General features: G+C 37.2%; 1 protein-coding gene across 1 annotated transcript; it reads left to right on the forward strand.

Annotated features, from left to right (window-relative positions):
* Positions 1-10,856: 10,856 nt before the first annotated feature.
* Positions 10,857-51,391, forward strand: LOC132598040 (pregnancy zone protein-like). The gene is made up of 35 exons (XM_060306995.1): positions 10,857-10,939; positions 12,969-13,149; positions 13,928-14,081; positions 14,229-14,281; positions 14,849-14,869; positions 15,330-15,498; positions 16,781-16,865; positions 18,978-19,101; positions 20,770-20,884; positions 22,511-22,620; positions 23,999-24,160; positions 24,745-24,972; positions 26,257-26,320; positions 28,769-28,911; positions 31,691-31,840; positions 34,159-34,323; positions 36,263-36,362; positions 39,084-39,246; positions 39,632-39,860; positions 40,365-40,491; positions 40,694-40,815; positions 41,034-41,085; positions 43,056-43,139; positions 43,673-43,849; positions 44,137-44,224; positions 45,819-45,975; positions 46,357-46,431; positions 46,713-46,890; positions 47,329-47,552; positions 48,456-48,674; positions 48,846-48,976; positions 49,346-49,436; positions 49,977-50,045; positions 50,444-50,546; positions 51,339-51,391. Exons 1-35 carry the CDS (start codon positions 10,857-10,859, stop codon positions 51,389-51,391), a joined length of 4,449 nt encoding a protein of 1,482 aa, XP_060162978.1.
* Positions 51,392-71,117: the final 19,726 nt, after the last annotated feature.

Here is a 71,117-nt window from a genome sequence, read left to right on the forward strand (position 1 = left end):
TTTCCCTTGGTTTTGTTCACTTGATATACACATAGGTGGGTTGAATACTTTTCCAAGACCTATACCTATAGGTCTATTTGTGGTCATTAGCACTTATTTCAGTTCCCAGTGCTTTCCTCCCACAATCTTTCATCTAGGGCGGTGTTTTTCAAACTGGGGATTCCAGCCTCTTAACAGATCTTGAAATCAGTTTAGGAAATCCCAGCTAGCAACGTCAGTGCACATTGCACATAACTGTTGAAATATTGCTCAGCTATCACTGTTTTCAGTTGTATGTACATACACGTGTATGTATGTTCACTGCATTTCTTACTGCAGTCACAGTTAAAATTGTTTGAAGAGCACTGATCTTGGCTGAATCTGCTGTGCTTAACAGTCCCACTGCTTGTTTCTATAATCCTGTGAAATATTACAGCATAACAAAACTCAAATCCACCTTCAGATGCAGGCATTTTGTTACACATCAGGATGTCATCAAACTTCCTTCGATACCCAGATACGTTTCCCCTTCCCCTCTCCCCAGCCCCTTCTAGCCCTGGCCTCTACAAAGGCTGCTATCAAATGCAATAATGGAGTTGCTGTCTTCCTCCGATAGACAGCATACACAGTTTAGGGATAACTGTTCAATTTAACACAACCCTGAGGCTGTAAACAGTGGAGCAGGAAATGAGGCGAAAATAAAGTGTCTGTCAGCCATCTTCCATGTAGGTGGAGCTGCTATATATGTTTGGAAACCTCTCACCACCAGACATGCATTCAGTGGAAGGAGATACGATTTGCTTTGTCTTTTATTTAGCTATTATTTTCAAACTTGTCGGTTTCAATCAAGATGTTTTATGGAGTTTTGATCTGCATTTCTCTAATAATTAGTGATGTTGAGCATCTTTTCATGTGCCTCTTGGCCATCTGTATGTCTTCTTTGGAAAAATGTCTATTTAGGTCTCCCGCCCATTTTTTGATTGGGTTGTTTGTTTTTTTAATATTGAGCTTCATGAGCTGTTTGCATATTTTGGAGATTAATCCCTTGTCAGTTGCTTCATTTGCAGATATTTTCTCCCATTCTGAAGGTTGTCTTTTCATCTCGTTTATAGTTTCCTTTGCTGTGCAAAAGCTTTTACGTTTAATTAGGTCCCATTTGTTTATTTTTGGTTTTATTTCCATTATTCTAGCAAATGGGTCAAAAAAGATCTTGCTGTGATTTATGTCAAAGAGTGTTGATGTATCACCTCACACTGGTCAGAGCGGCCATCATCAAAAAATCTACAAACAATAAATGCTGGAGAGGGTGTGGACGAAAGGGAACCTTCTTGCACTGTTGGTGGGAACGTAAGTTGGTACAGCCACTATGGAGAGCAGTATGGAGGTTCCTTAAAAAACTAACAATAGAACCACCATATGACCCAGCAATCCCACTATTGGTCATATACCCAGAAAACCATAATTCAAAAAGACACATGCACCCCAGTATTCACTGCAGCACTATTTATAATAGCCAGGATATAGAAGCAACCTAAATGGCCATCGACAGATGAATGGATAAAGAAGATGTGGTGCATATAGACAATGGAATATTACTCAGCCATGAAAAGGAATGAAACTGGGTCATTTGTGGAGACGTGGATGGACCTAGAGTCTGTCATACAGAGTGAAGTGAGTCAGAAAGAGAAAAACAAATATTATCGCATATACGTGGAATCTAGAAAAATGGTACAGATGAACCTATTTGTGGGGTAGGAATAGAGATGCAGACATAGAGAACAGACATGTGGACATGGGGGGGGAGGAATGGGGGGTGGGATGAACTGGGAGATGGGGATTGACATATATACACTACCATGTGTAAAACAGATAGTGGGAACATGCTGTATAATGCAGGGAGCTCAGTGGTCTGTGGTGACCTAGATGGGTGGGATGTGGGGGAGGTGGGAGGGAGATCCAAGAGGGAAAGGATATATGTATACATATAGCTGATTCACTTCATTGTACAGTAGAAAATAACACGACAGTGTAAAGCAACTATACCCCAATTAAAAAAAAAAAGATGTTTTATGGAGAAACTACAGGAACATTTCTAGCCTGATGACATTGGAAAGCACCTATGTGACTTTTTTCTTTAGCTAAATCTTATTCTATTGCTTCTCTTTTTATTTTTCATTTTAAGTGGTTTATTATTTTAGTAGTTTATTACACTATTTTAACCGTGTATTTTTGTTTATTTTACATTTTCATGAAATTATTTATTTGTTTTGCATTAGGAAGCATTACTCTAAAGGTACAATTGTTTTGGTTCCTGGACTTTTCTTTCAGCCTCAAAAAAGTTCTAATTTCCTTAATAGTCCCTCTGTTATCTCACCTATAGCCTCTCCTTTTCCAATCCCAATGCTAAAATTTTTAATGGTTAATTCTAAACACTTACAATCCAGAATTTCCACCACTGCCCCTTAATATCTCACATTAGTGGGCACTGTAGTTTTATTTTTTCAGATAATATATAATCTAATTCTTCTAAGAGAACAAATGAAATATAAAATACATGGTATCTAATATGTACAATCACTCAGTACTGATTAAATCCTGAAGAGGTATTACAGCAAAATAGGAGAGACATTACAGCTTACAGAAAAACATTAAATACAAACCCCAGATTTAACTGTAAACAGTAGCCAGCTTGCTTCCAAGAGCCTCTCGAGAGTTGCTTGCCTCTGATTCTTGTAGTAAATTTGTCAATTGGTTTGTCAACAGAAAATTAACGAAATAAAACCTACTTTTGTTACTTTACATTTTTGACAAATAGACCTTTTTTCTGCTTCTGATATGATGAGTATGTCTAATAATAATAATAATAATAAATGTTAGATTGATTACTAAGGGAAAGATGTGAAATGAAATGCTTAAGAGGATCTTCTGAAATTTATTTTAAACACTTAAAACATGGCAACATTTTGTCATCTCAAAACCTTGAGTCCAAATAAATCCCCACAGGAATCTGTGCAAAGTCTGGAATTCTTGTGCACTCCTTGAGATCTGCCTTGGAAAGCTGGTGTGTGTAAGGGGTGGAAGGAGGGGAAGGGATGCTCTTCTTTCCTGTATCAAAGCTACCATCTCGTTTGTCCTTGCCTTGCCTCCTGACACGAAGAGCTTCAGTGGGCTTGCTGTTCTCAGAAGCCCCAGATCAGAAGTTAGGCAGCAACTCTTCCTGGATTTTCCACACCCTAAGGAGGTGCACTCTCCATGATGTCATTTGTGCCCCGTTGAGTCAGCCCAGTAGTTGGGGAAGGAGCATAAGGCCATGTCTAACTTACTGTTCTCCCAACATCTCCTCTCTTCTCTAGCTTGGAGCTCTTTTATGTCACCTTGGGAACTGAGGGGTCCCTTTTAGATTTTCAAAATAGGGCAGCATTCCCCCAAAACAATAAACTTATTTTTTTTGAGTGGTTCCTTAAAAATGTCTGCTTATTTTCTTTCTAGGAAATTTCAGATTAGCGTCTCTCAAGTTCACATTTTTATTATTTACTATTAATTATCACTATCCACTATCATTTTCTTGCAAAATCAGTCATGAAAACATAAACCTGTTTACTACTTAAACTGACCTTCAATTGACCTTTGACTCTCTGGTCATTCACTGGATATGGAATAAGCTAGCTGGACTCAAAATAGAGTTTTATCATCTTACAAAATCTTTATTTTAATACTACCTCAAAAAATAATTATATAGAAATATTCTACTATCAGAAAGTGACAAGTGCTACGCTGACCACAGCATCTAAACTTTCTATTTTGGGGCACTACTGATCTCCCTTGCTCTATTTATTTCCATAGCACTTGTCATTTTTGACATATTGTATAATGCACTTGCTATTGTGTTTATTGCCTGGCTCCTCTCGCTGGAATATAAGGCAGAGATTTCGTCTTGTTGCTCACTGTTCCTTGGCAATGAGAACTATATCCAGTAATAGCAAGCACTCGGAAATTATCTGTTGAATAAATGAATGAAGAATCATGTTCCCATGAGACATGATACTTGCTTTTCATTGAGAAGTTGATAGATGAGCAAAGATTTATTGTAAGGAAGTTAGCAGTGTGAACACCTGGGAGAAGAGAAATAGAGGAGAAGGGAACAAAAGCACAAGTCGTTAAGATAGGAGGGTTCTCAAGCGCTGAGGGAGAGCGAGGCATCAGTAGGACTGAAACAGACAAGAGGAGTCAGCAGGTTGGAGGGGTGGAGGATGGGGGAGTACCAGCGTTTGGGAGGGGTGTGCAGGCATGGAAAATGTCATTCTCCTGGACAAAACTTCCACGGATGATTCAGAGGAAGAAGACAGGGCTGGATGGAACATTATTTTGCCACTAGGTCAGTTTTTCATTATGCGTACTGAAGAAAATAATACTACAGTCTTGAATAAAGCGGGCTGGAGGAAGCACAGCTGGGCTGACAAGTCCACTGGCCTGATCTCTGAATCAGCATGCTAGTATTAACCGTGAGTCTTTCTAATAAGACAGAAAAAGAGCACATTCCTTATATTCTTTTTATCATTTGTCCTGCCTCTCAGAATTGGTGCAGGGAAATCCTCGAAGCATGGAAATGTGTCATATAAGCCCCAGCATTTTCCAGTTGGTCTCTACCAGACCAAGTACTCACAAAAATACTTGGAAATATACACAGGGTTAATCAGCAAGTTATCATGGAGGGCTATCACAGCCAGGAGATTCCTTCTTCTTTTATTCATTAAATACATCGGTACTAATGTCCCATTTGTGTTGTGATTTTCAGTTTCATTCTACTTATGCCAGTGATTCCAACTGTACCTCCCCCAATGTACACTAAGTGACAAGGACACCATTCTCACCCACTCATGGTTGCTCAATGCTCTGTAAACATATTTTCCTTTGGAAGTAACAGTTTAGAAATATGTCCAAAGGTAATGATGTCTTTCATAGAGTTTTTTTTAAATATTAGCTTCATTTTGAGATTTTAAAAAATCAATTTTTTACACAATTAAAATTGTATCAGCATTATCAGCAATTACAAAGTCAACTCTTTTCACTTTTACTTATTCTCCTCTCTTCCTAGTTTATGTCAAAATTTAATGCTATTATTATAGTCAAAGCTTAGCTTTTGTTCCTTTTTATTAAGCAGTAAGTATTAAAGCTTTTGATGTTGTGATAAAGTCTTCCTATTTTGATAGATGTGTAAGATAGATTCTACCAAGGCAATATACAGCATGTGTCTTCATTTTTATTAAGCATTTCAGTTCATCTCAAGTTTTATGACTATTAATTTTTGCTTTAGTGAATGATTTGGTGTGTGCAATTTTACTCTTTGTGTGGGAATTTCTTGGCTCAGTCATTTACACTTGGTGCTCAAAACCATGAATCTTACACATCAGTTATGTACAACAAATGTCCCCTGCACAAAAAAAGAGTTTCTAAGATAAAAAACTGGAAAGCCAGTTTTACTAACAATAACGAACATTTATATAGCACTCATTCTATGACAGATACTGTCTAAGTACTTTTAAGTGTGTTAACTAATGTAATCTAATCCTTGGAGAGCTACTCTTAAGTCAACTTTATATATGAGCTGAAGCACTGAGAGATTATGTAATTTGTCCAAGATGGTACAGTAAGTGACGAACCTGGGATCCATTCCCAGGAGTTTGACAATTGAGTCTATTCTCTTAACTGCTATGTCATCCTGCTTTTAGGTCAGTTAGAATATTCCCATATTGTATTTCAGATTGTTTCTTTTCCAGATGTTTTCCCTGATTATATGAACATTACTTTAGACAAGAAATGATACCAATTTGTTTTATTTGTTCTTTCACTCAACAAATATTTATTGAGTGCCTATTAAACCGATGACTGGAATTTCATTACTATATTTTCATTCATGTGAGTTAAGTGGCTACCTACTATTAAAAGTTGGAATACTGTAACATTGATCTTTGACATTCGGCTAGAATCTGCCGTTAAGGTTCAGTTTTGGCCTCAACCTATTTCAACGTCATTTTGGAATCCCTAAAACTGTGCATGATCAATAATCTTATGATCTTTGTAGATAATAATTATATAAGATCACTATTATAATGTTGATAATTCAATCAAGACATGACTTGTGTATTTATTTTAATATATGAATATTTACTTATAATATGTATTTTAGATATATCTTGGAGTGAAAAACTTGCTTGTCTTTTACAAAAAGACATTCAAAATATTGCTATTTGCACAAAGTCTCTTAAATCAAGGAATCATAAGCCCATTGTAGGCCTCATACATCCATCTGTCTTAAACATATTTCTGGTATAAAAAAAAGCATGACATTAAAAATGGGTACTTTCGGCTCATTTTGGAATTTTCTGTACTCATTCATATTGTGGTGGTGGATGGCAGAAATAATAAAAATTTTCATTTTAAACCTCACCTCTTCCTTCCTCAACTCTTGTTAATGTTTGTATTGCCCCTGAGAGTTGCATAATAATAAAATAGAGAGCATGGAAAGAAACATTGAATCCAGGTAACAAATACCCAGTAAAATTCTTTACCTTATCTTAGAACTCAGAAATGGGATAATTATCATAAGAATATATATTTGTGGGTTTATTACAATTAAAAATGAAATAATATTTTTCCTATCGGTCATAAAACTAATTTTACTGATTATCTGGACAATGACACCTGGCTTTGCAAATCAGATTATTGGTAGATGCTTTCTAGAAATTTAATCGGCTACATGTGCAAGTCATAGTTTTGACAATAATAGAAAACACGTTATGAGGTTTTCTATTGACAAAAGTATATTGAAATGAATAATATTTCAATCTCCCCAAAGTTCTTGAGTATATCAGATGTCTTTAAGTAAGACAGTAACAATTAGTAACCATTTATAAGCGCTGGTAAGCCTTTTTTGCATTCTTTCAAGACACTGAGAATGAGAATGACTCTAGTGAGTGAATTCCAAACCCTTTTGCAATTGACCTAGCTTCCAGTGCTTTGCTTTCAATAGAATTAAGGAGATCATATTTGATTTATCAGCTGATAGGTAATTAAAATTCTTCTTTAATGATGATTACAGTGTGACCTTTGGCTTATAAATTAGACACCTAAATATTTAAATGATAATGTTATAACGGAACTTCTCACATTTCTCTCTCTTTATGTGAACAAGATTTCTTGGTGCTTACATCTATAGGATAGGACGTAGATAGGAATATTCTAGAATAAAATAGAGTAGAATAGAAAACATGGCAAAAAAATAGATAGTTGAAACTTGTGTCAATCTAGCAGCAATTAATATTCATCCAAAGACACATGGTCTGATTGGGGGAGCCAGAAGGATGGAATATACTTTAATTTCATTAAGAAATGATTGTCAAATAAGATTTTTTCTTGTGTTTAACATACATTGAGATAATAGTGTATATATATATATATATATATATATATATATACACACACACACATATATATGTGTGTGTATATATATATACAGTTTTGATAAAGAATATATTGACAGGGACTTCCCTGGTGGCACAGAGGCTAATAATATGCCTGCCAATGCAGGGGACACAGGTTCAAGACCTGGTCTGGGAAGATCCCACATGCTGCGGAGCAACTAACCTGTGTGCTACAACTACTGAGCCTATGCTCTAGAGCTGGTGAGCCACAACTACTGAGCCCACGTGCCACAACTGCTGAGCCCACGTGCCTAGAGCCAGGACTCCACAGCAAGAGAAGCCACCGCAATGAGAAGCCCGCATGCCACAACAAAGAGTAGCCCCCGCTCACCACAAGTAGAGAAAGCCCACACGCAGCAATGAAGACCCAATGCAGTCAAAAATAAATAAATAAATAAAATAAATTTATTTAAAATAAAGAATATATTAACAATACTTGTAATGATAACTTGATCCAGTAAAGTTTATTACTACTCAGAACTGTACAGGTACAAGAACCTCTTTTACAGTTTCGATTATCTTTAGTTTCAGTAATGTATGATAGAGTGACCTTTAAAGTATATTGAAGCATAAAATACCAGGATAAAATTATCTGGGGAATTAGAATGGAAATCCAAGATCAAGGAAAAACACGAATGATGTAAGATTTCCAAATTGTAAAAGAAGACTTCATGTATGTTTTAAATAGATGATGGTAAGCATAAATGACTGCAGTATTTACATTTCATTGGATACATTTTAAAAATCGTATTACAGTTTATTTTTTAAATGTCAGTATTTATAATACACTTTTTGTTATCTTACTGGTGAAGAGAAGTTTTAGAAATCAAGTATGTGTGAAGGGTTACATGCTTAATAAAATTCTTTTAGGGAATACAAGGAAAAAAGAGTTGAAGACCACAGGAATATGTAAGCCTTAGCTGAGAATTCTGAGAACATATTGTTTATGTTCTACAATAAATATTTTAAATGTATCTACTAATATTTTCAATCAAAAATCACAACAATAAAGTTTTGATAATACTTCAGATTTATTCTTCTATTCCAGAAGTTTAAACTACAATGGTGATTTTGCTTCATCCAAATGTGGATTTTTATACTTAGTCATTAGGCATTTGGCCAAAATATAGGCTTGGTATATATCCAAAAAGTATAATTATGCCTGTGAAAAGTAACATAGAGACTTCTTAAAAGTCATTTATTATTTATTGTAAATTAATTTATTCCATATTAAGCTGGCAGAGAATGAAGATATTTATGGCAGTGTGGGAGTGCAGGATGGAAGTGGAGAGAGCATAAAGTTTCTAACGAGAGAGGAAACCAAATTGAAGCAGAAGAGTTTTATATTCATTCAGCAAGCATTTACCAACTACCAAGGGCTCGCACAATGTATTATTACATTTTACTCTGACCTGGCATTATATCACTCATAGTCTATCATCATGATTGGGGGACTTCCCTGGTGGTCCAGTGGTAAAGAATCTGCCTTAGATTGCAGGCGACATGGGTTCGATTCCTAGTCAGGGAATTAAGATCCCACGGGGCAACTAAGCCTGCATGCCGCAACTACTGAGCTCTTGTGCCTCAACTAGAGCCTGTGTGCTGCAAACTACAGAGCCCACGCGCCCTGAAGCCCGCGTGCCACAACTAGAGAAGAGAAAACCTGCACACCACAGCTAGAGAGAAGCCCGCTCACCACAACAAAGAGCCCACATGCCTCAACGAAGATCCTGCGTGCTGCAGTTAAGACCCAACGCGGCCATTAAAAAAATAAATAAATAAATATTATCATGATTGGCATTTTATTTATTTTTTAATTAATTTTTATTGGAGTATAGTTGATTTCCAATGTTGTGTTAGTTTCATGTGCACAGCAAAGTGATTCAGTCATACATATACATATATCCACTCTTTTTTAGATTTTTTTCCCATATAGGTCATTATGGAGCACTGAGTAGAGTTCCCTGTGCTATACGGCAGGTTCTTATTAGTTATCTATTTTATATATAGTAGTGTGTATATGTCAGCCCCAGTCTCCCAAATTATCCCTCCCCCACCCCTTAACCTTAAGTTTGTTTTCTACAGCTGTGATTCTGTTTCTGTTTTGTAAGTTCGTTTGTACCATTTTTTTAGATTCCACATATAAGTGATATCGTATGATATTTGTCTTTCTCTGACTTACTTCACTCCGTATGACAATCTCTAGGTCTATCCATGTTGCTGCAAATGGCACGATTTATTTTTTTATGGCTAATACTCCATTGTATATATGTACCACATCTTCTTTATCCATTCCTCTGTTGATGGACATTTAGGTTGCTTCCATGTCCTGGCTATTGTAAATAGTGTAAATAGTGAATTTTAATATCTTACAAATCTGTAGTTTTATAGTTCACTAAGGACTGTCATGTACGGTATCTTCATTTCTCACTCTTTCCGATCATATACAAAAATGCATGTCAAGAACTAAATATACCTCATCCAGGGGAGTGCTTGTTTCTCCTCATATTGCATTTTATAGTTTAAACCAGTTCTCTATTCAAAACACACACATTTGAATTTTGTGGAGTCCTAGTTATACTAATGGAATAGTGTGGATCTTTTTAATTTTCAGAATTCCATAAAAATTGATTCTAACATCCCATCTCCTTAGAAAAGCAAATAGGATGATGATCACTATTGATAAAATGTTTATATTTCTCACAGTAAAATAAATAAGAATGTTCATCACATAAAGATTATTTCCTTAGAGGATAAAATAAATTTATTGGCTTTATATTCTAGATGTTAAATGAACTAAGAAACTCTAAAAATGCATTACCTGGGTTCATTTTCTTTATAAACAAACAAATATAAGGATAGTTGTAAAAAGCAAAAGCTAAGCTTTTAAACAAAGGAGAGATTATCTTCATACTTACTTTGTTTAAAATCTGTGATAAATTTTATTTCTTTGTTTCATTAAATAACTGTATTGGATGAAGCTTGGGAGAATATGTGATGCTCCCTGGTCTACCAAGAAGAGATTTGGGATATGTATTTACATAAATAGCTCTTGTTAAAAAAGAAAAAGATCAAGAGTATTGATTGATTTCATCAAATCATGTCATTTACTTTGTTTTTTCTTAAAGACATTTAACGTGTTGATTAATAACCAGAGCTAATGTAGCCTCAACGTACTATTTTTCAGGCACTTAGAAAATTTGAGCAAGTGGATGAACGTGATCTGCAATTGATTTTTTTATACTGGAAGTAGTTAATATGTTACAAAAATAAATGGTTAGCCATTTACTTTTACTGCCCATTAGGCAAAATAAAAACCAGTGATTCTGGAACAAGAACAGAGTTCAAGGAATCAAGGACTCAAGAGCCCCATTCTTTCCTATTCCTCTCTCCACCATGAGGGGATGTCAGCTGCCTAATCCAGTCTTGATTCTGCTTTCCTTGCTCCTTCCCAGAGATGCTTCAGCTACCTCCAAACCGTAAGCAACATTTCCAGAAAAGTCTATTGCCCTCCTCTTCCCATTGTGTTATCAGCTTCTTGATGTCTGTCTTTTTATTTATTTCCTGATTCCTTCTGAAATTATCTGTTGTTGAAAAAGCTCAGAAGTGTTGATAAATTGTTAGTGCACAGGTGGTAAAAGGCGTACTCCAGTTCTAGAAAACTCAGAGATATAGGGTAGTAACATTTGTGAAACATTTACCAAATAAGATTATAGAATTCTACAACATTCATCAAATAAGAATGTAGAATTCCTACCAAAAAAAGGTAAATTCTTTTTTGACTGGTGCAAAAGGCTGCAGTGTCTTGGCCATTGTCAAGTGACTCAGTCTGTATCTTCCCCAAGCAGGTATTCCCACGATGGATGCATGACTTACAGACAAGCCAGGGTTTGTGTGTCATTTCACTCAATCCTTCAGCAAAACTTTACGGGCTGGCATTAGATTTGAGAATATACAGATTAACAAAATGTGGCCCCTGCCCTTAGTACCTCATAGTATAAAAAAGAGAGAGAGAGAGAGATGGTGCACAGCGAATGAAATAAAATGCAAAAACAGAACCAGGCATTGTAGGATTCTGTGAGAATACTCAGAGATAACCTAACTCTTCATGGGAACTGATACAAGGGAAGAGGCATCACCAAAGTCCACATAAGAAAGTTGCTTTTGAGATGAGTCTTATGAAGCCAATAGAAGTTTTCCAGCTAGACCAGGACACTTCAGAAAGAGAGAGAGTCATGGGCCAGCAGAACATCACAAAGTGCAGCACATTTAGGTGATTGTAAACGATGGGCAAACCGCAACAGGAGAATATTTTCTTCTGCATGTATATGGTAATATGTCTGATGATTAGCCTAGTTTTTCTTCCATCTCTAGAGAGTGGAAGAAAGAAAAGAGCTAAGGTTGCTTCTGAAACAGTAGTGAAAAACGATTCAGCTCCTCTCCACGTATTATCGTTATCTCTCAATGTTTCCTGGAACAAAGAGGTTTGTGATATCACCCATTGAAACCCAAGACCACATGTGGATAGGTTTTCTTACTGGTTTCAATGATCATTAACTGATTAATAATATTGTTTGTTACTAAAAAAAATTTAAAGTTTTTTTGGGGTTTATTTACATATAACTGAGAATTAAACTTGTAAGAGATTTAAAGTGTACACACATATATATTGTGAAAGGATTCTCCCCATTGAGTTTAATTAATCTATCACATAGATTAATCTAACGAATAACACATCTATCTCTCAAATATTTATTTGGGGGGGTGAGAACACTTAAGTTCTGTTCTCATAGCAAATTTCAATTATATAATTTCAATTATACAGTGTTATCAACTATAGTCACCATGTTATATAGTACATTCTCAGACAGAGCTTATTCAACTTATAAATGAAAGTTTGTGTCCTTTTACTAACCTATCCCTATTTTCCTCCATCTCCCATTCCCTGGTAACCATTTTTCTACTCTATGTCTCTGAGTTTGACTTTTTTTTAAAGACTCCGCATGCTGTAAGAGATACCATCAGTATTTGTCTTTCTCTATCTGGTTCATTTCACTTAGCATAATGCCCTCAAGGCCCATTCATGTTGTCATGAACAGCAGGGTTTCTGAATAATATTTGTGTGTGTGCATGTGTGCGTGCGCATGCGTGTGTATGATCACATTTACTTGATTCATTGAAAATTTCTAAATTTGAAAATTATTTCTATACAAAATATATAACAACTCATGGAGTGCTTATCCATAACTTATGAATAGGTTTACTAGTATCGAGAGTGAATATTTCCACAGTATAGGAGAAGCATACTGATGTTTAACTTGGCAGGGGCTTTCTGAGTTTCTAAGGCCTTCTGGATTGGTCTTTGAAGAATATACTCCTCTCCACTCCTGTTGAAATCTGACTCTGCTGTCTGATTGGTGACGATAGCAAAGATCATCTAGAAAACAACCACAGTAATGATGTCTTTTTAACTCTTCCATGGTTGACCCAGACCCCTCTTCTCCGCAGGCAGTACCTGGTCCTGGTCCCATCACAGCTGTATGCTGGGGTTACCGAGAAGGCCTGTGTCGTGCTTAATCACCTGAATGAGACAGTGGAACTGACAGTAACTCTGGAGTATGAGATGCAGAGCAGGAATCTCCTCACAGACCTGGGGGCGAAGCACTCCTTCTACTGCAGCTCCTTCATGGTCAGTATCCCTCCTTGGGAAAAGGGAGAGCATTAAAGAGAGAGCATGTTAGTTGATGCCTTGCATTCTGACCCCCAACAATAAAAAAGCAAAAGGAAGAAAAAAATGAGGAGTACAGAGCAAATTTCAAATTAGAGTCTAAAAATAAAAGTTCTACTGAATAAACTTACATAATATTTACAAACAGAACTGGTGCAACATACAAAAGATAATAATGGTTATAGGAAGGACTTCTATAACCATTATTATCTTTGCTCTTAAAGTAAACTTCTAAGGAAAATAATGTTCATGCCATTACAGATATAAACACATAGATTCATAAAGTTAAGTGACTTCTCTATGATCTCGCAGATGGTTGATGGTTAATGTATTGTCCTTGTAACCTTTAATTAACTTAAAGTATTAAATAGTTAATCATACCAGCTTACTGCCAACAATAATATGTAATGCTATTTTGACCGTTGAAAAATAAAATTTAATAATTATTTTAATACTACCATATTGCTGTGAAAATGTGAGCTTGTTATTGCCTTCATTGTCATAACTGGTTGAAGAATTAGTTCATTTTATTGCAATGACATTTTTCCTTTAGTCAAATCAACAATTCGTTGCTGTCATGTTACACGATCATAATAATCTATAAAAAGAGGGGACATCACCTTTGACCCTATCCCTTACTAATTTTCACGGGACTAACCAGAGAAATGAGAAAATCACAAAGGCTGAGACATTCAGAAGTGGATCTGGGCAGATTCTTCAGCTCATTTCGTTTTTACAGATTCCGGAGTCATCATCTTCCTCAGCGTTCATCACTGTGCAGGTGAAAGGGCCGACCCAGCACTTCATAAAGAGGAAGTGGATTCACATAACAAAAGCAGAAAGCCTTGTCTTTGTTCAGACAGACAAACCCATCTACAAACCAGGACAAACAGGTATAAAGAACCAAATGAGCAAAAGCAATTTGAAGGGTTGGAAGTGTGGTTCTCTATTAACTTATGGAAATCCTTGCACGTTGTTATCTGTCTTACCACCCTGAGTTCCCACTGGAGGGTTTCATGAGAAAAATCTCTGTGTTTCAGTGAGATTCCGCATTGTCTCTGTGGATGTCAATTTTCACCCTTTGAATGAAATGGTGAGTGTCACAACAGTGGGTAAGATTGGCAGAAACAGGCAAAATTGTAAAACCTATTCTTTCGGAGAACCGAGACCAATATGAGATTCTTAAATCTATCACAGAAAGATCTCAAAAGTGTATCGCTGCTGGAGAATAAGGGAGATCAGTTCATCAACTACATTTTTTAAACAAATTAAATATTCAGTTAAAATTATGCCCTTAAAGACTCAATTATTTTCATTGAACTGAAGAAAATAAGTGCATTTCATTTCTCTCCTAGAGAAATGGAGAATTTCTCAGAGATAAACATCGTCTGCAAAATAAACTATTATTAGGACCTTTTTACCTAAATGTAGGTTTCTCAATTGTACATTATTTCATTAAAGGGAAGTCGTGACTTCTTAAGAGGCGTATGTCCCAAACTAAACATGTAAAGTATTGTGAATGAAATGGAGCCACATCTCCTCATTTGGACAAGAAATGAACAGGCTTACTTCCTCTGGTCCCGATACTGTATTAATGCTAATGTCATGGTGTTCTCTTTCTAAACTCTATCTCACACTCATACTCTTTCTTTCTTTTCAGTTCCCAGTGGTTTATATTGAGGTAGGTAATGTATTGTGTATCTCGGTTGGGATGAGGACTCACTGCCAGTTGTGTTAACTTGCCTCGCTCCACCTCCACCTTCCCCACCGGCAGTTCACCAAAACTAAATAAAACACTTGTTTTCCCTCTCTCTTAAATCCTGGGGAGAGTAGATAAGATGTAAATGAAGGAACAAAATTCCCTGAGATGATGCAAGTTAGTGGCTCTTCCAATATTTCTAAACAAGATGGGTATGCATAATCTCAAAAAGAGGTGCTATCAGCTGTCATATCGCATAGCTGGGAAAGATGTCCTTTGCTCAGTCTAGAATTCCTAGAAACCTTTGCTAATACCTCTGGTGCCAATTTACCAATCAGCTAATTGTCCACCTCCCAATGTCACTCTCCCTGAAAAGCTGTTCCTCTACTCAAAATTATATATTTCAGTTGCTTCTATGAACTTGTGATGTTTTTACCTATAGAATCCCAAGAAGAACCGGATTTTCCAATGGCACAGTGTCAATTTGCACTGGGGACTCAAGCAGCTCTCTTTCCCACTCTCTGTGGAGCCCACGCTGGGTCCCTACAAGGTCATACTGCAGAAGGAGTCAGGGAAAAAAATAGAGCACTCTTTCGAGGTGAATGAATATGGTAAGAATTCTGCATGTGTCCAAGATATTTATGACATTAGAGAATGAAAGATTGGATCATTTTTACATGTAGGTGACAAGCAAAAATCTAGCATGTAATAGTTGAAAATCAGCAAGGCTTTTTATTTATTTAAATATTTGCTAAGCACGTTTCATGCACTATCTCATTTAATCCTTAAAGTAGCCCTCTGAAGCAGATCCTATACCTTCTCCAGTTTACAAACGAACATATTAATACTAGAAAAGTTACTAATTTACCAAAATCACGGAACCAACAAGAAGCAAGAGAAATTTTAATAGTTCCATCTGACCCTATTCAAACATCAATTGTTAACCAATACATTATGTTATCTACATGCATCTCGTGATCTATGTCTTATAACAGGAGGTATTTCCTGGGATTACAACCTGGCTTTGTGTGACCTACATGTAATCTACTCTAATAATAGTAATCAGACCTTGAAACCATCTTATTAGTTATCAGTTATGCGGATTTTCTAACTTAAGTTAAATACATCATGCCATGGATAAGGAGACCTATCACAAAAACAGGATTCTCAAAACTCACCAGAACTGCCATGAGAATTATAGAACAGGGATTCATTATAGAAATAACAAGCCTTATACACAACTGTGAGAGAGGCTGGAAAAGTCAGAGTCCAACAGGAGGAGATAGTAGATCAGAGGAAATTACTAACCAGTCCTCCTGAAGCATTGGTGGGGATGGACAGATCAGAACTCACAAGGGCACCTTCAGATGCCAGAGTGGAACACGAAGGGAAACTGACAGGAGAATCAATGGAAGACTGTTACCTCTCCCTACCTACCACTCCAGTATTTCTATAACCAGGTGCTGATGGTGGGCCTAGGGTCTCTGTGAGTCAGCAGGGTTTAGAAGTTGGGAGGAAGAGAGCTGGACACAGAGAGGGAAAAAATAAGGACAAACTGGAAACTGCTGGCCCCTCTGTCCCTGTAACCGCGTCTAACCATGGGGATCTTCAGAGATTAATGATGCTACTTTCCTCCCACCTTTGAAATCTCGGACAAATTCAGAGAAGGAGATTCTAGGAACCATAATACCAGCTTAACCAAGTTAACATGGTACCAGCTGCCCATGGTTATGACGGCATCTCCTTTGCCAATAGTGGCCCTGCTGCCCCTTATTGTAATTGAAATCACTTTATGTGACCCTTTGTTACAAGGTTCTGTAGTAGAATCATTACTAATGCTTACAGGACCTCCTGCCCACTCTCACCATTTTTTTTCTCTTTTGTTGATAACAGTTTTGCCCAAATTTGAAGTCCAAGTGAAAATGCCTAAGACTATTGGTTTTCTAGATGATGAATTTGTGGTATCCGTCTGCAGTCTGTGAGTTACATTTTTTTGACCTCATTTCTTTTTCCCTACTTTATTTGTATTGCCCATAATGATCACTGGACTTTGAAGTATTTTAATTAGCGAAGGAATGACTCTCTCCCCAACTTGTCTGAACTCAGACTAGGGAGCAGGGGTGGTGGCATACAACACTTCTACTGCTAATAATAAAAATTATTAACTGAGCACTTAAAATGTGCAATGTTTTAAGTGCCTTGCACTTACTTACATTTTTTTCTTACACTAACCCTATGAGAAGGGGATAATTATCCTCATTTTACAAATGAGGAAACTGCAACACTTAAAGGATAAAATAACTTGTTCAAGTTCCTACAGACAGTAAATTCCAGAAGACTGGAATTTAAATCCAACAGTCCACTCCAGACCCTGAACTCTTCACCACTATTCTATATTGCCTCTGAAAGTAAAAAAAAAAAAAATTCTAGCTTCATGAAGCATTTCTATATTTCTATATCCCAGACACTGGTTTAAATTGAACCTGGGTCATCCAACTCTGGAGCCCATGCTCATAGATTCCATGTTATTCCATGTCCTATTATCTCCATTCTTTTATAGTTCCCAATTTCTTAAACTATGGAAAGCTAGAAAGAAGCTCAGTAGACCCTCTATCTTAAAGGCTGGATATATAAGGTAGAATTAAAACTACATGTCATTTATTTCTTCCCTGATTACCTTTTAGTGCAGTAGAGTACCCCCTACATGCACCAAGGAGGTTGATTGTACTTCTTGCTTCTAAGAACAGCATGTAAAACATGTTTTCATTCTTCTCACCAGCTCTGATGCTATAAATTTTTCCATCAAAGGGAAAGGCTTTTGATTCAGATTTAAAGATAAGATTCAACAAAGTGATTAAATTTAGTAAATAATTTATTACTTTATCAGCACTTTTTTTTGGAGGGGGAAACTATAAAAAGAGGAAGCTTGGGGCTTCACAGTTTGGGCAATAAGTCTCTAATCTAAGTCTGCATCAGAATCTATGGACGTTCTTAGTTAAAATGTAGATTCCTCAGCTCCACCTCTAGAGATTCCAGTCATAAATCTGAGGAAGGATTTGGGACTGACTATCACTGCATATCTCAGGGAATTTCAATGTGGGTGGTCCATGAAGCATACTTTAAGAAACAAGAGACTAAGTTCAGCTTCACATCATGTCTTAGTCTGTTCAGGCTGCCATAACAAAATACCACAGACTGGGGAGCTTATTAACAACAGAAATTTATTGTTCACAGTTCTAGAGGCAGGTAAATCCAAGATCAAGATGCCAACATGGTCAAGTTCTGGTGAAGGTCCTCTTTCTGGTTCATAACTGGTGTCTTCTCCTTGTGTCCTTACATGGAGGAAGGGACAAGAGATCTCTCTGGAGCCTCTTTTATAAAGGCACTAACACATGCATGAGAACTTCACCCTCCTCCCAAAGGCCTCACCTCCTAATACTATCAGTCTTTGGGGGTTTAGAATTTCAACAAGTGAATTTTGGGGGGACATAAATATTCAGACCATACCACATCACATCTCTCCATCATATTTGGCAGAATCCGACTGTCATCATGATACTGTTCACTTATAATGTTTTTGTTCTATAGCTAGTGCTTTCCCATTTAATTCCTCATTTATCCTCTTAAAATATACATGAGTTAGGGAGGACTTAGAAATACACTGTGTATGCTTCCCTAATTTTTTTCCTAAAACAACTAGGAGGTATTGGCAAAGGTAGAAGCATAACCTAGATAATCTGACAGCAGAGAAAGAAGGAAATAAGGCAGTTTTTTCTCAGATCTTCCTTCCCTCTCAGCTGAAGTAAAACTTCAGCTGAGAGGGAAGGAAGATCTGAGAAAAAACTGCATTGTTACTTTTCCATTTGGAGGAGTTTCAAAAAGTATTTCAGTATTCAGTAAGTATTTTCTCTTAGAGTTGTAGATAATTAAGACACAGTTTCAGAATAAGTGCTTCTAAAGTACAAATGCTTTGGAAGGAAATACAATTGCTGTCAATGAGTAAGATGGGTATATGAATGGATCAAATCCTGTGAAGAACATCTGAGTTATTTATGTTACGTATTTTTTGTATGACTCTTTACTGTTATAGATACACATATGGAAAGCCTGTCCGTGGTCTGGTGACAATTAACGTGTGCAGAAGATATTCACGATACAGTTCTACCTGCCATGGAAAACATTCACAAAGTATCTGTGAAGAATTTAGTCAACAGGTATATGGAAATCACTCTCCCCAGGACAGTAACACCAGATCTTGTTTTCTTGTGGCTGATAATAGAATAGAGAATACACTACAATACAATACAATATGAGAGTAGTGTTTGAAATAGTCACCTGGGAGAAGTGTGGAGTAAGGGACACATTTTAAGATTGCCTGGCAATGATCGGAACCAACTTGAGGGTGGGGCTCATGGATTTATACTGGTATTTATTTGGCCAGTTTTGTAATTTCCTTCTGACCGCAATTGACATGCCAGGTATATGGGCATAAAAGGATGTGGAAGTCTCCAAAGTTGGCTTTTATCAAATATAATAGAAGAAGAATGTGACAGATACTAAGAATTGGGCTAGTGGGAGAATCAAATGACACCCTATGGAATCTACCCTGCATAGCGGAGACTGAAACCAGCCTCAGGTTGAGGAGAGGGGGACTGAGAGGCATGATGAACTGGAGGCCTCGAGTACATCAGAGAAAAAGTGGAGCAAGAATAACTAAGGGAAACAGCAGTAGGACACGTATTAACAAATGAAATGTATGAATACTGATTTCAGGGGAAGAGTATATAAAAGTCCAGGGTGTGGCAACGTGAGCGGACACTATAAGGGTGTGGAAAAGCAAGTTATCAAAGTTGTAGAGACCAAATAAATGAAAGGCTAGGGTGGTGAATATGATGATGAAGTTCAAGATAAACATCGAGAGCTTCCCTGGTGGCACAGTGGTTGAGAGTCCGCCTGCCGATGCAGGGGACACGGGTTCGTGCCCCGGTCCGGGAGGATCCCACATGCCGCTGAGCGGCTGGGCCCGTGAGCCATGGCCGCTGAGCCTGCGCGTCCAGAGCCTGTGCTCCGCAACGGGAGAGGCCACAACAGGGAGAGGCCCGCGTACCGCCAAAAAAAAAAAGATAAACATCGATAAGCAAGATAAACATGAGAGAAATCTAGCTGCCAAAATCCTTACTATTATCAGGGAGACTAGGATTAATTTCTATTTTCAAATGAGTCATGATATCTGCATATAAGTACATTAAATAAGATTAAATTTAATTATGCAATAAATATTTTCATGTAAATAAGTACAAAAATGAAAACAAATCTTTATTATAATAGGAAACCCGACGTTTAGTTTAGAGATCTAATTGCTATAATGATTCATCTAGTCAATGAATATATGTTTTTTTTTTAATGACCTAGATATCACAGTTAAGAAAATACAGTCCCTAGTTGATATTTAGGTGGAGGTCATTACAGAGGCTCCTTAGAACATGTTATGTCTGAGCTGAGTTTAGGAGAGCAGTAACTGTTGGCCAAGCTGGGAATGGAAGAAAGAATGTTATTTGAGGAACAACATACACACACACACAAAGAGATAGAATTACAAAATACCATGGCACATTGGGGAAACTCTAGGAAGTTTAATATGACAGAAATTGGATAGGCTTTTGGAAGAGAGGGGAGAAGGCAAAGGTTGGCAATGATTAACTCAATGATTAATGAAGAAATTTTGTATCATTTGGAGGCTTGGGAAAAGATAAGCACCCAAAAGATGGTCAGAACATTTGTAAAATTTCCTTCTGTGGCCAACACAAAATGTTCATAGGTTGGTAACTGACTTTTTAAATCACAAATCAGAGGACCCAGGAATTCTCTTCCTTTCTCTTCAGGCAGACGAGGAAGGCTGTTTCACACAACTAGTAAAAAGTAAAATATTTCATCTGAGACAAAAAGGATATGACATGAAATTACTAGTGGAAGCCAAGGTCAGAGAGGAGGGAACAGGTTTGTATTATTTTTAAATAGTTATTAATTTATTAAACATTTATCAAACTTCCATTCCACGTAAAATGCTTTATAGTTTCTGGGGACTATGACAATGACATGGTCTCTGCCTTCAAGGAATTAGGAATCTAAAGAGAAATTATATATATGGCTATGTATATATGTATGCATGTATTATATATAACCGTAATAAAATTTCCACAGGAAATGTAAACAATAAGGGCCAAATGAGCATGGAGAGAGTTAATTCTAATATAGAGCTGAAGAAGGCTTTGAAAAGTAACATTTGAGCAGATTTGAATAGAATGGATAGTATTTTGAAAGATAGTGATGGACCAGGAAAGCGTAATAGGCATAAAACAAATGCGTTCGGTCCCAGGAGAATCTTAAAAAAGTAGGCTGGTGCTAAGGTGTTTAGAAAAGTAAATCATGTACTAAAGAGATCAGACTTTATTATGAAAAACATTGGATATCTTCAAATATATTTAAGGAGAATGACCTAAATAAATTGATTTTTTTTAAAAAGTTAATTCCAGTAGGCATGAGAAGGACAGGCTAGATGAAAAATGTGTTACAATGTGATACATCAGAATACTATTCAAAGGTGACCCCAAAGACTACAACTTGGGGGCCATTGAGAAATGTCATTAACCAAGATAAGGAAAAGATGAGAAAGAGCTATGGTGATGAGAATGTGTCAAAGATGATTCATCACAGATTGGAATATCAAAATGGAAGTTGATTCATTCCATTCATGTCAAAATGAAATTCATTTTGACAATTTCAAAAGGAAGCCAGAACAAAATCAGAACGAGAAATGTAAATCTGAAACCATTCTCATTGTGTCCAGATCCTCCTAAGAGTAAATGCAAGTGTTCTGAAAGTGAGCTCACTTGGCATTGCTAAATTGAGGCTAGAGGCAGAAAACGAGGGGCCCAAGACCAGAAACAACTGCAGTTAGGAAATAGTATCAGATAAGTCAGCAAAATAAAACTAGAAGTCACAAGGTTAGGGGAAATAAGGACAATTTCTTAGATGCCACTGGTAGGGTTTCAGTGATACGTATGTATGAAGTAATTCTGAGAGTTCATTTTAATGAGGTCTGAGATGAGAATACCATGTTGGGGGAAAATAAAGGATCTTTTAGACTTGATAGAGCGGTGCTTTAGATGATGGGGTTAAAATACAGATCACACTTCACTGAATGGAAGAGCACCGGGTATTGGCTATACTTTTCACCACGTGGTAAAAAGAATGTTTTTGCTGGGGAAGTAGTTTGTGATAGAAATTTAAGAATATTTTTAGGCCAATGTGAAGAATCAAGATGTATGCAGAAAGTTGTTGGGGGAAGACGTGGATGTGAAATAGACACAAAGATACAGCAAGATCCCAGAGGAGATGAGGTGAACAACTTCTCAAGAACATGTGTGGAACAAGCAGAATATTTGTGAAAACAGAGAATTGAGGAAGTATGGATAACAATGATTTTCTAAGCATGAGAAATTCTGGAAAGATTAAGGAAAGAGTATATGGATGGTATTTTGTTATAATGGAGTGAAAATGGGATGGAAGTATGAGGTGAGCTGAATATATGGAACAGTTCAGCTTCACTGAATTATTTTTCAGGGTTGGAATTAACTGGACATGGATCATGTAAAATCACAAACACCTTAAGCAAACTGAAATTTACTAAAGTGGATTCACATTACAGACGTGGGCTCCCTTTCTTTGGGCAGGTAAAGTAATCTTTTCAATATAATCATAATTGGGATGTGGCTTTTAAGAAAACAAATTTTTATATCACAAAATCAAAATTTATTATAAAAATGAATATTTATTTAGAGTAAGAAAAGAATATAACAAATTTGAAAGGCAAATATTGTCACAGAATCCCCCCAAAAAAGCGTATTCTTACTAATTAACTTCCTAACACACCTTTATAATACACTTTTCCTGTATAGTTTGGCTGCATACTCTTTGATTGCCTCTTTATAAACTGATTTTATAATATAATTTTCTATAGAAAGAATAAGATATTTTCATTTAGTGTTTTTATTATTGTTAGTTTTTTAATTTTTTTAGTTTCAAGGCTCAATATTCATAATAATATTGCTAAATTATAAGACTGATATCCAATTTAGTAAACTATCAAGGAAATGTAAGATTTCTAGGCATTTTACATTTTATTTTGTAGTAACTAATCTTTGAATTGACAGTTTACAGGCAATTTCCTCATTTTATTGATGTATACGAATTTGATATTGTCTTAAGGTATTCCAGTATTTTGTATCAAATTGGCAAGAAATTAATAATGGGGCAAGACCATTTCAGGTCAAGAGAAAAGCATGAGAAAACTGAAGACTTGGAGGATGAATATGACTTGGCCAGAAATTTAAGAAAGATGAGAGAACAGCCAAGGCTGTAGGTGTACAACAGCTTTTTCAGGATCAAAGAACCAAGTGTGTTTTAGGTTATGTTCAGAATTTTGGATTGAGAAGTTACTGAAAGTTTTAGGGAGAATGACATGAGCAGTGTAGTTTAAACTGTATAGAGAATGGTTTGAAGCAAGGACAGAGCAGCAGAGGGGGGACTGCATAAACTTAAATAGAAAGATATAGGAAACCGGATGGGAAAAAATATTGTGGTTTTAACTGGAATGGAAGCAGTAGATTTGGAGAGAAGTAAATAGGAATAAAAGATGTTTAGCAGGGGAAGGGTTAGCATTTGGCAATGGGTTAGATATAGGTACTGTTACATATAGGCAGTGAAAGAGAGAACATGACCAAAAAAATAAGGCCCTACATATTCCTGCATAAATTACCAGATGGATAGAAGCCCTATATACTGAGATAGAGAACACCAGAGATGAAGAAAATTTGGGAAGGTAACATCATGAGTCCACTATTGGCTGTTCTCAGTTGAATGCTCATAAGTTATCTAAATATAAATGTCAAAAAGAAAAATATTTTAGAGCCCAGAAAACAAATCTTATTTTCATATTCTAAGATCTTCGTTAAGTGACAGTGGCCAAGGCGTCAAGAGGCGAATACGACAGAGTAGAAAATGTTATTGCTATATAACACCCGGAACCAGCTATCACTTTCCTATTTCTAGGTTCTTCTAGTTGATGAGAAGGATCAGCCAATCCCCAATAAAACTGTAGTTGTCGACGTGGATGTACTTGCATACCATGCCAGCTTTACTACGAATGAGCATGGTTTGGTGAACATTTCCATTGATACCAGTAATTTCACATCTTCTTTCATTTCAGTTTTGGTAAGTGGGAAGGGGCATCTGGGACTAAAAAGACACAGATCACTGGGGCCACAGAATTTAAGGGTACATGGGAAGCAGGTGAACTCCAGAGAGAAAAGAAAAGGTGATAAGACTAAAGCAGAAATTAAGCAATGTGGAGAACTAAACAATAAGAAATGAAAAATTCTCTGTCAGAAACTTTTACTTTAGATAGACTCTGTTTACAGCATGATCTAGTTTCAGGAGACATTTAAATATTAGAACATCTTGATAGTCTCTTGAAAATTCAACAGTTTTATTACAAATTAGATTTTGCCTTGTTTCCTTGTTATACCACTATTTTTGTTTTGTGTTAAGGGTATGAAGAAAAAGTAATTGATCTTGATTATGAGTGAATAATACCTACTAAATCAGTATGGTGTAAACTTAAATAAATTTAAGGGCAAGTTTTTAGAGATTATGCTTTATTTGGGAAGGCAGCCTATAATGAAACCAAGTAAGCATGATTCTTAATAAAATCTTCAGTAAATGACAGAGTGACCAATATATACATAATATATGTTAATAACAAATAACCTACTTAAGACCTTTATTCTATCCATTAGGTCACTTACAAGCAAAATAAACTCTGTTTTGATAACTGGTGGCTTGAAGAATTTCACACACCAGCACAGCACACTGTAAAGCATATTTTTTCCCCAAGCAAGAGTTATGTTCACCTTGAACCTGTGGCTGGTACCATTGCCTGTGGGCAAACCCAGGAGATTCGGGCACACTACATCCTGAATGGACAGATTCTGAATGATGAAAAAGAATTAACCTTCTATTATTTGGTAAGAATAAAGGCCAGTGTAGCGCTTCCTAATTATGTAGACCCTAAAAAGATAGAGTTCCTATCTAAGTAATGCTCTTTATATCAATATAATGTTTTTATGAGTGAAGAGAAGTTGTTTCCTAACAAATTAATGCTTTAATTTTTCATTTATATTCTGGTGTCCACTGAAACTTTTAAAAACTTTTTTTTTTTTCTGAGTTCCAATGGAAAATTATTGAATGGAAGAGGAAAGAGCTTAAGACAAATGCCTTGTTAGACAAAAAAGATTGTTTTTCCTAGAACCCAGTAGATAAATAAGCGAAGGATAAAAATCAAGAACTTAGCCAATAGGAAATAAAAATTATAAACAATCTTCTGGAAAAATGTCAATTTAACATTAATTGGAGAAGTGAAAATTAAAAGAATAAAGCAGTAGTATTTTATTCCTATAAAGGTTCTAAATAATTTACAAAGTTCAAGAACTGGTGTAACTGCAGGGAAAAGTACATTGACAGGCATATTATAAATTGATATGATCCTTTTCAGGTCAGTATACCTATTGATCTACAAAAATTTAAAATATTCAAAGCTGGTAGTTATCCAAGTAAGTCTTTTTAAGAAGAAAAACTTACGTGTAGGAAATTCTGTGTAGGAACATTAACTATAAATAGTATTTTTTTAATTCTATAAAAAAGTGAAAAAATTGACAGTAAGTTAGAATCTTAGCTTTATTGCTTCCTAGTTATGGGACCTCAGGTAATTTACTTAATCTCATTTGTAAAGAGAAATGTCAATCATCTCATCTGAATACTGAAGATAGTATTTATACTTACTTCATAGAGTTATAGTCAAAACTAAATAAAAATCTTAAAACTAAATTATTTAGTTCAGTACCTGGCACATAGTTTTTTTTTTTTTAAATAGAGGCAACAATAGAGAATACTTACATATATTTTATACCTGCCTTCACTATATATTGCTTTGCACATAATAGATGCTTAAAATATTTGTTGAAAGAATATGTAAATTTAAAATATTAATATTCAAGATAAGTAGTAACATTAAGTACAATTCTAAAGCATTGTAAAATTTTATGTTTCTTATTTAAAGTATGTTGTTTGAAGTAAAATTTATTATTTAAACTCTATGTATAGGAAAATATTGAAAGAGAAATTTAGTGAACAAAAACAACTTCTGGGTTGAAGTAGCGAGTTATTATTTATTTGTGTATTATACATATGTTTAAGTAAGTTTAATAAGTACCCTTTAAAATGATAATACATGTATTTCCCTCTGCCTTCAGATCAAAGCAAGAGGAAGCATCGCTCAGTCAGGAGCCCATGTGTTGTCCATTAAACAAGGAGAGAGTAAGTACTTCCAGGATTTCCTTTTTTTTTTTTTCCTATTTTCCTATTTTTTCTCTCAAATTGTCAAATCCTAAACGTTTTAGCAAGATGAAGCTATTTCTTACATTGGAGGAAATGGTCACCAGCTTTCTTCCATCAACCAAAGTTGAGGAAGCTGATAAAAGAAGGATACTAGGTTCATTTTAGTCCATTTAGAACTTTTTTATAGCATTTCTATATTGTAAATTTTATTTCTAAAGTAAAATATATTCATTTTATTAAATTTTTTAAATGCAGAAAATAATAGAAAAATGCAGAAAATCTCCAAAGAAAAATTTTACTCTGTATGTTTTTGTATTAGTTTCCTATTGCTTCTGTAGGAAGCTCTCTGGCTAAAAACCACACAAATTTATCATCTTATAATTCTGTAGATCAGAAGTCTTACAGGCTAACATCAAGTTGTGAGCAGAACTACATTCCTTCCGGAACTCTGGGAGGTTACTTGTTTCCTCACCTTTTCCATCTTACAAAGACCTCCTGCATTCCTTGGTTTATGGCCTCTTCTTCCATCTTCAATGCCAACAACACACCATCTTCAAATCTCTCTTATACTCCTGCCTCTCTCTTTTAGATCATACTCTCCTTCTAGATTTTCTTGAATCATAAATATCCATTGATATCTGTTATCCCAGGAAGAATAACTAACTTTTCAAGAAATAATCTATTATGAAAAGATAAGTACATTTAGTCTCTTTATTTGTTACATGTCCCCAGGCTAAATCTCATAAGCAGCTTCCTTTTTTCTGTTCATTTGAATAGTTATAGGCTATCATTTTACTAAAGCAATATTTATTAACAAAGCATATTTAGAAAGATCAAAAAGCCCATTCACCCAAGGTGAGTCAATACTTCCAAGAAAAAATAAAGAATATGTATTGTAAAATCTCTCTTGCTAAAAGTGTTTTTTATTGCTTAAAAAAATTGAATTCAGGCACTCAAATATGGACAGTCCCTCTAATTCTCCATTTAATCATTGATTTTTATGGGATTGATCATTATATTGGTTTTTCTAGAGCAGGTAAGATTGTTCCTAATAGCATATCAAAAATCAAACTGCCTCCTAAGGCAATTTCTTCAAAATCAGTTCCTGTAATAGAGTTTAAATTCTATATAGTATACTGAGTATCTTGAGAGGTGAAATGGGGAGAAGGAAGTGTCTCTCTAAGAAAAAATACACTTCATTTTATTTGATGATGACTATGTAAATGGTTGCTTTTCCATTTGTCTTTGATTTCTGGGAAACTCAGTGTTAAATTTAAGCACTCTAGTGTTTAACCATCTGTTATAGCTTTTTTTTTTTTTAAAGGGAACTTTATTTTTATTTATTTATTTATTTTTGGCTGCATTGGTTCTTCATTGCTGCGCATGGTCTTTCTCTAGTTGCGGTGAGCGGGGGCTACTCTTCATTGCGGTGTGCGGGCTTCTCATTGCGGTGGCTTCTCTTACTGTGGAGCACGGGCTCTAGGCGCGCGGGCTTCAGTAGTTGTGCCTCATGGGCTCTAGAGCGCAGGCTCAGTAGTGGTGGCGCACAGGCTTAGTTGCTCTGCGGCATGTGGGATCTTCCGGGATCAGGGCTCGAACCTATGTTCCCTGAATTGGCAGGTGGATTCTTAACCACTGAGCCACCAGGGAAGCCCTGTTATAGCTTCTTAATAAAATTTATTCCTGCCTCTGTTTAACCCTGCTTGAGAAGTCCAATTTCATATGGTTTCAGTATCATTGTTTCAAATTTATTTTGACCCTGCTGTTTTTGTGTATTTTCACCACAAGCTGCCCTCAGATCTTCTATAGATACAGGAAGGCTATAGTTTTTAAAGAAATTTATGCTACAAAGATAAAACAGAACATTTTTGAGAAGATTAAGCAGATACATGAATTAAACACTATGTAATTCACACAGAAAGTAACCACTAAGATAAATGCATTGAATTCTTTTATAAAAATCGGAGGCATACTGTTTTGTATGTGATTATTTGTACCTGTATCTCGGCTGTGTTTTAAATGGCCTGAAGGTAGAGACTATGCTGCATTCTTTGACTTGGCCTCATGCATATGACAAGAACTGTGCTGACTGGATCATAGATAGAGATCATTAAAGGTGTCTAAAAGTTCTTCTCTCTTGAATTCTTAACGTCTTTTTTTTTAATTTAAAAATAGAGACATTCACTAAATGTTCTTTTCTACTTCCGCAGAAGAAATGAACAATTTAACCTACATCTTTAAGGGAAAATGTCATTAGTTCAGCATATATTTATTGAATACTAATGCACACAAAATGGTATAAATGCAAGTCTTACTTCAATATGCTCCAAATGTAAATAAGTTAAATAATTTGAGAACCTCTTCTTTATAAAATTGAAACTCTTCCCTCTTCCTAATCTATGATCTTGAACTTTCTTTACTCTCCAGTGAAAGGGGTATTTTCCTTCTCCTTTCAAGTGGAATCAGACATTGCTCCTACAGCCCAGTTGCTTATTTATACTATTTTACCTAATGGAGAAGTTATTGCAGATACTGAGAAACTCGAGATTGAAAACTGTTTTCCCAATAAGGTGGGTGTTTTGTTTAAGTCCAGTCCTTTTCTTCATCTCCCCTTTTGAAGTATGGAAAATAAGGACCTTATGTACATTTAAAAACTGCCATGTAGTGCTCCTAAAACTTTCTGCCAAAGGACCTCTAAAGGAAAGATTGATGCTAAGCCCCGGGAGGTCTAGAGGAGTAGTTCAAAGCAGGTGGCCATTAGCACAATTTTTTCTCTTGCTTTATCTGAAAATTCATGTGGAATTCAAAATATATTCTACAATTAACCTTTAATAGTTTTAATTTTGAAATGTTTGTTCCCCAAATTTTCAATTAAAAATGATGCTTCACAGTGATGTCAGTTTTATTCTCTCATATCCCCCTGACACGCCTCCATGTACTACTGCAGAAATCAGTAATTTATTGTGAGTTAAATTCACTTTGAATTTGAAACAGAACAGGGGTATATGTGTGTATCCCATTTTGAGAAACATAGCCTGGGCACTCTAATAATGACTATAGCATAAAAATCTAAGTTGCATATGGGATCTTCTTATATTTCCAAAGAATGCATAGCTGTAATGAGAAGCCTACTGAGATATTAATAAGCTTTATCCCAACAGAATTTTCTGGGTAATCTTAACATTAACAATCAACTAGGATCCACAGACTTCAGATATATTTTTTAAAATATACCTACAAGGACTCTGACATGAGTTTTATGAAGATGAAAACAATATGCATTTACAGGAAGTGAACATTTCTGCAATGAGAATTACATTTAGGTTGTCCTTTGTAACATACAATGATCTAAGAAAATACACAGTGGATTCTGAATAAATTTTCAACTCCATCTTACTAAAGAATGCTATTAAACCTGGACAGATGTCCAATAGCATCATTTGTGTTCTGTTTGGATGTTCTGTGTGTTTCATATAAACCTAGAAGAGACTTTTGCTTCAAGCTTCAATGTCTTTATTGCTAATCATGGGTAGTTAGTTTTTTGTTAAACCTTGGAATGCCCATCTTATGCCACAGCTTTCAGCACACTTTACTCATCCCAGCAGTGGCTTCACTCTGGTGCAAAAACATATGACAGCTTCTGTGTCATATCATAAAACTTCCACATAGAATCAAAAGTCCATGGATATTATATTCAATCACTTCACATCAAATATCTTTTCACTTATCATTGATCAGAGATGGAGATAAGCTATGATAAATATAGATGAAGATTTTCGCAGTATTCAGAAGAAAGTTGACTGTGTGTTTAAAAGTTAGAGAGTTACTAAAGTTAACAATTAAGGACCCTAGAAGTGAGACATCCTGACAGGATGATGAACAGAGTAAGAAGTGGGTTGAGAATGTGAGGAAAGATCCAGGTCTGTCTGAGACCTGTGTTTCTTTAAACCAATATACTTTAAATAATTTTTTGATCTTTGTTGGAAAGAAGAAACCTGTTTTCTATTCACCATCCATATACCACTTTCTTATTTTAATAATGACAGGTTTATTATACAGATTAAATACTATGTAACAGTTTAAATTGTTGTTCCTAACTGGAAATAATTATTCATTAAGGATAACATTGATTAATATGGATAGGTACAGGCTCTCAAAATATGCCCTAAAGTTCTTTTCTGGTTCTCATATCAGTAGAACATGTTACATTTTCAAGCATATCCATTTCTTGGTTAGGAGTATTTTCAGTGATTATAATCTCAAAAAACTCACTTGTTCATTTGGTATGGACATTCACAAACATATTTTAATAAACTTAAATTTTCTAAAAATAAAAACAAACATATTTAAAATAGAATTCTCCAAAAGCGGTGTTTTCATAATATATTGAACTATAGAGATGAATACTACTGCACCTTGAGGATAAATCAATTAATTTTTTTCATATATGTCTTATGATATACATGAATCCAAAGTGTTACATTAATTCAATAGACCACATAGCAGATTATCATAGTTAAATCCAGCAATCCAAGTCAAATATTATTTAACGGAATGTACTATTTCATTGCAGTCCAAATCAGCTTTCAGTTCAAGAACCTGGAAGCTTAATGGATGCTACTGCAGTAACTAAATTCCAAATTATTTTATAATTTACTCAAGATTCTGCTCAAAAAATTCTAACATAAACATAAGGAACCAATAGATTCACTTACCGATGAATTTCTACTGGCCAAACCAGTCAAAACTCTGAAAAAAATTGCACACATTTTTCATTATTTTGTAGTTCTCATTCTTTATTCACAGTCCTTTGAATATTGTCAATGAATTAACTCTTAGGATGCATATTAGATGTTTAGTTTTTTAAATTAATGAGTAAATTTCTGATCCTGATAAACAGTACTACACCGCTATAGAATGCCAGGTGATTAAGAGGGCCAACTGAAGGAGACTTCGTTGGCTGGTCTTAGAGGTGGAATAGGATTTTTCACAGCCCCGTGCAAACTGCACACATTCATCACAAAAACACTGCATGGAGATAGGTATGTATCTTTGTTAGCGTGTGCATTCCAATTCCCACTCAAGATTCTCTTTTACTGTGATCAACATCAATTTATATTTCACTGGTTATAAAGAGAGTGGGAAACCTGAGTTAATCGAACCACATTTCCAGTTTATTCCAGAGATGGTTAACTGGTAGTCGTCAGGCAGCTTCACCTCTTAACCCTTCTCTAACATGGATGAAGAGAAAGGAAGTGTGGAAAGGACTAGTCCTACCCTGGGGTAGGAGAGAGTTTTAAGATTGTAACAATTAGAAAATGTGTGGCTATAATCATATCCTCTTTACAGGTAAATTTGAACTTCTCTTCAGCCCGGGGACTGCCAGCCTCAGATATCAACCTGAAGGTCACAGCTGCTGCTTACTCCCTCTGTGCCCTCCGTGCGGTGGACCAGAGTGTCCTGCTAATGAAGCCTGAAGCTGAGGTCTCACCTCAGTCAGTGAGTCCCATTTCAGTCTTGCATATCAGAAAATGCACCCATGATATGACCATTTTTGGAAGCTGGAAATTATAACTGCAAAGGACAAGTTCTTCACAGTGTCAGGCATAGTGTAGTAAGTCACATATGAGTTTGGATTCAATTCAGTTCCAAAAAAGACATTGCACAGGGTGCTTCACACAGATCATCTTACTTCATTCTCTGCTATAACATATCAAAGAGTGAGCAGTCTCGTTCACTACTACATTCCCTGTGCCTAGCACAGTCCTTACATGTAAAAGACATTTCTTTTTTTTGTTTTTTGGCGGTGGGGGAGGGCCACACTGCATGGCTTGCGGGATCCTAGTTCCCTGACCAGGGATTGAACCCACGCACTCGGTAGTGAGAGTGTGGAGTCCTAACCACTGGACCACCAGGGAAGTCCCTCAACACATTTTTAATGAACGAATAAATGAATAATAATTCCTTAACGTGGATATTATTACCTTAATTTTATGAATGAAGAAAACACAGCCAGCATAAATTAAGCAACTATAGAAAGAACATGCCAAAACTATATATATATATATATATATATATATATATATATATATATATATATATATTTTTTTTTTTTTTTACGGTACACGGGCCTCTCACTGCTGGGGCCTCTCCCGCCGCGGAGCACAGGCTCCGGACGCGCAGGCTCAGCGGCCATGACTCACGGGCCCAGCCGCTCCGCGGCATGTGGGATCTTCCCGGACCGGGGCACAAACCCGTGTCCCCTGCATCGGCAGGCGCACTCTCAACCACTGCGCCACCAGGGAAGCCCCAAAATTATATTTGAAAGGTGGGATTTGAACCAAATTTTATTCAATGCCATGTCTAACACACCACAATTCAAGATAGTATGTGAAATGCCAGGTTTTTAAGTCTTCTCTAAAAAAACAGGCACTTACTCATTGGTTTTAAGTATGGACAAAAGAGAGTTTCCAACCAAACTTGTCTTTTAAAGATGTTTCTTATAATGAAGAACTTCCAAAAAGGCCCAATAGTTTACAATCTTCATTGTCCATTTATTTATTTAACGAATATCCCCTGCGTCTGGATTACGGGATAGATACTGCTCCAGGAATAGGAGTTTTTATGGTGAACAATCAGATGTGGTCTTTGACCATTTTAGACGTATAGTCTTGTGAGTTATTAAACAAGCAAGCAACAAAAGCATATAAACATATAATAGTTCTAAATTTTGATAAGTATCATTTAAGGAATAAACAGGATGTTGAGCTAAAGAAAAGAGTTGAACAATTTTTGATATAGTCATTAGTGGTGTCTTCTTAGATTGTCAGATAATGGGGGGTAGGGGCAGGCATTACAAAGAATGAAAGCAGCGTGCCTGTAGGTCTTGCGGTCAGAATAAGTCTGCAGTGTTCAAAGAGGAAAAGGTAATGACCTTATACGTAATGGTGAGAGAAGAGGATGGTAGAGGTGGTAGGTGGGATGGAAAGTAAAGAAGATCATGACAAGTACTGTGAGCTTGCAGTGGAGTTAGGAGTTGACAGCAAATGTAGTGGTAAATCACTGAGGAGTTTTAAGCAGGAGAGTGATTTAGTGATTTAGATTTATTTGGTAAGAAGATCTTGTTTGCCACTCAGAGTATGGGAGCAAGAATGAAAACAGTTAGGAGGCTATTGTAGTAGCTTAGATAAGAGATGACAGCAGGTCCGCATGGAGTCACTGTGTGTTTAATGAACACTATATGACTGAGCAGGTAGCCTTATGCTAGGCTCTGGGTGAAAACTGAACTGGAATGGATTTATTTCTAGGTTACCCCTGTACCTAGTTTTTTTCCAAGTTAAAATTGGTCTTAAAATAGTAGACTTAAAAAAAAAAACTTGGTAAGAACTTAATCATATAAAATGGGAAAAGGGAATGAATTAAGTATTTACAGAGGTTGTTACTGGGTGATGGGTATGAAGACTTTTATTCTTTCATGATGTTTCTCTGTACTGTCCACATTTTTGCTTTCTTTTAAAAGTAGGCGTTTGGGCTGGGAGACAAAGAGACTTGAGTTTTATACTTACTCAGCCAAAATGCGCTGTGAGTCTTTGATCAATTAATTTGATATCTTATGTATTAATTTCTTTTGTACAAGAAGAGCATTAGGATCCATAACCCTTAATATCTCCCCATGATTTCTGTGTCACTTTTTATAATGTTGGTATGGGAGTGTTAAATAAGCACCGTGATCTCTTAAACTCCAGATTGAACATTATCACACTCAAAATAAAATAAAATAAAATAAGAGTTTTTCCTTTGTTCTCTCTATTTTGCAGGTCTATGATTTGCTACCAGTAAAGAGCGTCCTTAGTGTTAGATATGGAGGTCCCATGAATGAAGATGGGGAAGAATGCATCAATGCAGAAGATATAACTCACAATGGAATCATTTACACACCAAAGCAGGTCCTGAGTGATGATGATGTTTACAGTATCTTTGAGGTAATTCTTCTTCCTAAAAACATAACCAAATTTGATTTCTAAGTCTTTGTTAAGATGGAGAACAAATAGATTTCTAAGCTCTAAAATCTGATCTTCCTCTCATTCACCAAAAAGAAAACCTGTGATTAACAGAAAAATATTGAAATCTCAGAGGCATAGAGAACTTTGTATACACACAGAGAGTCAATCATGAATTTCTCTGGCATTTTAAACAGCAAGGGGTATACTTTTAGGGTCACAACTTTAACCAAGTTGATCCCAAAACTAGTTATCACTGTCATATTCCCCTCTCAGTGATTCTCAGAGATTCCAATATGTGAGAAAAACAAAATATTTCCCATAGCGCCTCTGACAGCCTTGGAAAGGTGAGTACCCTATTGGCAGCCATTATAATAGTCATTTTCACAAAAATAAATGATTGAGTAAATGACTAAATTCACAAAGTACATTACTTCAGCCAACACCTTCAGTGCAGTAAAATTTCAGGAAAACTGAAAGTAGCTGTTCATAAAGAAAAGATTTACAAAACTTGGAGTAGAAACGTTAGCTTGCCTTAGGTACGTTAGCTCAAATGTGTATCTTTAATCAGGCAGAGTTATGAAAAGGAAGTTTATCCAGGTTGTGAGATTAAATCTTATCTCTACCAAAAATGACTGAAAACTCTCATTATACCTTGAGGAAAGCATACATCAGCTTAGCTGATGAGGTCTGCAGCTTAGCTGAGAACAATTTAAACCTCCCTCTTCTGGAGCCTCCAGAATCATAAATCAGACGGTGGTAGAGGGAGAAAAACAAGACTCGGTTTATTAGCTAACTGCAGCATCTTTAAACATTTCTTTCTGACTTCTTTCTCCCCATTCCATATCACTGCCACCACTGACAACTGTGCTTCAGTGTCCCACAGTTTCCCAAGTACTCTGAGATAGGACAGCAAGTAGTATTTGTGACTAATATCAAAGAAAGAGGAAGCTTGGAACAGGGGGGCTCTAGGAATCAGGCTACTGTGAACATCTGCGATTGTGTTTTGCATGCAGAGATTCAAGATACTTAAAAGACAGTGAGAAAGAAAAAAGGAAAGGATAAATCACAAAAGGGATGAGTTGAACATAGATATTCAGGCAAAGGAATATTTTCCAATAAAACATAAACAAAACAATATTTTCCAATAAACATAAACAAAACAAAGTGTACTGACTGTGAAGAAAAATCCCCAGGACTTCCCTGGTGGCATAGTGGCACAGCCTGTCAACACAGCAGACACGGGTTCGAGCCCTGGTAGGGGAAGATACCACATGCCACGGAGCAACTAAGCCCATGTGCCACAACTACTGAAGCCTGCACGCCTAGAGCCTGTGCTCCACAACAAGAGAAGCCACTGCAATGAGAAGCCCACGCACCGCAACAAAGAGTAGCCCCCGCTCTCTGCAACTAGAGAAAGTCTGCGCACAGCAACAAAGACCCATTGCAGCCAAAAATAAATAAATAAATAAATAAATCTATTTAGAAAGAAAAATCTCCAATATGCAGCCCTACAAGTTCAATGGAAAAGAAACAAAAAATTACTGTCTGCCACAAAGTTAATGTTTGGTTTGGGGGCGGGGGGAAGGAAGGAAAGAAAAACATCCAAAATTAAAATACTCAAGTTTCTTGGAGGCAAAAGATAATTAAAGAGGCATCAGCACATAGGAGACAAAATTCAGAAATAGGAATCAGAAGTGGATCCTAATCCCAGCTCCCATTCACTAACTGGATGATCTGGACTTTCTTTGACCCCATTTTCATACTTATAAAATACCTCTCTTCTCCATTGTTTGGAATTTTCATGATGATCCTATGAGCTATATGTATAATAATAGTAAGAGTATAATACAAACGTAAGGAAATATTCTAGTCTCCAGACTGGATTGCCAGTATGCTTTAATAATTATTTTTCTTCCAGTCTGTAGGATTAAATATTTTTACCAACTCAAAAATCCACAAGCCACATTTTTGTCAGCTGCTTCAGCCATATCCAGGAGCATCTATGATCTATGCAGGAGGTAAGGGTGAGAATTATTTATCTGCTAAAATAATAGAAGAAAAGTGATGCTTTGCTGCGTTGGGTTGGGATAAAAAGCCATTTTTTAAAGTACTGAATGTTGTAACTCCGCAGCAACTTCTCGGTAAATTTTCTTCATATAATACTTTTCCCCAGAAAAAATAATTTTTAAGCCATTATTATTTCTTTCCCTCTCTCTCTCTCTCTGTCTCTCATCCAAATCAAATACTTTTCTGTTATAGTCTTCAATAGTCTTGGTACTTTAAATCCTCTTTACCCACTGTGGCTTCAATACCTAAATTAGTCAGGATAAGATACATTATATTGCAGTAACAAACAAACCCCCACGTCTCAGAGGCTAAGTATATAACAGTTTATTTTTTCCTTTCACAAACACTGCTTGTGAGTCCAGTAGCTGTTCAGAACACCTCCTGACCAGTCATTGTCAGGGAGGTTCATTGGGCTTTCATCTTGTGACTCCATCTCCAATGTGCCTTTCAAGGTTACCACCACGGGGAAGAAGGAATAGATTTGCACATGACTTTTATGGCCAGCAGTGGAAGTGGCATATATCTCATTGCCCTACCTGCAAGGGATGCTGAGAAATGTGAAGGATTATATAGATATTGTTTGCCGCTGTCATATTCTTTTATGGAAATCAGAGTGATTTTGACATATTGAACAAAACAGAATAATTCAGCTTTTGGTGAATATACTTAGTCTCTTTGTGTGTCTCAGGTACACCTAGAAAAGAGGAAAAGTTGAAAAGGTTCTAGCTCTGACTGTTTTCTTTTCTGCTGCTAACAGGCCTAGAGAAGTGTCTAGAGGCATGCTGGGATGGCTACTAATCCATTTTGTAATAAGAAATTTGGTGGTATAAAGTGTTTTTAAAAAATAAATTAAACACATTTAATACAGAAGAAATTATTTGCCTAGGAAGACAAAGAGTAAAGTTATGAAAGTAGAGGAATGAATAAGAATATTCCCTCCACAGAAACAAATTCGTGTAGTAAAAAAAAAACAAGTTTTCATCATACCTTTATCTGGTATGACACATATAACTTTGAAAATTTGCAGACTCAGGGACTTTCCTGGCTGTCCAGTGATTAAGACTCTTCCACTGAAGGGGACACAGGTTCGATCTCTGGTTGGGGAGCTAAGGATCCCACATGCCACGTGGTGTGGCAAAAAAAAAAAAATTTTGCAGACTCATTTAACATTTTTGAGGCTCAGTTGAAAGTCAGAATGACAACACCAAAGTCACTGAGGTATCATGAGCATAAATTAAAAAAAATATAATCATGATTCCATATAACAGTGTTTTTTGGTTAAAAAAAACTAAAAAACATTATTATTACTTTATTTTCACATCCCCCTTAATACCAACTGTATTTCTTTTCAATCTTAAGTGAAAACATGTAGGTGGAATGATCCAGAAAAACCTGAAAACAAACTACCATCATTACATTCTTATCACAGATATTCTGTAACACTCTAGACAAATTTTACATTTGGTATTCGTCACCTCTCCATTCTTTCCGTTTCCTGTTCAGTTACATCATCTTAGTCCTGTCCTTCATTGTTTCATAACCAAAGTACTAAAAAGCCACTATAATTTACCTTCCTTGCCTTCCATCTTTCTCCACTTCAATCCAGCCTCTATACCGTGAAAGCTGCATCACCCTTCAACATTGCTTCTGTCATGTCATTTATTTCTCAGACATAATCGCTACTTCCAGAATTCATAGGTCATCATATTTAAGGTTTTAAAAGAGCATGTTCAATGCTATTATTTTATGTATGTTTATATTTATATATTTATACATACTATCTTTATATGTCTTCTGGTCTCTGGCAGGTCAGTTTTTTAAAAAATTAATTTTTATTGGAGTATAGTTGCTTTTATCACTTTTAAAAATCAACCTAACTCCTGCCTCCTTAACAGATCTAACTTATTTGTCCTAACCTTCATGGTGTTTTATTATATAAGTACACCTGCTATTTACTCAGCTATGTTAAATGCCCCCACCCTGCCCCGAGATAGACATTCTACTCCTGAGGGGTTTTTTGTTATCCCTTTGGAGCATTGCTTCTGACCTCTGTGTACATACATGTGTAGCTGTTTCCTTGGAATGCCTTCTTCATTCCCCTGTGATTCTCATCCTTTCATGGTCTTCTTAAGTTCTGCTTTGTAGAGTCTTTTCTGGCCAATCTAAAGTTTATTTTCTGTCCTTTATTGAGTCTCTGTTGTCTATAACCCATACTTTACTGTATCATTGTTTATGTCTTCATATCTTATTAACTGTTAAAAAAAATTCCTGAAATCCTCTTGCTGTAGCTACTATCAGTTCCTCTTGTTTGATTCTCACTGCAAATGGAGAACACATGATCATCCCGTCAGGGTATAAGCAGTATTTGTTGTTTTAAATTACTCTTTATTTTTGCCTTCACCAGTTGAAAACTCAGCTTAGGGAGAGCTACATTTGTTTTCACTTCTAGAGAAAAATACAGTTACCTTTAAACCATTTGATGAAGCAATAGGATTTAGCCTTCCAATAGGACACATAGATGAGTGAACGAAGTAAGAAGCCGGTAGGTTAAATTGTTCTAATAATAAACATTCCCTGAGCATATGATCTTATTCTACTTGATAAATAAGGCAGCTGTAAGAAATTGATAAAATTGAGGCCTATGTTGGGCCCTGTGTGTTTTCTCTCGACAGGTCAATTGGGTCCAATGGGCCCAGAAGTCTCTGCTCTAGCACGTGGAAATGCAGGGATAGCTTATCCAATGGTAGGGAGAGAAAACCCTCCAGCTGTGGAAGTGAAAGAGACAGTCCGGAAGTATTTCCCTGAGACCTGGATCTGGGACTTGGTGGCACTCGAGTAAGTTGTGTGTTGCCCAGAATTGAGTTCATAAAAGGATTTGAATCCTCCTCTATAATTCTGGTGTGATCATTGGTTCCTGATCCTTTCCGTTCTGCTCCGCTCTTTTCTGGTAGTTATTTAGATTCACAGTTCATTTATCTCATAGCTAAACAATGCAATCTTCTTTTTCTAATTTGGTCCTGAGATACTTAAAATAACAGAAAGTAGGAAGCTACCCTCGACCCTAAAAAGAAAAAAAAAAAACTTTCAGAGACCTCATTATGAACACCAAACCTTATATCAAGTTTAACATTTAGCACACTAAGTTTTCATGCTCTAGGATCAGCTGTGGTGCTTGCTAAAGGGGACTCATTGACTCTCCTCCTCTTTTTCCCGTCCCTAGCATATCGGGTAGAAGTGAGTTGGCAGTGAAGGTCCCTGACACCATCACGGAGTGGAAGGCTGGCGCACTCTGCTTGTCTGGAACAGCAGGGCTTGGCCTCTCCCCCACCATCTCTCTTACAACCTTCCAGCCCTTCTTCCTGGAACTCACTCTTCCCTACTCTGTGGTTCGAGGAGAAGCCTTCACACTCAAAGCCACTGCATTCAGCTATGTGTCCCATTGCATTCGGGTAAGGGCACTTCTCGACGTAAGCAAAAGTAGAAGGAAGGAACAAAATCACCGTTCATTACCTAGATTTCCCAGGTAATCTCCTAGTAAGTCATAATTGAACATGATGTAGCCTAATTTTAGAATGGAATAAGTACTAAGAACAAAGCTCCCCAACAGGTCTGAGGTGGTAAGGTTATATTTATTCAGGACTCTGCATTATTTGTGTATTCCTAAATTCAGATATTACTTCCCCCTGATTATTTTTTCACTCTAACTAAAGAAAATATCTCTCCCTTGTGTTGGCACAAGCCTAAATCCTGAGTATTTATCCTGATTCCTGACAGTTTTTCAAAGTCCTAATGGCAAACATCTAAACTACAAAATATTTGACAGGATTTACCTTGTTTGAACAGTTTCTCAAAGCCTCTCAATTAGTATGCATTGTCCCTTTAAGCTTCTTCCCCCTGTTACTGACCTTTTCCCTGTGTTCCTTCTCAAATTTGTGGGTGGGAATGGGGGACAGGTCAGCGTGCAGCTGGAGGTCTCTCCTGCCTTCTTGGCCATCCCAGTAGAAAAGAATGAAGAATCTCACTGTGTCTGTGGAAATAAGCAGAAAACTGTGTCCTGGGCTGTTACCCCAAAGTCACTGGGTGAGTGGTAAAGTTGTTCACAAATCCTACTTCTTATGTTGTAATGATTTGCTTTCCATTCTCACTCAGATGCATGTTTTTTTCTCCTCCTTTGACAATGATCGATTGAAAGAAAACCGTTATAAATGTTGGAGAGGCTTAAAAAGAAGAAACCATTCAATATAGAATCACTGTTTAACTCCTTAAGAATCTTATTCCCCAGGAAAGGTGAATTTCACAGCTACTGCAGAAGCCCTGCAGTCTCAGGAACTGTGTGACAATGAGGTGCCCCACGTCCCAGCACCTGGACAGAAGGACACTGTAGTCAAGTCCTTATTTGTTGAGGTATGCGAGTCTACTTTCTCTGAGCCTCAGAGGCCTTATTATGTAAATCACATTATCTAATAGGTATGCGACAGTGACATTTCATTCCCAAGAATATGAATATGTCCACAACTCAAGTTTTCACTAACAGTTTTTCTCCTAAAGTGATTGCTTTTTCTCTATCACTATCTACATTCACTATCACTTTTCTTTTTGATTTTTTTTCTTTCAATACAAAGCCTGAAGGAATAGAAAAGGAGGAAACTTTCAACACACTTCTTTGTGCTTCAGGTAAGTGTCAAAAAATAGATAAAATTCTTTTGTTAAGCCACTTGCCAAAGTATATAGTTGTGAAATGCTCTTTGGGGCATGTTTCCTCTGGGGGAAAAAGAGGAAACAAGTATACTATCCCATGTGCAAATCAAAGGACATTTGATGGAGAACAATCTTTTCCTGATAAAGACATAGAGAAGTTAAGAGACTCACCTAATAATGAAGACTAAAGCTGATGACCATAGGACAGGATTCCTTCCAAATACGCCTGTGCTTCCCAAACTTCTTCCAACACAATTTTCAAACTATTGAAATATCTTTGTGGCACTAGTACTATTGGTTATTCTGTTAATAGTTGAAGTGTACTCATGTTTTTATTTAAACAAGTTATTTTAAGAAGAACTTTAGGTCATTAACATATACAGAAAACCAATCTTTTTCTATTACACTTAAAACTACCATTTAAATATTCACACAGTCATTAAAAAATTAGTATTAAAATATTCAACTCTGCACTATCTAAAATCATCTAGAGAACAGCACTTAGTCTACAGATCTCTTGTCTTCTCTATATAAGTATCCCCTGATAATCTCATCTAGTCACAGAACTTCAATAACAACTTTGTACCAGAGACCACAAAATATACATCTTTGGTCCACACCTCTTTCCTAAACTCAGACTCATGTATTCAGCTGCTCACTTATCATCTGCATTTCTAAGCCTGGAGGTCTAAGAGGTATCTCAAAACTAGCATGTTCAAAACTGAACCTCTGCTTAGTCCCCATAAGCCTGCTCCTCCTACAATTTTCTCCATCTCAGATGATGGAAATTCCATTCTTCTACTTGCTGGAGATAAAAAATTTTGGAGTCATCCATTATTATGTCCTTTCTCTTCTACTCCACACCCAATCCATTCCCAAATCTAGCTGGTTGAACCTTTAAATATATCTGAAATCTGTCCACTTTTCATCATGTCCACTCTTACTCTAGACCTTTCTCTCTTGGACCAACTCAGTCCCCTCCTAACTGGACTCCTGGTCATCTCCCCCTGTTCCTATACAACAAGAGGGATCATTTAAAGCATATTTCAGATCATGTCCCTCCTTTGTTCAAAGTTTTCCACGAGTCTCCCATATCCCTCAAAGTTAAAGACTATGTCTCCAGCATCACCTACAAAGCCTTTCTATCCTCATGACTTCATATCCTGTTACCCTCTCCCCTACTCACCCTGCTCCTCTAATCTGATTTTAGAACACACCCAGCATGCTCTCATCTCTGGAGTCTTTTCACATTTTGTTCCTTCTTCCTGCAAGTCTCTTCCCCTAGATATCTATAAATTTTACTCCCTGACTTACTTACTGTCAGTCACCTATGATTTTTTAATCAATGAGCTTTATCATTGGGAACCTTCTCCCCACACCCTGTACTTCCTGATTTGCCTTGCCTCACTAGCTCACCCATATAAGCACTTAATCTGCTTCATTTTTTTCTATAGAACTTACCGGTATCTATCACACTAAATATTTATTTGTTATTTTATTACTCCCATCAAAATGAAAACTCTAGGATGTCGGGAAATTTCTTTTGCAAATTGCTATATCATTGCACTTAAAACGGAATCTGGTACATAATACAGATTATGGTACACACTTAATACATATTTATGGAGTGAATATGATTTTTTTACAACCACAACTATAGTAGAAATTAACATAAACAATGAAGAGAAAGAAATAAATATAACATAAGGTATACACTTATAAGGAAATCTATAGAAATTTAACACAAATATATATGATTAATGTGAACTTCACTGTGAGATGAATTGTGGCTTTAGGAGAAACTTGGATTGCATCAAAGAGATTATATAATGACCAAGAGAAATGAGATGTTGGATCTTGATCATATAGATGAAAAAAATTCAAATAAATCTAGAACGTTTCTCTCATTTTTCCCTCCCTTATATATATTTGTCTTGTTTCATTAGAAACCGGAGAACCTGAAAAGTTGTCACTAAAACTTCCTTCAAATGTGGTTGAAGGCTCTGCCAGGGCAACACATTCAGTTTTGGGTGAGTCTCCCAGCCCGAAAGAAGCAGTTGTCCATCCCCATAATTCTAGTGCATGGGGCCTCACCATCCCTTACTAATGAACTGTCTGAGTCTAGGCGTTGGATTGAGAGAAAGAACACCAAGCTAAGGACTGCACTGTTGAATAGATGTTGTGCTACATCTTATACCTTGACACACTCTAAAAAGTAAAAAGGGCCATCTCTTTGTGCCCTCATCTTCAAGAGACTGGCTAGGTAGTGATGCTTCCTAATAGATTGAAAAATAATTGTTTTTTACCAGATTTGTGGCTCATCAGAAAGATGTATCCTACCATTCAGATTTTTTCCTGTTTTTTCCGTCCTTGAACTATCTACTTTATTGTTCCCTCATTTCTCTTTCCTTTCTATTTCTTGTTTTCCTTCACCTCTTATGCTTTCTTTTCCACCCCTTTATATATGATTTGACTTCTCACTTAGTTAGTAATCTATCTTCTTATCCCAACATAAATCAGCTCTGAGTTCCTCTGTTTTTTTTTAATATCTTTCATTCCCCAGGTGATATACTAGGCTCTGCAATGCAAAATCTTCAGAATCTTCTCCAGATGCCCTATGGTTGTGGAGAGCAGAATATGGTCCTTTTTGCCCCTAACATCTATGTTCTGAACTATCTGAATGAGACAGGGCTGCTGACAAAGAAGATCAAGTCCACAGCCATCAGCCACCTCATCAGTGGTGAGAGATTACCCCAAAAGGAAAAACATTAACTGATTCCCTAAATATCTCCTCCAGTGAACTCAAGTCAACATCCCTTTGATTAAGATTTAATAATTATTGTTGCTGTGATATCCAACAAGTTGTCCCACTATACAACCAGGAAATTCGATGGTATCATCAAGTCTTGGAGACTTCGTAGTAACATAGTAGTTTCCCTGTGACACCTCAACCAGTTTTGAGGAAAACCCTGATTCATTCTCCAATGTCTCTGCTATTTCATAAATCTATGCAAACTTCCTCTTCAGGTTACCAAAGACAGTTGAATTATAAGCACAGAGATGGTTCTTACAGCACCTTTGGGGATCATCATAGTCGAAGTCAGGGGAACACTTGGTAAGATAATTATTTCCATATGTTCTCTGTAGATCCACAGTATTTCAGAATTCTGGAAATAGCTATTCTCTGATACCTGGAGTTCATGCATAGAAATTTGTTATCCTTTTTTTTTTCTTAATTGGAGTATAATTGCTTTACAATGGTGTGTTCGTTTCTGCTTTATAACAAAGTGAATCAACTATACATGTACATATATCCCCATATCTCCTCCCTCTTGAGTCTCCCTCCCACCCTCCCTATCCTACCCCTCTAGGTGGTCACAAAGCATGGAGCTGATCTCCCTGTGCTATGAGGCTGCTTCCCACTAGCAATCTATTTTACATTTGGTAGTGTATATATGTCCATGCCACTCTCTCACTTCATCCCAGCTTACCCTTCCCACTCCCTGTGTCCCCAGGTCCATTCTCTACGTCTGCATCTTTATTCCTGTCCTGCCCCTAGGTTCTTCAGAGCCTTTTTTTTTTTTTAGATTCCATATATATGTGTTAGCATATGGTATTTGTTTTTCTCTTTCTGACTTACTTCACTCTGTATGACAGACTCTAGGTCCATCCACCTCACTACGAATAACTCAATTTCGTTTCTTTTTATGGCTGAGTAATATTCCATTGTATATATGTGCCACATCTTCTTTATGCATTTATCTGTCGATGGGCACTTAGGTTGCTTCCATGTCCTGGCTATTGTAAATAAAGCTGCAATGAACAATGTGGTACATGATTCTCTTTGAATTACGGTTTTCTCAGGGTATATGCCCAGTAGTGGGATAGCTGCGTTGTATGGTAGTTCTATTTGTCGCTTTTTAAGGAACCTCCATGCTGTTCTCCATAGTGGCTGTATCAATTTACATTCCTCCCAACAGTGCAAGAGGGTTCCCTTTTCTCTACACCCTCTCCAGCATTTATTGTTTGTAGATATTTTGATGATGGCCATTCTGACCGGTGTGAGGTGATAACTCATTGTAGTTTTGATTTACATTTCTCTAATTATTAGTGATGTTGAGCATTCTTTCATGTGTTTGTTGTCAATCAGTTTATCTTCTTTGGGGAAATGTCTATTTAGGTCTTCTGCCCATTTTGTTATCCTTTAAAAACTCCTATGTGTGTCATCACTAGTGGAGGATCTCACCATTTCATCTATGAAAGCTCACTGTTCTGACAGTATAGTAAATAGCAGTAAAGTAAGGATCCCCCAAAACGGAAATAGAAGGCAGAAAATGTCATAATGTGAAATGACAGAGGAAAAAGCTTCTACATTAAGGGAGGAGAGGAGGGGAAGGACAGAAAGAGACTGTGATGTAGTAAAATCATTCAGAAAATGGCAATTTTGGTGGTGGGAAGGCACCACGTTTCACAAACATTTTATGAGAAAAAAAAGTGAAAAGTATCGACTCTGGAGAAACCCATCAAGTTGAGACATTTTAAAACAGATTCAGAAGTTTGCTGGACAAATAAGAGTATATTCAGTATTCAAGTATCATTTTGCCACCAATTTTCTCCACGGAACTGTGAAGCTACCTGGAGGCAACTGCACACAGTGAGCTTTAAAAGTGAGATGGTCCTCAGGTCTCCACCTCTTCCTTGCTGGACAGGCTCACTGCATTTGTATTCAAGTCCTTCGCTCAAGCCCAGTCATACATCTTTGTGGAGGACTCGCACATCATGAACTCCCTTACCTGGCTCTCACAGAAGCAAAAGGAAAATGGTTGTTTCCAGCGTTCTGGATCATTGTTAAACAATGCTATTAAGGTGATGCCTTTAAATTTGTTCTGGGCCCTGAGGACAGTGACATGTAGGAGCTACGATGCTCCTATTGATTCCTCAAGTCCTGGTGACATAGCTCTGAGAAGGAAAGTAGACTCTAAAGCTTCTGAAACCTAGCAATAAATTAGTTGTTTGTATTGAAAGAAAATAGCATGCCCCCAAAGCTCCAATACATTAATAGAAGTGAGGGAAAGTGATTTGGGACAGATTTAAGAATTTTAGGGTGAAGGAAGAAGGGGAAAAATCAATAATACTGCCCAAGGAAAGATGCTTTCTAGTGGAGATGGCCAAGGGGAAAATAGAGTTAGCTGATTCTGGCTGATGAATACTGGAGTGTTTGAGTGTCTCTGCCTCTGATCCTTACAGGGTGGGGTAGACGATGAGGTGACGCTCTCTGCCTACATCACCATTGCTCTGCTGGAGAAGCCACTGCCTGTCACTGTATGTACTACCACACTCCCTGGACCTCCCTCACAAATGTAAGGAATAAAACTCATGGAACTATGAATGTCTGAGGAAAATGAGTTGTGATTTTCATGTTATTTAATATTAGTATATTTCACTAGAGCATAAAGGATGACAGATCCTTTGGGAAGCTGCAAAGAAAATTACCCTCTGGTCAGACTGTGATGTTGCACAGGCACTTCGGGGCATTGAATCTAGGGTTACCCTGGAGGCAGTTCATTAGCCTGGTTCTATCTTAAGGTCCATCTTCTTTATAGCACCCAGTTGTCCGCGGTGCCCTATTCTGCCTGGAAAGGGCCTGGGAGTCTACTTCAGAGGCCCAAGGAAGTCTTGTCTATACCAAGGCATTATTGGCCTATGCCTTTGCTCTAGCAGGAAACCAGGCCAAACGAAGTGAGCTGCTTGAATCACTAGACAAAGAGGCTGTAAAAGAAGGTAAGAGCTGCTACTGCAAAAGTGACTTCCAAAAATCACCAGTGATCAAAGGGAGAGGACCTGTTAAATTCACACATATCATGCTTATATTATATTCTATCCATTATATTATTATAAGAAGATGATGATGATTTATTATTGACCTAACACTTAAGTTCTCTGGGTGACATGGATCATTTTATTAATTCACACATTATAGACTTTAAACAGCCCAGCTTCTAATATCACACAAGTATGTAATAGACACAAAGACACAATGTGATTTGCTAGAACCTCAATTTACTTTCATGGCAAAGATTAGCTTGATTGGTGATTATTTAATACTTTCACTTCATGTATGTCCATTCACTAGGTGAGCTCTAATTATAATGATCATTAATGAATTAGGTTTTGAAAATGTTCTCTAAGCTTAAGATTGTATCCTTTTTTATCTCAAAGAGGACTCAATCCACTGGCAACGGCCTGGGAAACCTCAAGAAGTTAATGCACTCTATTATCAACCCCGGGCTCCTTCTGTTGAAGTGGAGATGACAGCTTACACTCTCCTTGCCTATCTTACTGCCCAGCCTGCCCCATCTTCAGAAGACCTGTCTGTGGCTACACGGATTGTGAAATGGATCACCAAGCAACAAAACCCCAGTGGGGGCTTCTCCTCCACTCAGGTCTGTGAAGAGACTCTAGGAAGAAAAATAAATATACTAATACCCATGTAGACACAACCACATTCTAGGAGTTGAATAATTGCATAATGTTTCTAATTTATACTTTGTCTATTCCTCCATCACCAGAAAGGTTCCAGCCTCATTATTTTATATATGGATTATTTCTCTGTCCTCTGCACAATCTCTCATATTTTCTCTCCTTAGTGGATCCTCATCCCTAATGTCGATCAACCTTTCTAGAGCAATGTTTTCATAAGATTACTTCCCTTGGGGACTTCCCTGGCGGTCCAGTGGTTAAGACTCCATGCTTCCACTGCAGGGGGTGCAGCTTCGATCCCCGGTCAAGGAACTAAGATCCCTCATGCTGCGTGGCATGGCCAAAAGGCTGATCCCTTCTCTTTTTCTGGAATTGGCTCACTCTTTTCTATGTCTTTACTACAACAACATTTCCGTCCCTGGGACTGCCTGATGCCTCTCTTCTGTCTTTATAAACCTTTCTCATTATTCAGACCTTTCTCATTATTCAGACCTCATTATTCTCACCTTCTTCACAGCTTCTTCACAGCATTTTCTTATTATGCTAACTCCAATTTCTTCTCCATTCTCTGAATTTTTCCAACAAATGTTGTTATATAAATTTATAATTATTGAAATATCCTCTACGTCAAATATTGAGTCTCATTCCCATATGTACACTGTAAACTGCTTGAACAAGGAAACTTCATTTCCCCCAAAGTTCCTAGAATAGTTCATGATTAATAACCAGGTCTGAATTGACTTGAAATCCAGTGAATGAACTGTGTTTATGACTAAATAACTCTGAGAACAGTGTTGATGTGGTTTACATCTGGTATGATTTTGTTACCTTCCTCTCCTGTGCTTTCTGAACCCATCTTTTTTCAGGATACAGTGGTAGCTCTCCAGGCGCTCTCCAAGTATGGAGCAGCAACTTTCACTAAAAGGGAGAAAGCGGCTACAGTCACCATCAAGTCTTCAGAGACCTTCTCTGAAGAATTCCAAGTAGATGAAGGCAATCGCCTATTGCTGCAGGAGGTCGCTTTGCCAGAGGTTCCAGGGGAGTACAGCATGGCAGTGTCAGGGTCGGGATGTGTGTACCTCCAGGTGAGACTGCCAGGGTTCAGGCGATGCCACAAATGGGAGAACAAGTCTCAAGAATTCCATTTGAACTTCAAAATAGAAAAAGAAACATGTCCTAAGGGGAGGTATAAATCACGTAGAAGAGATAAACTATTTGAGTGTAAAAATAAAGGATTTTTTTTCAATTTGTTTTAGACATCCCTGAGATATAATATCCTGCCCAAGAAAGAAGGAAAATCTCCCTTTACTCTGAAAGTTGATACTCTCCCCAAGAATTGTGATGGAGTCAATGCTCACAGCAAAGTCCAGATTCTCATCAACATTAGGTAAATCCTAAACCACTATGAGACATTTTGTAGAATATAGTGAAATAGAGTTTCTTGTGCAGGGGATCTTCACTGTCCAAGGTCATACATAATAAACAAGAAATTCTTGCAATAGTTATTTAAAAGAAAATTTTCTTCACTCTTACTGAAAAGCCTTAACATTGAGAATATGATGTTACCATACCTGCAGAGTATGCATTCATAATGAGTTTTCCAAACAACTATAGCAGAAGAAAATAGAGTAGATGGCAAAGCTGAGTGGTAGCCAGGGATAAGGAACGGTAGAAATAAAAGAGGAGAGACTTCTGTCTTGAATGAATTCCAAAGAATTTTGTTTGACTGCCTTGTCCCTATGCCTTGACTTCATAGTTATACTGGGGAACGACCCAGCTCCAACATGGTCATTGTTGATGTGAAGATGGTATCAGGCTTCATACCTGTGAAAGCATCAGTGAAAAAGGTAAACCCTAAGTTTCTTACAGATAGCAAAGTCATGGCAAATGCTGTCAATTTTATTTTGTTGATTCAGTTCTCCAAGAGGTTTATTCCCTCAAACTTGTTTCTCTAGTGTGTGTTTCCATCATTTTAAAAGTGGGCATCCTAGCTATGTGGTCTCAACTATAAGATATAAATCATAAACATGGTTAATAATGTTCCAGCAGGCCCTGAGACTTCTAGGAATGTGTAGTGCATTGAATTATCTTCCAACTATGTACAAAAAGAAAAAGGGAGACTATATCATATGTAAGCATATACATATATTCTCCTTTTTTTAATATAGTTGGAAGATAATTCCCTCTCTAAATAGATGATAGATAGATAAGGAGGGTTTAATAAATATTATTTTTATTATTTTTATTATTATTACTATTATTCTTGAAGAAATCAAAATTAGTGTTTGGATGTCTCTGAGAAGCCATTTAGAACGTAAATACCTGAAAACTGCCTCAGCCTGCAAGTTCCTCATCCCATATCTTTGGCCTTTCCTCTTGGTCAACAGCTCCAAGAAAGGCCTCAGATTCAAAGGACTGAAGTGAGCACCAACCACATCCTGATTTACTTTGAAGAGGTAAGATTCTCTGTGATTCTGCTAGATCTGGAAGAACCACTACAGATTCTAACAAACCAACCCAGGTTCCAAAGAGTGTATTTCACCTACACAACTTATCGTATTATAAAACTCCCTGGTATAGCATTTATGAATTGTGGGGAAAGAAAATAGCTACAGAGGGAAACGAAGCTGGGCCAGGTCAACAAAGCTCAATTTACTACATTTGACTGTCCATTGAATCGTCTTTTTGCCCTTCTTTTATCTGTCATTGAGTGTATTATGCAAGTCTTAAAACCTCTCGTTCTTTCCACAGGTTTTGGTGCAGAGGACAGCATAAGTACAGGGTTTGATACTATCTTAAGAAAAGAGTAACTGAGTTAATCTTTGATTCCAATTCAGTTTTCCTGTCTCTCCAGCTAACCCATCAAAGCTTGAGTTTCTCCTTCTCAGTGGAACAAAACATCCCAATAAAGAATTTAAAACCAGCTACCGTAAAGGCCTATGATTATTATGAGACAGGTGAGTGGGATTCAGACATGCTGAGCCTTGAAAGGAAAAAGATGACTAACTAGGACAGGGTCACCGTAACTGAAAGAAAACTCCACAATCTTTCACTGGAAGAAAGAGTTGAGTTTATGATCACAGGATAAGCATATTCCTGTATATTAATCTGTCTTATGCCCCCAAACAAGTATTAGAATCATTCTTATAAATTGATCATAAAGCAATAAGGGGATCAATTTTTTCTAAATTCCCCTATGACGTTTTTTCTGGACTGAATTATTCCAGAAAGAAAAGAAGGGTGGCAATAACTAAAAATGTGTGCTATGAGACCCAAAATTTGTTCTGTTTTTGATTTGGGCCTCAGATAGTTTCACAACTTTTGGGAACCTTTGTATAATATGTCAGGAAACTCTTCCATTTGCTCATGACTTTGAAGTAGAAACTTACCAGTATCTTAGCATACTGGTAGTGTTCAAACTTTACTCTTTCTTAGAAAAGAAAAGGTTCAGAGAGGAACGTACAACTCCAATAAGAAAAACATAGTTGTGAAAAAGGGCTATACAGTGTCCTATAGAAAGACAGTTATCCGTTTGTGAAATCTGCCCCTCAGCTGTATGTCCAAGGCCAATTTTCTCTTGCTCCTCGCTAACCAATCCCAAAAGGCTTAGTACAGAAGTAAGTCCTTTTATTGGCTCTGTAACTGTGCTTTATACTTTCTTTCGTAGCTTACACACTTTATTTACAAGTAACCATTCATGTGCCTATTACTGAATGTCTTCACTCTGTCTCATCATTTTTGCATTTCAGAGGAATTCACCATTGAAGAGTACAGTGTTCCCTGCAGTGCTGGTAAAGTATAAACAGTAAAATCTAATGCCAACAAAAAGAAAATAAATACAATGTGTGTTGTCTGTGTAAAGCTGCTTCTTGAGCATATCCTTACCATATTATAAAACTCCTTGGTAAATCATTTATGAATTGAACTATCTAAAATGTATTATAGAATTTCACAGTAGAAAAAAATGCAAGTAAAATATAATTACTGGTGTCTGGGTTGACTTGTTTGAAGATGAATCCAGGAATTTGCCACATATAAAAGGGAAATCATCTAATATTTAGTTTATGTTTCTATACTCAGTGGTGATATATTTATTACCCACAGCCTTTCTGGGATGTTTCTAAACTTATACTAGTTAAAGTCAGGAAACTGTTCACTATAAATTATCCATATAACACAGCACAAGAGATGTGATCTACAAGACCTTCCTTTAGGCTGATTGACAGTGTTCATCTTTGACAATACAACACTTGCTGTGAGACCTTCCACTTTCCACTTTAAAACATGAAAAAACTGAGAACAACCTTATCATTAAAAATAATTAAACTTATTAAGTTCAAATATTTATAATTAAAATATGAAAAATTATTCCTTTATTAGATCACAAAATTTCCCTAATATTTCTAACTTTTCTTCTACTGTTTAGCATTTGAACATGGAAATGCTTGAAGATGGAAACTTACAAACTTCATCAGATGAACTTTTCCAGAAATGAAGAACAAAGACTTATCAGGAGAGAAAATAGTGGGAGAAAGAAGGGACGGGAATTGGAAGTACATGAAATTTGTGTGTCGAATAAATTTATGACATTTACAACTCTATCTTTTCTTTTGTTCTTTATCAATGTTATATTTCCCTTCTGAAATACATATCCATTCTCCACAGTGTTTTTTCTTGGTTGTAGGTTCTTCCCTTTCATCACATTAAGTATATCATGCCATTCCCTTCTGGCTTGTAGAGTTTCTGCTGAGAGATCAGCTGTTAACCTTATGGGAGTTCCCTTGTATGTTATTTGTTGTTTTTCCCTTGCTGCTTTCAATAATTTTTCTTTGTCTTTAATTTTTGTCAGTTTAATTACTGTGTGTCTCAGCGTATTTCTCCTTGGGTCTATCCTGTATGGGACTCTCTGTGCTTCCTGGACTTGGGTGGCTATTTCCTGTCCCATGTTAGGGAAGTTTTCGACTATAATCTCTTCAAATATTTTCTTGGGTCCTTAATCTGTCTCTTCTTCTGGGACCCCTATAATGCGAATGTTGTTGCATTTAGTGTTGTCCCAGAGGTCTCTTAGGCTGTCTTCAGTTCTTTTCATCCTTTTTTCTTTATTCTGTTACATGGCAATGAGTTCCACCATTCTGTCTTCCAGGTCACTTATCCGTTCTTCTGCCTCAGTTATTCTGCTATTCCTTCTAGTGTAGTTTTCATTTCAGTTATTGTATTGTTCATCTCTGTTTGTTTGTTCCTTAATTCTTCTAGGTCTTTGCTAAACATTTCTTGCATCTTCTCAATCTTTGCCTCCATTCTTTTTCCGAGGTCCTGGATCATCTTCACTATCGTTATTCTGAATTCTTTTTCTGGAAGGTTGCCTATCTCCACTTCATTTAGTTGTTTTTCTGGGGTTTTATCTTGTTCCTTCATCTGGTACATAGCCCTCTGCCTTTTCATCTTGTCTATCTTTCTGTGAACGTGGTTTTTGTTCCACAGTCTGCAGGATTGTAGTTCTTGCTTCTGCTGTCTGCCCTCTGGTGTATGTGGCTATCTAAGAGGCTTGTGCAAGTTTCCTGATGGGAGGGACTGGTGGTGGGTAGAGCTGACTGTTGCTCTGGTGGGCAGAGCTCAGTAAAACTTCAATCCGCTTGACTGCTGATGGGTGGGGCTGGGTTCCCTCCCTTTTGGTTGTTTGGCCTGAGGCAACCCAACACTGGAGCCTACCTGGGCTCTTTGTTGGGGCTAATGGCAGACTCTGGGAGGGCCAAAGGAGTACTTCCCAGAACTTCTGCTGCCAATGTCCTTATCCCCATGGTGAGCCACAGCCACCACCCACCTCTGCAGGAGACCCTCCAACACTAGCAGGTAGGTCTGGTTCAGTCTCCCCTGGGGTCACTGCTCCTTCCCCTGGGTCCCAATACGCACATTACTTTGTGTGTGCCCTCCAAGAGTGGAGTCTCTGTTTCCCCCAGTCCTGTTGAAGTCCTGCAATCAAATCCCACTAGCCTTCAAAGTCTGATTCTCTGGGAATTCCTCCTCCCATTGTCGAAACCCCCAGGTTGCGAACCTGACGTGGGGCTCAGAACCTTCACTCCAGTGGGTGGACTTCTGTAGTATAAGTGTTCTCCAGTCTGTGAGTCACCCACCCAGCAGTTACGGGATTTATTTTACTGTGATTGTGCCCCTCCTACCGTCTCATTGTGGCTTCTCCTTTGTCTTTGGATACGGGGTATCTTTTTTGGTGAGTTCCAGTGTCTTCCTGTCGATGAGCGTCCAGCAGCTAGTTGTGATTCTGGTGTTCTCACAAGAAGAAGTGAAAGCACGTCCTTCTACTCCACCATCTTGGTTCCTAATTGCCCACAGTGTTTTTTAAAACACTGAAAAATCACGCAAAGAGGTATAAGCAAAGAAACTATAGATAAATCAAAATGAAATTTTAAAAAATGTTCAAGTAACCCACAGGAAGGTGAGGAAAAGAAAACAATATTTCCAAATATTGGAAACAACCAAAACGTCCATCAGTAGGTGAAAGGTTAAACTACCTGTGGTACATTCATACTATGGAATACTAGTCGGTAATAAAGAGGGACAAAGTACTGATACAGGCAACAACTTGGATGGATCTCCAAAACATTACACTGAGTGAAAAGAAAGACAATTTCAAAAGGTCATACTGTGTGATTCCTTTCATATAACATTCTTGAAATGGCAAAATCATAGAAATGGAAAATAAATTGGTGGTTTCCAGGCTTTATGGAGGCTAGAGCCAGTGGGGAGGGATGTGACTTACAAAGGGATAGCATTAGAGAGATCTTTGTGGTGATGAAATCATGCAGGTGTAGAAGCAAAAGTCCTGGTTCAAATTTTTACATTTAATTCCATCTTAAATTATTTTGTTTTCTATTGTTTGGTGAGTGAGTATCTAAACTGACATTTTTTCTCATGTATGTAGCTTTCTAATAGTCCCATTATCATTTATGAACCAATTCAATATTTCCCTGCTAATAAAACATGACTCCTTTATCACAAATTAAATTAGCATATGTTTTAAGACTTGTTTCTAAGTGATTTATTCTATTTCATTGATTAGCTAGTCTATTCTTTCACATGCAGTAAAATATTTGAATTACTGGGGCTTAATAAAATATTTTAATAATTACTCTGGCTGGTCCATTCTCATTTCTCTGTTTTCACCTTTTATTTGCAATACTAAGCTTATTATTTATTCCAGGTAAAATTTTGATATCTTTTTATGATGTGAATTATCCCCATAGTCACATTGAGCATTGTTTGGAAATTCACTGAATACTAATAAATTTATAATGATTATGAATGTCAACTTTTTTACAATATTTAGCCTTCCCTATTCAGACACATTTTATGTTCATTTATTCATTTCACATGAAGTGAATTCTAATTCTGACTTAATTTCTGAATTTGGCCTGAACTACAAAATAAAAATTAGAGATTAATTTCATGGACATAAATAGTAAGATAAGTTGAATGAATAATACAGTGTATACAAGGAGACAAAAGATAAGGGCAAAAATAAAATTACAAGATAAGGAAAGACTAGAACAATATTTCTTATTTGTTGATAGAAACCACTGAAAGATTTTTTTAAAAAGAATTATTTCAGAGATGCATTATAGATAGTCCATCTTCTAAGCAATGGCAGGAAGAAGAAAGCAAATTAATTCTGATCTTTCTAATTTCTGATACAGTCCATTTGTGCACAGTGGGACTGTTTTCATGCTTTTGATGGTTTAGCACACGTATCTCTCGTCTACACTTAGACAATTCCATGCCTTAAAACATTATTTGGAGGGAGAAGCTTCAAGATGGTGGAAGAGTAAGATGCGGAGATCAATCTTCCTCCCCACAAATACATCAGAAATACATCTACATGTGGAACAAACCCTACAGAACACCTACTGAACGCTGGCAGAAGACCTCAGACCTCCCAAAAGGCAAGAAACTCCCCACGTACCTGGGTAGGGCAAAAGAAAAAACAGACAAAAGAAGAGGGACAGGCCCTGCACCAGTGGGAGGGAGCTTTGAAGGAGGAAAGGTTTACACACACTGGGAAGCCCCTTCGCGGGCGGAGACTGCGGGTGGCGGAGGGGGGAAGCTTCGGGGCCGCGGAGGAGAGCGCAGCCACAGGGTTGCAGAGAGCAAAGCGGAGAGATTCCCGCACAGAGGATCGGGGCCGACCGGCACTCACCAGCCCGAGAGGCTTGTCAGCTCACCCGCCGGGGCGGGCGGGGGCTGGGAGCTGAGGCTCGGGCTTCAGTCGGATCCCAGGGAGAGGACTGGGGTTGGCGGCATGAACACAGCATGAAGGGGTTAAGTGCGCCACGGCTAGCCGGGAGGGAGTCCGGGAAAAGGTCTGGAACTGCCGAAGAGGCAAGAGACTTTTTCTTGCCTCTTTGTTTCCTGGTGCGCAAGGAGAGGGGATTCAGAGCGCCACTTAAAGGAGCTCCTGAGACGGTGCGAGCAGCAGCTATCAGCACGGACCCCAGAGACGGGCATGAGACGCTAAGGCCACTGCTGCCACCACCAAGAAGCCTGTGTGCGAGCACAGGTCACTATCCACACCGCCCCTCCTGGGAGCCTGTGCAGCCCGCCACTGTCAGGGTCCCGGGATCCAGGGACAACTTCCCCAGGAGAACGCACGGCGCACCTCAGGCTGGTGCAACGTCACGCTGGCCTCTGCCGCCGCAGGCTTGCCCAGCACTCCGTACCCCTCCCTCCCCCCGGCCTGAGTGAGCCAGAGCCCCCGAAGCAGCTGCTCCTTTAACCCCGTCCTGTCTGAGCAAAGAACAGACACCCTCAGGCGACCTACACTCAGAGGCGGGTCCAAATCCAAAGCTGAACCCCAGGAGCTGTGCGAACAAAGAAGAGAAAGGGAAATCTCTCCCAGCAGCCTCAGGAGCAGCGGATTAAATCTCCACAATCAACCTGACGTACCCTGCATCTGTGGAATACCTGAATAGATAACGAATCATCCCAAATTGAGGAGGTGGACTTTGGGAGCATATATATATATATATATTTTTTTTTTTTCCCTTTTTCTCTTTTTGTGACTGTGTATGCGTATGCTTCTGTGTGAGATTTTGTCTGTATAGCTTTGCTTTTACTATTTGTCCTAGTGTTCTGTCTTTTTTTTCTTTTTTTTCTTTTTGTTAGTATAGTTTTTAGCACTTGTTATCACTGGTGGATTTGTTTTTTGGCTTGGTTGCTCTCTTCTTTCTTTTTTTATTACTTTTTAAATTGTTTTTAATAATTGGTTTTTATTTTAATAACTTTAATTTAATTTATTTTATTTTACCTTTTTCATTCTTTCTTTTTTTCTCCCTTTTATTCTGAGCCATGTGGATGACAGGCTCTTGGTGTTCCACCGAGGCATTGGGCTGTGCCTCTGAGGTGGGAGAGCCAAGTTCAGGACATTGGTATACCAGAGACCTCCCAGCTCCATGTAATATCAAATGGCAAAAATCTCCCAGAGATTTCCATCTCAAAGCCAAGACCCAGCTCCACTCAACGACCAGCAAGGTATACTGCTGGACACCCTTTGCCAAACAACTAGCAAGACAGGAACACAAACCCGCCCATTAGCAGAGAGGCTGCCTAAAGTAATAATAAGGTCACAGACACCCCAAAACACACCACCAGACTTGGACCTGCCCACCAGAAAGACAAGATCCAGCCTCATCCACCAGAACACAGGCACTAGTCCCCTCCACCAGGAAGCCTACACAACCCACTGAACCAACATTAGCCGCTCGGGGCAAACACCAAAAACAACGGGAACTATGAACCTGCAGCCTGCGAAAAGGAGACCCCAAACACAGTAAGTTAAGCAAAATGAGAAGACAGAGAAACACAGCAGATGAAGGGGCAAGGTAAAAACCCACCAGACCTAACACATAAAGAGGAAATAGGCATGCTACCTGAAAAACAATTCAGAATAATGATAGTAAAGATGATCCAAAATCTTGGAAATAGAATGGAGAAAATACAAGAAATGTTTAACAAGGACCTAGAAGAACTAAAGAGCAAACAAAAAATGAGAACGCAATAGATGAAATTGAAAATTCTCTAGAACGGATCAATAGCAGAATAACTGAGGCAGAAGAACGGATAAGTGACCTGGAAGATAAAATAGTGGAAATAACTACTGCAGAGCAGATTAAAGAAAAAAGAATGAAAAGAACTGAGGACAGTCTCAGAGACCTCTGGGATAACATTAAACGCACCAACATTCGAATTATAGGGGTCCTAGAAGAAGAAGAGAAAAAGAAAGGTACTGAGAAAATATTTGAAGAGATTATAGTTGAAAACTTCCCTAATATGTGAAAGTAAATAGTTAATCAAGTCCAGGAAGCACAGAGAGTCCCATATAGGATAAATCCAAGGAGAAAAACGCCAAGACACATATTAATCAAACTATCAAAAATTAAATACAAAGAAGAAATACTAAAAGCAGCAAGGGAAAAACAACAAATAACATACAAGGGAATCCTCATAAGGTTAACAGGTGACCTTTCAGCAGAAACCCTGCAAGCCAGAAGGGAGTGGCAGGACGTATTTAAAGTGATGAAAGAGAAAAACCTACAAGCAAGATTACTCTACCCAGCAAGGATCTCATTCAGATTTGATGGAGAAATTAAAACATTTACAGACAAGCAAAAACTAAGAGAACTCAGCACCACTAAACCAGCTTTACACAAATACTAAAGGAACTTCTCTAGGCAGGAAACACAAGAGAAGAAAAAGACCTACGATGACAAACCCCAAACAATTAAGAAAATGGTAATAGGAACATACATATCGATAATTACCTCAAATGTAAATGGATTAAATGCTCCAACCAAAAGACATAGACTGGCTGAATGGATACAAACACAAGACCCATATATATACTGTCTACAAGAGACCCACTTCAGACCTAGGGACACATACAGACTGAAAGTGAGGGGATGGAAAAAAGATATTCCATGCAAATGGAAATCAAAAGAAAGCTGGAGTAGCAATTCTCATATCAGACAAAACAGACTTTAAAACAAAGACTATTACAAGAGACAAAGAAGGACACTACATAATGATCAAGGGATGAATCCAAGAATAAGATATAACAATTGTAAATATTTATGCGCCCAACATAAGAGCACCTCAATACATAAGGCAAATACTAACAGCCATAAAAGGAGAAATTGACAGTAACCCAATCATACTTTCATACATTTCATACATAACACAATCACACAATCCTACTTTCACCATTGGACAGATCATCCAAAGTGAAAATAAATAAGGAAACACTAGCTTTAAATGATAAATTAAACAAGATGGACTTAATTGATATTTATAGGACATTCCATCCAAAAACAACAGAATACACTTTCTTCTCAAGTGCTCATGGAACATTCTCCAGGATAGATCATATCTTGGGTCACAAATCAAGCCTTGGGAAATTTAAGAAAATTGAAATCATATCAAGTACCTTTTCCGACCACAATGATATGAGACTAGATATCAGTTACAGGAAAAAATCTGTAAAAAATACAAACACATAGAGGCTAAACAATACACTACTTAATAACCAAGAGATCACTGAAGAAATCAAAGAGGAAATCAAAAAATACCTAGAAACAAATGGCAATGAAAACACGACGACCCAAAACCTATGGGATGCAGCAAAAGCAGTTCTAAGAGGGAAGTTTATAGCAATACAATCCTACCTTAAGAAAGAAGAAACATCTCAAATAAACAACCTAACCTTACACCCAAAACAATTACAGAAAGAAAAACAAAAAAACCCCAAAGTTAGCAGAAGGAAAGAAATCATAAAGATCAGATCAGAAATAAATGAAAAAGAAATGAAGGAAACAATCGCAAAGATCAATAAAACTAAAAGCTGGTTCTTTGAGAAGATAAAGTTGATGAACCATTAGCCAGACTCATCAACAAAAAAAGGGAGAAGACTCAAATCAATAGAATTAGAAATGGAAGAGGAGAAGTAACAACTGACATTGCAGAAAAACAAAGGATCATGAGAGATTACTACAAGCAATTGTACGCCAGTAAAATGGACAACCTGGAAGAAATGGGCAAATTCTTAGAAATACACAACCTTCCGAGACTGAAACCAGGAAGAAACAGAAAATATGAACAGACCAAACACAAGCACTGAAATTGAAACTGTGATTGAAAATCTTCCAACAAACAAAAGCCCAGGACCAGATGGCTTCACAGGAAAATTCTATCAAACATTTAGAGAAGAGCTAACACCTATCCTTCTCAAACTCTTCCAAAATATAGCAGAGGGAGGAACACTCCCAAACTCATTCTACGAGGCCACCATCATCCTGATACCAAAACCAGACAAAGATGTCACAAAGAAAGAAAACTACAGGCCAATATCACTGATGAACATAGATGTAAAAATCCTCAACAAAATACTAGCAAACAGAATCCAACAGCACATTAAACGGATCCTACACCATGATCAAGTGGGGTTTACCCCAGGAATGCAAGGCTTCTTCAGTATACACAAATCAATCAATGTGATAAACCATATTAAAAAATTGAAGGAGAAAAACCATATGATCATCTCAATAGATGCAGAGAAAGCTTTTGACAAAATTCAACACCCATTTATGATAAAAACCCTCCAGAAAGCAGGCATAGAGGGAACTTACCTCAACATAATAAAGGCCATATATGACAAACCCACAGCCAATATCGTCCTCAATGGTGAAAAACTGAAACCATTTCCACTAAGTTCAGGAACAAGACAAGATTTCCCACTCTCACCACTATTATTCAACATAGTTTTGGAAGTTTTAGCCACAGCAATCAGAGAATAAAAAGAAATAAAAGGAATCCAAATCAGAAAAGAAGAAGTAAAGCTGTCACTGTTTGCAGATAACATGATACTATACAGGGATAATGTGAAAGATGCTACCAGAAAACTGCTAGAGCTAATCAATGAATTTGGTAAAGTAGCAGGATACAAAATTAATGCACAGAAATCTCTTGCATTCCTATACACTAATGTTGAAAAATCTGAAAGAGAAATTAAGGAAACACTCCCATTTACCATTGCAACAAAAGAATAAAATACCTAGGAATAAACCTACCTAAGGCGACAAAAGACCTGTATGCAGAAAATTATAAGACACTGATGAAACAAATTAAAGATGATACAAATAGATGGAGAAATATACCATGTTCTTGGATTGGAAGAATCAACATTGTGAAAATGACTGTACTACCCAAAGCAATCTACAGATTCAATGCAATCCCTATCAGACTACCACTGGCATTTTCCACGGAACTAGAACAAAAAATTTCACAATTTGTATGGAAACACAAAAGACCCCGAATAGCCACAGCAATCTTGAGAAAGAAAAATGGAGCTGGAGGAATCAGGCCTCCAGACTTCAGACTATACTACAAAGCTATATAAATCAAGACAGTATGGTACTGGCACAAAAACAGAAATATAGATCAATGGAACAGGATAGAAAGCCCAAAGACAAACCCACGCACATATGGTCACCTTATCATTGACAAAGGAGGCAAAAACGTACAGTGGAGAAAAGACAGCCTCTTCAATAAGTGGTGCTGGGAAAACTGGACAGCTACATGTAAAAGAATGAAATTAGAACACTCCCTAACACCATACACAAAAATAAGCTCAAAATGGATTAAAGACCTAAATGTAAGGCCAGAAACTATCAAACTCTTAGAGGAAAACATAGGCAGAACACTCTATGACATAAATCACAGCAAGATCCTTTTTGACCCACTTCCTAGAGAAATGGAAACAAAAACAAAAATAAACAAATGGGACCTAATGAAACTTAAAAGCTTTTGCACAGCAAAGGAAGCCATAAACAAGACAAAAAGACAACACTTAGAATGGGAGAAAATATTTGCAAATGAAGCAACTGATAAAGGATTAATCTCCGAAATTTACAAGCAGCTCATGCAGCTCAATATCAAAAAAACAAACAACCCAATCCAAAAATGGGCAGAAAAACTAAATAGACATTTCTCCAAAGAAGTTATACAGATTGCCAACAAACACATGAAAGAATGCTCAACATCATTAATCATTAGAGAAATGCAAATCAAAACTACAATGAGATATCATCTCACACCAGTCAGAATGGCCATCATCAAAAAATCTAGAAACAATAAATGCTGGAGAGGGTGTGGAGAAAAGGGAACCCTCTTGCACTGGTGGTGGGAATGTAAATTGACACAGACAGTATGGAGAACAGTATGGAGGTTCCTTAAAAAACTACAAATAGAACTACCATATGACCCAGCAATCCCACTACTGGGCATATACCCTGAGAAAACCATAATTCAAAAAGAGTCATGTACCAAAATGTTTATTGCAGCTCTATTTACAATAGTCAGGACATGGAAGCAACTTAAGTGTCCATCGACAGATGAATGGATAAAGATGTGGCACACATATACAATGGAATATTACTCAGCCATAAAAAGAAATGAAATTGAGTTATTTGTAGTGAGGTGGATGGACCTAGAGTCTGTCATACAGAGTGAAGTAAGTCAGAAATAGAAAAACAAATACCGTATGCTAACATATAGATATGGAATCTAAGGAAAAAATAAGGTCATGAAGAACCTAGGGGCAAGATGGGAATAAAGACACAGGCCTACTAGAGAATGGACTTGAGGATACGGGGAGGGGGAAGGGTAAGCTGTGACAAAATGAGAGAGTGGCATGGACATATATACACTACATTTGTTTTTAAAGTAAAAAGAGTCATGGAAATCCTGTCTTGATCCACTAGTACAGTCTGAAAGTTGTCTAAGGAATAACAGCTCAGAAACCTGAATCCAAGAGTCTATTCTCTGAGGTATCAAAGTTCAGAGGATGTAGTAGAATCCTTTCCAGAATCCTTCAGCAAGCATCAAGAAGCAGATACCTGCTTGATAATAAAATTACTTAATTTATCACAGTAACCAATAACATCACATGAAGGATGGCAAAATTTTCTGTAGTCATACTGCACATAGCTATTTTATAGTTTTCATCAATGTTTTCTTAAGAAAACATTTTCTTAAGTATATACTATTATCAGGGAAGACATTGACAAATCTCCAGAACCTTCACATAAAAGGTACAATTTCTGAAATATTTATATTAATAATATTCTACCTATACAAACTTAACCTAGGGAAGGCTGAGTGTATCTTCCAATTTGATCATTTTTCCCATGTATCTCTTACAACACTAATAAGCTAACTAATAAATATAATGAAAACTATGCTGAATTTAATTGTTTTTAATTTAGGATTCAATCTTGGAAGGAAAAAGAGAGTTGCTAAATTGCAACTGCTATCTAGATTAAACAGGGGAAGCAATCCTTTATTACCTATTATTTAATCAAAGTGATAAAATATTTTTAACTTAAAAGAAGATAACATGATTGTAAAGCCAACACAAAGCAGAGAGAAATATTCTGGTGCAATATTGAATAAATGTTATCTGGACACATTGCAACAGAAAAAAATAATAAACTCAACCATTGTTAAGAGCAAAATCTACTAAATTGAGAGTTAGATACAGCATAAGTAAAAGAAAAAGGACTTTTCTCAGATTCATTAAAAACACAATATATTTAAATAATACCTACTATATTCCAGATAAATGACCACAATTTACTTTCTAAAACCAATATACCATTTAACAAAGAGAAACCCAAATTTTAGCTTCACATTAATATATTTTATAGTAAGTTTCACAAGCTTTTTAAAATTCTGTTAGTTGTTTTCTTGCTGCTTTTATAGTTCTTCTCTGTTCTTCTTCTACTCCGTTCCTTTGTGGTTCGGCGACTTTCTTTAGTGTTACGTTTAGATTCCTTTCTCATTATCTTTTGTACATCTGCTATAGGCTTTTGCTTGTGGTTAACTTGAGGTTCACATATAACAGTCTATATATGTAATAGTCTATTTCAAGGTGTTAGCAAGTTAAATTTGAACACATTCTTAAAAACTCTACCTTTTTACTTCCCTTCCCACAGTTTATGTCTTTATGCCATATTTTACACCTTTTTATTTTGAGTTTCCTTTAACTTGTTAACTACCTACTTACTGTGGTTGTTAATTTTACTCTTTTGTCTTTTAACCTTCATACTAGCTTTATAAGAGCTTAACCCACTATCTTTACTATATACTTGCCTTTACCAGTGAGATTTTTACTTACATATGTTTTCTTATTAGTTAGTACCTTTTCTTTCCAGCTTAAGGAAGTCCCTTTAACATTTCTTGTAAAGTTGGTTTAGTGGTGATGAACTCCTTTAGCTTTTTCTTCTGTGGAAAACTCTTTATCTCTCCTTCAGTTCTAAATGATGGCCTTGCTGGGTAGAGATTCTTGGCTGGAAGTTTTTTCCTTCACAACTTTGAATCTATTGTGCCACTCCCTTCTGGCCTGCAGAGTTTCTGCTGAAAACTCAGCTGATAATCTTAGAGGTTTCCCTTGTATGTAACAAGTTTTTTTTTTTTCTCTTGCTGTTTTTAAGATTCTTTAACTTTTGATATTTTAATTATAACGTGCCTTGGTATAGATCTCTTTGATTCCTCTTATAAGGAACTCTCTGTGCTTCCTGAACCTGGATGTCTCTTTCTTCCAGGTTAGGGACGTTTTCAGCCGTTATTTCTCAAATAAATTTTCTGTCTCTTTCTCTCTCTGTTCTCCTTCTGGGACTCCTATAATATGAATGTTATCCTGCTTGATGTTGTGCCTCTTAAACTATCTCCACTCTTTCTAAATGCTTTTTTCTCTTTGCTGCTCTATTTGGGTGAGTTCTGCTGCTCTGCCTTTCAGGTCACTGATCCGATCTTCTGCTTCACTTAGTCTTCCGTTAAACCCCTCAAGCCTATTTTCAGTTCATTTATTATATTCTCCAGCTCTGTGGCTTCTGTTTGGTACTTTCTTACATCATCCATCTCTTTGTTGAAACTCTATGTTCATCCATTCTTTCCTAAGTTCAGTGAGCATTTTTTGACTATATGAACTCTTCTTTTCAGATAGATTTCTTACCTCCATTTTATTAAGGTCTTTTTCTGAGGTTTTGTTTTGGTCTGTCATTTGAAGCATCTTCCTCTGTTTCCTCATTTTGCTTGACTCTCTGTGTTTGAGTCTACATATTAAGTGAAACAGCTAACTCTCCCAGTCTGGAAGGAGTGGCTTTGTGTAGGAGATGAAACTTAGCATTTATCCTTGCCCTAGTTTTTGGTTATCTCTCAAACCTGTGTGATTGTCTAAGTTTTGTTCTTGATAGGTCCCAGTTGTTGAGGGTGTTTCAAGACCTGTCTGTGTTCCAAAAAGAGTGATCTCAGTCAGCACCTAGTTTCAGGCTGATCAAAAGCCAGATCCTCGGGCAGCAGCTTTAAACTATGTAAATATATATAGTTCTGTGGGTCTGCAATTGTTGACCCTGCTGACCTCCAGACCAGGAGATCTGGGGATATTTCCCTAGGCAACAGTTGCAAAATTGAGGTTTCATATGAGTGTATATGCTCACTTCTGGAAGGTACCAGCAAGCCATGGCAAGGCCAGGGGAGGGTGCCACGATGATGTCTTCCTGCCTATGTTCCCCACGAGTGGGTCTGCAGCCTCTAGATGAGTGGCAGTCCTGAAGCATGTCCCCCAGGTTGAAGTTCCAGGACAAGTAAATGCCTTTTTCACAGCAGACTGTGGGTATGCTTCTTTCTGCTGTCTGTGCAGTGCCCTGGGTGTGGTAGCCTACCTAGAACTGTCTTTCTAATTGTCACAGACTTGTGGGGCCCAGGGAGGTTAGACCCTCTGGCCACCAGCACCAGGTGATCAAGAGGTGTCCTGTGCAAACTGTGCTTACCACCCCCCCAGACCCCAGCCTTAGCAAGGCTGCAGGAGAGCATTGAGGGTGGGGCACATCTGCAGCTTTGGTGATGCAGGGGAAGAGTGCTGGGAGCAGGGCTTGCCTGCAGCTTGAGCGAGGCCAGGAGAGAGTGCTGAGGGGAGGGGTGCAGGGGGCTTGTGGGGGACACCTGCAGTTTTAGTCATGCACAAGCACTTCTTTTGAATTACATTCTCCCAGGGCCTCGTACTCAATCCTCTGTCAAGAAATCCCCCTAGGACTTCCCTGGTGGAGCGGTGGTTAAGAATCCGTCTGCCAATACAGGGGACACGGGTTCGATCACTGGGCCGGGAAGATCCCACATGCCGTGAAGCAACTAAGCCCATGTGCCACAACTACTGACCCCACATGCCACAACTACTGAAGCCTGCATGCCTAGAGCCCGTGCTGCACAACAAGAGAAGCCACTGCAATGAGAAGCCCGTGCACCGCAACGAAGAGTAGCCCCCGCTCACCTCAACTAGAGAAAGCCCACATGCAGAAACGAAGACCCAACACAGAGAAAGATAATTAATTAATTAATTAAAAACAAAGGTTCTTTCCTTAAAAAAAAAAAAGAAATCCCCCTAAAGTTAAAGTTATACCTCACTCAATCCCAGACATGAATCTGTATTATGAGTTACTGGCATAGTGACATGTCCCGTGACCTTCAAAGATAGCTTTCTTTGACACCTGCTTGTAAGAATTTTGAAGGCGTTGAAGAAAGGTGGATTGAAAGTTCCTCATCAGGAGCTTTGCTGTCAAAGTTAAAGAAAGTTCATTCTCACTAGAACATAAATTTTATCCTCTGGAAATGACTCAGAGCCTGTCAGACAGAGTTTAGCCTTGAGAGTAATGAGGCAATCGCTGAGAGCATCAACCCTTTCAAGGGACCTGTGCCCAACTAGAACTCTGTTTGGAGGCATTGGGGTGGAGCTTGTTTGCAAATAGCAGCCACATAAAGCCTGGTAAATTCGAAAGGTCTCAGGGACCAGGCTGAGAGCTGGGAGCTGGGCACGATACGATACCTGTGATTTGTCCCTCACTATGGGGAAAGGCAGACTTCTTCACTCGTGTCTCATGTTATTTCTTCTCGTCCTGCTTTCTGCCAACACCTCAGATTCTGCAGAACCGTAAGTCTCACCGAAAGTCCCTTCCTCAACAGTCTGTTTTTTATTTCAGTCTCTCCCTTATATGTTTGCTTTGCCTTTCCTATTAAATGCTACCCTTCCATTCCTTAAGATATCTTAAAATTATAATAGAGTAATACATTTTGTCTTTCATCTATCTTACATTCTTGAAATAATGTTTTTCATTGGGTCAGTAACAGTCATAAACACAATATGTAGTCATTAGGAAGCATGATTTGATTAGACACCAAAATCTCAGACTCCACCCTCACAGAATCATTCTTTCAGATGGAAGGTATTGACTACAAAAATACTTAAAATGTACAGTCAGGAGTAAGTTTAACTCATATTGTAGATTATATGTGTACAGAAAGTAATGAATGTGTTAAATTAGATCATGAGCATATAATTTGCAAAATCCATACTGTGGAAAACTGACAAACAATTTGATTTATCCAACAAATAAAATGTCCCAGAAGGAGAAGCAGAGAGAGCCTATGGAGTTAAAAAGATATAAAAGGCACATCAATCAATCAATCACAATGTATAGACCTAATTTCGATCTTGATTCCAAAGACATTTTTTAAAACATCATGACATTTTAATAAGCAGTTATAAATTTTTACTGGCTGAATATTTAAATATTTGTGATATTAAAATATTTTGCTAAATGTTTATGTATAATAATGATAATGCGTTTTTGCTTAAAAATAATCCTTTTCTTCTGGAAATACGTATTGAAATATTTACAGGTTTTGCTTCAAAATTATAATGGGAAAGGTGAAGTGGTTAGGTGAATGTAGATGGGAATGTGGCTGGGATTTAGGTAAGGCAAGAGTGTACATAGATTGTTGGATATTAGAACTGCGCATTGTGAGTCTAGTAGTTTATTATATTAATATAATATTGTGGATATTTTTTGATTCATTTTATTATTTTGTCTAATTTTATGTATGTTTGAAATTCTCCACATAAAAACTTTAAAATTAAAAGGAAATAACAATAAAAGTTACAAACATTTAGAATTGAACAAAAATTAAAACATTACATATCAAATACCTAATTTATTTGTTTAAATACCTGATACACATAGAAGTACATTTTATAAACCTAAACTAACTATATGTATGGAAAAATCAAGAAAGATTGTTAAATGGATGAAATGAGTTAGAAGAAAGGCTAGAAAAATGAGAAAAAAGGTAAATATAAAGAATGTTGACAGAAATTGTGAAGAACAGAAATTAATAAAGTGGAAGTCAACAAAATGATATAATCAAGAAAACAAAGAGTCAGTATTCTAAAGTTTAATAAAACAGATATCTGGTAAATTTGAAAGCCTCGATGAAAATTATAATGCTCTAGAAGAATAAAAAATTATACAAATTATCAAAATTGAGGTTAGATTATTTTGAAAAATTGAATAAACCATTGACCATAAATGAAAGTGAATTAGGAGTAAAAAGTATTCCTTCACTTACAAAAGAGAGTAGCGTAACAATACTTTACAGAAAATTTTACCAAGCTTTCAAGGAAATGATAATCCTTATCCTAAAAACACTATTTAGAGAGCAGAAAAAGAATACCTATACAAATCATTTTAAGAGTTTAATATCACAAGAATCACACACAAAAAAGAAAAGAAAATTAAATATCAATCTCACTTATGAACACAAATGTAAAATGCAAAATAAAATATTTCCAATTTGTTTCAGCTGTGTATTTAGTTAATTTTACATTAGTTGCTTTAACAGTAAACCCTAAAACTCAGTGACAAAGCACAGTAACCCAAGCAGATGGAGGCTTTGTCATTTTCAATGTGTCACTTCCAAATACTCATCCAGCAAGCAAACAGTGAGAGTGAAGGCGCCCACAGGAAGTTTTAGTATGGCAAACCTGGATATGATGTACGTCACATTTACTTATACTCCATTAGCCAGAACTCAGTCATATGATGAGACAGTCAATATGTGTATTCAGAAGGAAAAGGAAAGAAACTTGGTGCAGAACTAGCCAGTCTCTGCTACAAGTGTGTGTATGTGTATGTGTGTCTATGTAGCTATATGTTCCAGTATCTACCTAGAATGTAATGAATTAAAACAATAATTTATTATTTTTCTCTCATGGTTCTATGGTTTAACTGGGTTCACCCTACAGGGCAGTATTCGCTTTGACTCTCTCTTGCACTTGAAATCAGATGTTGGCTAGGACTGTGGTCCTCTGAAGATTCGACTGGACTGGGTATCCAGTATGTCTCCTCAGATGGCATGCTGTTCATGCTGGCCATCACCTGGTGGCTCACCTAGAAATGTTGACCAGAGTGTCAACACATGTCCTCTCCAGATGGCTGAAGATTCTCACAACATGGCAGCAGGATTCCAAGAGACTGTGCCCCAAGTACGAGCATTCTAGGGAACCAAGGCAGAAACTGAAAAGTCTCTTAGGACCTAGCTTTGGAAGTCACATAGTACCACTTCCATCATTGACCCTTTTTCAAAAACAAGCCATAGGGCAAGCTCAGATTCAAAGGAAGGGAACCACATAAGGCTGTGAATACTGGAAGGTGTGATTTATTGAGGAACAATCTTTAGCCACTAGCTTTCATGATCTTCCATAAGGCCCCTACTCATCTGCATCTCTCTTACATGTAAAAAACACTCATCCGTGTGCCCTTCCAACATTAGATGTCTTGTCATATTATGACATCAGCTTCAGGCTTGAAATGCAGGATCCTGTCATCTAAATTAGGTCCAAGTACAGATGAGACTTCTTGGGGTCATCTGCCTTAATTTCAGTTCCTCAAGCATAGTTCATCTCAATATGAAGATCTGTGACCTAAAGAGAAAAATTATCTATTGCCACTCTGCTGGGGACAATCACAAGACAACTGTAACAGGTATTTCTGTTCAAAAAAGTAGAGAACAGGAGACACACATCAGTTAATGGTCCATAGCCACTCTGAAATCTAACCAGGCACATGTCGCCAGTTCTCTAATTAGGGTTCAGTCTTGCTTCCTCAGAGTGCTTCTCTGTGGCTTCAGAATCCATTCCACACTCTAGTTCATCCTTTATTTTCCACGAGAAAGGACGTGTTTTCAGCTGAGATATATTCTCAGTCTTCTTCCTGTCTATAGAAGTTTGAGGGCTCTGAAATCTCTTTTCATTTTGAACTGTGTCTGTTCTTTAATGTCCCATCTGGCAGTGCTTATGTTACCACAACTGTCTTTTAAAATGTCATGGGTTTCATATCAGTCTTAATGAGATTTATTCCATGAGACAAAAGCAACATCCACAAATCGCTCCAACACAGGCACCTCTACCTTAGGTCACCTATGAGGCTTCTGTGACCAAGACTATTAGAATTCTTATTCTCTAGCAAATACAGTTGGAGAGGAATATTCCTAAATTTCTTAAAGTCATTTTTCTCTACTTAAAAGTACCTGTTAGGCATACCCTTATTTAGTTCTGAATGTTAATGTTGGATGCTACAGTCAAAACTCTGACTTCATTTTTATTCCAAGGGTACATTTATTGTCCTGGATTTGATTTTTTTCATGATGCCCAGGAATAAATGTTAAAGAAATGTTTAAAACATATATAAGAAAAACTTTAGTAATGAAGAACACAAAAAAGGACTTGAACAAATGTTAAAACACACTATATTTTTGGATAGGTTAAGTCAGCATTATAAAAATGTCACATGTCAATTCTCCCTAAATTTATTTATAAATTTTATGTAATCAGTTCAAATTACATTAGGATCAGAGATGCTGATTCTAAAATTCATATTTAAAAAACCACACAAGATATGTAAACCTATATATATATCCCCCTGGTTCCTGGCACAGTGCTCATAAAACCCTTGTATAAGAGTACTTGGAGAATCTTTTGTTCGAATATTGGGTCTTTGACCCTAGTTTCTGACACAGACCTCCTAAATCCACTGGCATTTTTTAGGTGATAGGGTATCTTTTCTTCTAATGAGGCAACTTTTAGTGGGCTCCTGGATAGCTTCAGGATGGGGTCTGGTCACCGGAAAGAGCAAGCCATGATTAGAATCTATTCCTGCTCAAAATAATGGCTTCAATCTCTACACCTCAATGTTCTGGGCTGCTGCGCCCCCTGCTGTTTCATCCTTAGGTATATTCCCCATTCATTTCAGTTAATTTGCAAGAAACTTATCCATCAACCTGATGAGGTTGTCTCTCATTTTCAGCCCTACTGTGGGTTTCTATCTCTGTCTTCAGCATCCTTTAAATGGGCCATTAGTAAAAGAAAAGGAGAGAAAAGGATGCTCATTTGATTCAGAAGTCCAGTTTTGTTTCAGTTGCTATGCTTTTGGTTAGAGAATTCTCAACCTACACAACCTACTTGTGAAGGAATTTTATCCATTCATTTTTAATTTTTATATGGGTTTTCTTTTCTTTCTTTTTTTCTGGGGAGGAAAACAAATATTGATGTGATTTTATATTTGCATGGTATTTTAAAC

Source organism: Globicephala melas, chromosome 10 (assembly GCF_963455315.2).
Source record: "Globicephala melas chromosome 10, mGloMel1.2, whole genome shotgun sequence".
Lineage (NCBI taxonomy): Eukaryota > Metazoa > Chordata > Mammalia > Artiodactyla > Delphinidae > Globicephala > Globicephala melas.

What these genes read in the sequence shown, in the direction of transcription:
- LOC132598040 (XM_060306995.1), top strand. Translation starts at nt 10,857, where the DNA reads ATGAGGGGATGTCAGCTGCCTAATCCAGTCTTGATTCTGCTTTCCTTG. An exon ending in GGTCAGAGAGGAGGGAACAG is followed by an intron (nt 20,885 to 22,510) that starts GTTTGTATTATT and finishes ATTATTTTTCAG; the next exon opens with GGTTGGAATTAACTGGACAT. An exon ending in GGCAACACATTCAGTTTTGG is followed by an intron (nt 43,140 to 43,672) that starts GTGAGTCTCCCA and finishes TTCATTCCCCAG; the next exon opens with GTGATATACTAGGCTCTGCA.